This window comes from Giraffa tippelskirchi, chromosome 12 (assembly GCF_054371585.1).
Source record: "Giraffa tippelskirchi isolate mGirTip1 chromosome 12, T2T-mGirTip1v1.2.pri, whole genome shotgun sequence".
Taxonomy (NCBI): Eukaryota; Metazoa; Chordata; class Mammalia; order Artiodactyla; family Giraffidae; genus Giraffa; species Giraffa tippelskirchi.
Window position 1 is genome coordinate 41,210,520 of NC_137286.1, and position 72,089 is coordinate 41,282,608.

Consider the following 72,089-nt stretch of genomic DNA (forward strand, 5'->3'; position numbering starts at 1 on the left):
TTGTTGGGTTTGTGGCCAATTACCTGTGTCTAGTTCTGGGTTGCCTTGGTAAATTTCTCTACAACAAGACTCTAACTGGTTGGCCCTAAGAAAATTTACTTTAAAAAAAATTATAGTCATATTCAGGTCACTGTGATATTACTAGATGGGATCCCCTCACCGGGTCAATTAAAAATGCCTGCTCTGACTCTGGCCATAAATTTGAGCTTTCTTCTATTACTCAAGCTCAATCAGAAAAATTTTAGCAAAGGAGGGAAAAAATCTCCCACAGTTATGGGATGGATTTATATAGATAACACCAGGCTATGGTAATTTAGGTTTAGTCTCCTGTATGTTGGAAACAATTAAATCATACTAAGGATAATCAGTCTAGTAACACTAGAAAACTGGGTTATGTGCCTTGTAGACAGTGCCAATATATAATTTCCCTGGAAGATAAAGATTCTACAGAGTAGACTAAGTGAGATGACCTGGGATATACTGGGCTACATCTAATGGAAGCTCTTCACTTAAGTCTTACTTGTGACTTTACTAATACTGCTGGCTATGTTGTTTGTATTTCACCTGTTTTACAAAATTGCTGTTTCTTACACCAGGCAGAGCCTGGTGGGCTGCCATCTATGGGGTCACACAGAGTCGGACACGACTGAAGTGACTTAGCAGCAGCAGCACACTGCCAAATGTGTGACTGAGGCCTCTGATAAAATAATATATAGTTCCATATGAGATCGATGATGGTACAGTGTAACTCTAGATATGGGAAGAGGCAACAAGAGGGAATGTTTTCCTGGACCAAGAGGCTAGTAAGACAGGTGGTCCAGAGAATTTTGGATACCTTTTTATGGCCACGTCCAGTAACAGCACATTGAGTGGCCTGTCAACAAAATCTTTGCCAAACCTGAGAATGGACATTCTCAGCACCATGGGATGAAATGGTCATGAAATGCCCCCCCTCAGAATCATGGTCAAGTTTATGAGCAGAAAGGGGCTCTGCCAACTGAAAACTGACGCTTGCCATCTACATCTACAAAGATTAAATCATGGCCACGGCAACTGCTGACCTTCAACTACCCTGCAAGGAGTTCAGGGTAAAAATCAGGAATGAGGCGCTCTGTGCTCTGGGAAAAACTGGCAGAACAGGCCTTCAGATAGTTAGATCTTTTCAGGAGAAGATTTTATGAATCCCAATTCTTGCATCTTCTCATACCTAGAGAAACACTGACGTCATTAATGGTGACATCTGCTTTGGCTATTAAGGAAAATTTTACAATTAAAAGTCAAAATAGAGTAGCTATGGTTCGGACATCCTGGGAAATAACTAGGTGATGCTATGGGTGTACTTTCAGATTAGACCTTGTATTGCTAAACACTTGAGTTTTCTGAGTCTTGTCAGGCTTGGATGCCACCATTCTCAAAACAATGTCTTCTGGAAGCTTGTAACTGCAACCTTACTTTTTATAAAATTAGGCAACTGGCTACCTGGCTACAAGTCTCCCTGAAGTGCCAGGTCCAGACTGGGCTTCAGGCCTATTCTTCTAAAAAAAAAAAAAAAAAAGAGATTTATTTTGTCTATTAAAATTCCAGTTATCCCTCCTCCAGCTACTTCTAATTGGGTCTGTTACACCAAAATGGCAGACCAAGGTATTGAGATTTTAATTATACAAGACTCAGGTCTAGAACTTGGAACTCAGGAACACTTCCAATTCAGTGTCTGTTCTCCAAGCTGAGGCTGTCCTATGCCCCATTTTGACAGAAAGTTATCACAATCATAGTTCCCTAGTTCCTAAATTAAAACTGAGCAGGACTCTGTGGGGCTCTGGAGTACAGATCTGTTCTGTCTTCTCCATTTCTCGTCTGTAGGATACAGGCTTCATTCAGCCTCCTTGACCTTCCCTGAGTTCCAAAGGGTGGATTCAAACAATTGCTAATCAGGGAAGGAAGGGGATACAGAAACAGAGGAGAAACAATCAAAGGTTGGTACAGCCTCCAGACAGGGTCCTGGTTCCTACTCAGAGAAATATGCATAACAACGTCTTTGAGTTTTTCTACAGAACTGGAGCCCCGACCCAGGTGGAGGATGGTGACTTCAGACCAAACACAAGATTCCTGGAGCACAGCTCTGTTGCCTCACCACCAACCAATCAAAAAAAAAAAAAAAAAAGTCACAAACCCTGCAGCCCTCACCCCAAATGTTGCCTCCTGTTTCTGGGGACCGGTGATGACCATCCTGTTAGGTCTCCTGCTTGGCCCCTGTCTATTTCACCTCTGTGCGGAGCCAACAGTTTCAAACTAAATTGCTGTCATTACAAGGGTGAATGCTGGTTTCAGGCAAAAAATACCTTGACTTAGATCAGGTAGAGAGAGACTTCTGCTCTGCTAGGCAGGCCTATGCCCAGGCACAGCAGGAAGAAGTTACAGAAGACCGACCTCCACCCCAATTCCCAAGAAGTATCTTGAGTATGAAATCTCTCAGGGGAGAGTTGTTAGGGGAAGCACACTGATTGAAACCGCCCACCCTGACCAGGCACCATAGTAACCATTGCATGAGTTGTTTTAGGACAGGAGGTCCTGGTATGGAACACGGAACTAATAAGCTACCACCAACCTGAAGAGTTCGAGAAAGGTCAAAAGGAGACATCACATGTCCAACCACCTCCCAGAATCCTTCTCTCTGCCATCCATCTTGGCCGAACAAGGCGTGCACCACCAGGAAGGACTCTGAGTCAGGATGATTGGCTAAAGACAACCAGGAAACTAATCCCATCACCATAAAACCGGAGACTTCAAGCCACATGGCAGAGTTGTTCTCCTGGGTTCCCTTACCCTACTGCTCTCCACCTGGCTGCCCTTTCCCAATAAAATCTCTTGCTTTGTCAGCGCATGTGTCTGCTCGGACAATTCATTTCTTAGACAAGAGCCCAGTTTCAGGCCCTGGAAGGGGTCCCCCTTCCTGCAACAAATGGCGACTCTGGCGGGGTCAGAATGGCCATTCTAAAAATTCTACAAACAATAAATGCAGTAGAGAGCTGGCAAGAGATCTAACACTCCCTCCCCCCGTCCCGACTTGGTCTGTGGTATGGACGTTGGCAACAGCCATTGAAAGGATAGCTTCCATGTGCCATAATAAAAACATTTCAAAGGAGCTAAGCCTAAGATCTGACATATATGGGACTGTATCCTGAGAAAACCATCATTCCAAAAGACACGTGCACCCGAACTTTCACTGTAGCACTACATACAGCAGCCAAGACACAGATTCAAGAAAGTGTCCACCAACAAATTAAAGATTAAGAATATGTGATACATATACACACTTGACTATTACTCAGCCATGAAAAGCCACCACTGAGATTACGAAATTATGCCATCTGTCACTACAAGGATGGACCTTGGAAGATCAGACACTAAGTGAAATCAGCTAGACAGAGGAAGAAAATAGCATATGACAGTCCTTCTGTGCAAATAAAAAATGATACAAATGAACTACTTTACAACAGAGACAGAGACTCTGAAAATTCAAACACAAAGAAGGAAGTCCAAAACAAAAAAGAAACAATAAAGGCCAGGGATGAATTAGGAAATCAAAACTGATATATACACAGAAATCTGTATCTCTAACATACACAGAAATTTCTACATGTAATATATAATCTGCAAGGATTCTCTCCTTCCTTCCACATATACAGAGAAATCTGTATGTCTAACATATACACACAAAAAATCTGTATCTGTAATAGATAATTCACAAGGATTATCTCCTTTTTCCTTCTCTCCACATCCATAAAAACTCTGTATCTCTAATAGATACTATGGGCTTTTCTGGTGACATAAAAAAAGGGTAAATAATATGAAGGCAATGCAGGAGACCTGGGTTCAATGCCTAGGTCCAAAAGATCCCCAAAAGAAGGGAATGGCTACCTACTCCTACTACCTACTACCTACTCCTACAGTATTTGTGTCTGGAGGATTCCATGGAAAGAAGAACATAGCAGATTACAGTCCTTGGTGTCGCTTACATATAGACACACCCGAAGATACACGGTCAGGATAGATACACCAGAAGGACAATCTTCAGCCCAGGGAGGTTACTTGACCTTGTTCAATAATCTCTATGGCAAACATTTGAAAAAAGAACATCTATGCTGTAATGTATATGGCATACCTGAATTAGGAGACTGTTCACTGACAACAAGCACAATACTGCAAATCAAATATAGGCCAACATAGCATCTGCATGGGATTAAAGAAAAGGAAAAAGCAATGCCTATTTTATTCCCTCTGATCTCCCTGACTTGGGCTGCTTTTCAGTCCCTGGAACCCGACCAGGCTTGGGTCACATGACTGAACTGGAGAGGAGTCCCAACAGTCGGGAGGGGTGCCCTTAATTGGGCCCCCTCTTGAACGTGTACTATCTGGTTTGGCCTGGATGGGACCATAGACCCTAGTGCACGCACAGGATGGTGGCCTGACCTCTGGCCATGAGGACTTTGGAAGAGCCACCTAGCCTCCAGGTCTCCTGGCACTGGGGTCCCTAGCTGAAGCCTCTTTCCTGAGAGTGTAGCCTCCTAGGCACCTCAGCAGGGAGTGGTGCCCCAGGTTGGGATGAGTCTGAAACGGATGGTGAAGCATTAAGGGGAAGAAGCAGTGAGGCACAAGGCCTTGGGTGTATGCTCAGGCACATTCCAATCTAATTCACAGCCCTGGAAGTCGACTTTCCTTAGGGCTGTTTGCCTGTAGTACCAGAGTTGGCGTGAAACAGTGCTGCCGCCTTGTGGACATTACCTGTAACTACAACTTGAACACGGATACTTAATGCCACTTGCAACTGACAAAGCCTGTGGGGCTTCTGATGACAGCAGCACTCAGGAAATGACCTGGGGTGGATATTGCAGGAATAAATTCCAAACACAGCCGACTTTCAAGAAGCCAACTGCAACACGCAAATTTCCCTCACACCCTTTAAGGAAAAAAAAAAGAAAAACTACCCCAAACTGCAACAAGACAAGATGTTCAGCACCCCTAATTATTGCCGAAAGGATGACAGAATGACAACAAATATCACCCTACACTATATTAGGCCATCCACACAAGTCTACAAGAAATAAATGTAGGAGAGAGCCAGGAGGTGAGGGAACCCTCTTACACAACAGTGGAAATGGACATTGGCTACAATCACTAGAAAAGACAGTCTCTGCATGTCAGAAAAAAGAAAATTTCCAGTACAGGATCTGACATCCCCACACTTGGAGTATATCCTGAGAAAACCATCATTCAAACAGACACATGCCCCCCAGCGTTCACAGCCAAGACACAGAACAACAGAATTTCCACCCACAGCTTAAAGCTTAAACAAGATAGGAGACATATTTACCATAGACTATTACTTGGCCATAAAAAAAAGCACACCTGAAATTATGAAATCATGCCACTGGTCACCACAAGGGTGGGCCTTAGAGGATCATATGCTAATTGAAATCAGCCAGACAAAGGAAGAAAATTCCAGATGAAGAACCTTCTGGGCAACATAAAGAGAGATTAAAGAAAGGACATAATTCACAGCACAAAAGAAGCTTCTGAGAATTCAAACACAAAGAATTAGAAAAAAATATAAAGGGCCAGGATGTCTTCATAGGCGTTTGGGCCTGACAAATACACAGAAATCCATGACTCCAACATATACACCAAAATCTGTAATAGATGACCCTTGAGGATTATCTCTTTCCCTTCCTCCTTCCTTCACCCACAAAAATACCTGTATCTCTAACACCCAGTGCCACCCAAAGGATGGTGGCACAACACTCTGATTTTGAGGACCTTGGAAAATTCACATAGCCTCCAGGTCTCCTGGTGCTGGGGTCCCCAGTTCAAGGTTCCTTCCTTAGAGTGCAGCCTCCTAGGCCCCTCACCAGGGGCTATGGCCCAGGTTGGGAGAGTTCTGGAGGGGACGGGAGTAGCTTTAGGGGGAAGTAGTGAGACACAAGCCCTTGAGTGTTTGCTCAGGCACACCCCACTCCAGTTCACAGCCCAGGAGGCCGGCTCTCCTTAAGGCTCTGGTTGCAGGAGGACCAGAGTTAGAAATGAAGAAGTGCTGCCGCCTTGTGGACACGTCCTATAACTACAACTTGAACACATGCATCATGTCACCTCCAATTCACAAAGCCTGGGGGACTGCCAAAGCCTTTGAATGTGTGGACCAGAACAAACCCTGGAAAATTCTTAAAGAGACGGGAATACCAGACCACTTGACCTTCCTCTTGAGAAATCTGTACGCAGGTCAGGAAGCAACAGTTACAACTGGACATGGAACAACAGACTGGTTCCAAATCGGAAGAGTACGTCAAGGCTGTATATTGTCACCCTGCTTATTTAACTTATATGCAGAGTACATCATGAGAAACGCTGGGCTAGATGAAGCACAAGCTGGAATCAAGATTTCTGGGAGAAATATCAATAACCTCAGATATGCAGATGACACCACCGTTATGGCAGAAAGTGAAGAAGAACTAAAGAGCCTCTTGATGAAAGTGAAAGAGGAGAGTGAAAAAGTTGACTTAAAATTCAACATTCAGAAAACTAATATCATGGCATCTGGTCCCATCACTTCATGGCAAATAGATGGGGAAACAGCAGAAAGAGTGACAGACTATTTTTGGGCTCCAACATCACTGCAGATGGTGACTGCAGCCATGAAATTAAAAGATGCTTACTCCTTGGAAGAAAAGTTATGACCAACCTAGACAGCATATTAAAAAGCAGAGATATTACTTTACCAGCAAAGGTCCATCTGGTCAAAGCTATGGTTTTTCCAATAGTCATGCATGGATGTGAGAGCTGGACTATAAAAGAGCTGAGTCCAGAAGAATTGATGCTTTTGAACTGTGGTGTTGGAGAAGACTCTTGCGAGTCCCTTGGACTGCAAGGAGATCCAATCAGTCCATCCAAAAGGAAATCAGTCCTGAATATTCATTGGAAGGACTGATGCTGAAACTGAAACTCCAATACTTTGGCCACCTTATGCGAAGAACTGACTCATTGGAAAAGACCCTGATGCTGGGAAAGATTGAAGGTGGGAGGAGAAGGGGACGACAGAGGATGAGATGGTTAGATGGCATCACTGACTCAATGGACATGAGTTTGAGTAAGCTCTGGGAGTTGGTGATGGACAGAGAGACCTGGCGTGCTGCAGTCCATGGGGTCGCAAAGAGTCAGACATGACTGAATGACTGAACTGAACTGATGGGGATGCTAATGGCAGCTGCCCTCAGGAAAGTTCCTGGGGCAGGTATTGCAGATAAATTACAAACAGAACTGACTTTCAATCAGCCAACTATAACAGGTAAATTTTCTTCATACACTTTAAGGGGAAAAAAAGAACAAAAACAATCCTCAACAGCCACAGGACAAGATGCTGAGCGTCCCTAATTATACAGGAAGAAAGTCAACCAAAATAACAACAAGACATTAAATCACACTAGTCAGAATGGCTATTGAAATAAGTCTACAAACAATAAATACAGTAGAGGGCTGGCAAGAGATGTAACTACACCCCCATCCCACTGCCAGACACAGCTGGTGGGATGGACATTGGCAACAGCACTGAAAGGACAGCCTATGAATGTCAGAAAAAAAAACTTTCAAGTGAGTCAAACCTAGGATCTTACATACCCACACCCGGTCCTATATCCCAAGAAAACCATGATCCCAAAAGACACACGCAGCCCGACATTCACTGCAACACTACTTAACAGCAGCTGAACACAGACCCAAGAAAATGTCCACTGATAGAGTAAAGCTTAAAGAACATGTGGTACATATGATGTACAACGGATTTTACTCAGTCATGAGAAGCCACCACTGAGATTATGCTATTGGTTGCTGCAAGGATGGACCTTAGAGGATCATACACTAAGTGACGTCAGCCTGAAAGAGGAGGATAGAGAAGAAAATGATATTCCTGACAAGCAAAACTTTAAAAATAAACAAAAGAGCTCGTTTAAAATACACTAAAATCCCTGAGAATTCAAAAAACAAACAACCAATCTCAGAAAAAGAAACATTGAAGCGGCAGGGATAAATTCGGAGGTAAGGACTAACGCACACATAAGAGTCTGTAGTTTTAGTGTATAATCCAAAATGATTATCTTTTCTTCCTGTCTTCCTTCCAAATATACACAGAAATCTGGACCTCTAACATATACACAGAAATGTCTATCTGTCATAGATAATTCACAAGGATTATCTCCTCCCTTCCTTCTTCCCACAAATACAAAAAAAATCTGTATTTCTAGTAGATAACCCAGCAGGACATGATTTTCAGCAGAGGGAACTTTGTGCAACTTCTGCAATAACCTCTATGGCAAAAGAATCCCCCAAACAAGAGATATGCTGTTTGTGTATGTCATAATTGAATCAGGCGGCTGTATACCGACCTAAAACAAAGAACTAGAGATTAAAGAAAAGTAAAAGAAAGAAAAGGAAAACCTATTTTGTTCCCTCCGAACTCCTGGACTTAGGCTTCTAACCCACCCCTGGAGCCTGAGTAGGCGTGGGTCCCATGGCTAGACTAGATGGGGATGAGACAGCGGGCAGGGTGTCCTTAATTGACCTCCCTTTTAAACCTGTACTGTCTGGTTTGCTTGGCTGGGAACAAAGTCCCCTGGGCACCCAAAAGACGGTGGTTCAGACCTCTGACCTCCAAGAGTGTGGAAAATTCACCTCACTTCTTGATCTCATGCTGGGGTCCCCAGTTCTAGCCTTCTTCCTGAGATGCAGCCTCCTAGGCACCTCAGCAGGCTGCTGTGGCCCAGGTGGGGAAGTGTCTAAAGGGGAGGGTGGAGCTTTAGGGGAAGAAGTAGTGAGACACAGGCCCGTGAGTGTTTGCTCAGACACTTTCCACTGTAATTCACAGCCCAGGAAGCCGGTTTTCCCTAAGGATCTCCTTGCCCCAGGAACAACAGTTGGGCATGAAGAAATGCTGCTGTCTTGTGGACATTTCCTATAAATACAACTTGACCAGCAGTATTTAATTGCAAGCCCAATTCACAAGGCCAAGGGGGCTGTTAATGACAGCTGCCCTCAGGAAATGTCCTGGGGTGGGTTCTGCAAAAAAATTTCTAAACACAACTGACTTTCAAGAAGCCAGTTGGGACAGGTACATTTCCTCAAATCCTTTATGGAAAGAAGAAGAAGAAAGAAAAAAAAAAGAAACCCAAACGGCCACAGGAGAATCCGTTCAGCATCTAATTATTACAGGAGGAATGATAATCAAAACGATAACAAGGAGTCAAATCCTACCAGTCAGAATGGACACCCTCAAAGGTCTACAAACTGTAAATGTGGGAGAGAGTCAGATGATTGCAGCCCACTACACAGATGGTGGGGATGGACACTGCCCTCGCCCCTCGAGAAGACAGCCTCCTCATGCCAGGACACACACCACTGAAGACAGCAAAGCCTAGAATCTGACATGCACATCTGGGCCTGCATCCCTGAGAAAACCACCATTCAGGAAAGACATACGCACCCAACATTCACTGCTGCACCACTTACAGTGGCCAAGACACAGAACCACAAACTGTCCTCTGACAGAATAAAGCTTATCGAAGATGTGGTGCAAAAATACATCGGTGCTAGTCAGACACAGAAAAGCAGCACTAAAATGATGAAATTATGGACTGTGTGAGATCATACACTAACTGTATTCAGCCAGGCAGGCAGAGAATAGCATATGATCTTCCTTCTAGGCAAATACAAAAAGAGATGCAAACAAACTAATTTACAAGCCAGAAAGAGACTCTGAAAATTTAAAGAGAAACAAGGAATTACAAAAAAAAAAACCCAATAAATATCCAGGGATGAATTATGAATTCAGGACTAATGTATACACAGAAATCTGTATGAGAGATTCACAAAGATTATCTCCTTCCTTCCCTTCCCTTCTCCTTTCTTCCTTCCTCATACACTTAAATCTGTATCTCTAATATATACATAAAAATTTCTATCTCTACATATACACCAAAATCTGTATCTGTAATAGATAATTCACAATGAATATCTCCTTCCTTCCTTCCACATATACACAGAAATCTGTACCTGATGAGATGGTTGCATGGCATCACCACCTCAATGGACATGAGATTGAGCAAGCTCCAGGAGATGGTGAAGGACAGGGAAGCCTGACGTGCCATAGTCCATAGGGTCACAAAGAGTTGGACACAACTGAACAATCGAACAACAAAAAATAGATAATTCAAAGGACTATCTTCTTCCTCCTTCCTCCCACATATACAAAAACTCTGTATCTCTAATAGATACTAGGGGTTCCTTGGTGGCTCAAAGTGTAAATAATATGACAGCAATGTGCGAGACCCGTGTTCAACCCCTTGTGTTCAACTCCTTGTGTTTCACAAGGAGATGATCTTTGTGAAATATCTCTTGTAGATACAGATTTCAGTGTATACGTTAGTCCTGAATTCACAATTCATCCCTGAAGGTCCAAAAGATCTCCAGGAGAAGGGAATGGCTATCCACTCCAGTTTTCATGCCTGGAGAATCCATGGAAAGAGGAACCCAGAGGGTTACAGTCCTTGGTGTCGCATACAGTCAAAAGAGATACCTCAGAAGGACATAATGTTCAGCACAGGGAGCTTACTCAAGCTTGTTCAATAATCTTTACGACAAAAAAAAAAAAAATCGAAAAAAGAAGAGATATGCTGTACGTATGTCATAACTGAATCAGGAGCCTGTACACTGACAACAAGCACAAAACTGCAAAACAAATATAGGTCACCACTGTACCGGCACTGGATTAGAGAGAAGAGAAGACTATCGTCTATTTTATCCCTCCCCTCTGATCTCCCTGACTTAGGCAGCTTTCCAATCCCTGGAACCTGAGCAGGCCTGGGTCCCATGACTGGACTGGAGAGGGGGTGAGACTGTTGCGGCAGGTGCCCTTAATTGAGGGGCGGGAGCCCCTCGTAAACCTGACTACTTGGTTTGCCCTGGCTGGCACGATAGACCCTCGGGCACCCAAAGGATGGTGGCCTGATGCTCTGGCCACGAGGACCTTGGAAAACTCACCTAGCCTCCAGGTCTCTTTGCTGCTGGCATCCCCAGAAGAAACCTCTTTCTCAAAGGGCAGCCTCCTTGGTGCCTTAGCAGAGAGTGCTGTCCCAGGTTGGGATGAGTCTGAAAGGGAGGGGTGAAGGCTGAAGCGGAAGAACTAGTGAGACACAAGGCCCTGGGTGTTTCTCAGGCACTGCTGCTACTGCTGCTGCTGCTAAGTCGCTTCAGTCGTGTCCGACTCTGTGTGACCCCATAGACGGCAGCCCACCAGGCTCCGCCGTCCCTGGGATTCTCCAGGCAAGAGTACTGGAGTGGGGTGCCATTGCCTTCTCCGTTCTCAGGCACATTACACCCTAATTCGCAGCCCATGAAGCTGACTTTCCCTAAAGCTCAGTTTGCCTGAAGAACCAGAGTTGGACATGGAACAGTGCTGCCGCCATGTGGAAATTTCCTGTAACTACAACTTAAACACCTTGCTTACCGGCACCTCCATTCACAAGAACTGTGGGGTTGGTTAAAGAGATGGGAATACTAGACAACCTGACCTGCCTCGAGAAATCTGTATGCAGTTCAGGAAGCAACAGTTAGAACTGGACATGGAACAACAGAACTGGTTCCAATTAGGGAAAGGAGTACGTCAAGACTGTATATTGTCACCCTGCTTGTTTAACTTATATGCAGAGTACATCATGAGAAACGCTGGGCTGGACAAAGCACAAGCTGGAATCAAGATTGACGGCAGAAATATCAATAACCTCAGATATGCAGGTGACACCACCCTTATGGCAGAAAGCGAAGAAGAACTAAAGAGCCTCTTGATGAAGGTGAAAGAGGAGAGTGAAAAAGTTGGCTTAAAACTCAACCTTCAGAAAACTAAGATCATGGCATCTGGTCCCATCACTCCATGGGAAATAGATGGGGAAATAGTGTCAGACTTTATTTTTTGGGGCTCCAAAATCACTGCTGATAGTGACTGCAGCCATGAAATTAAAAGACACTTACTCCTTGGAAGGAAGGTTATGGCCAACCTAGATAGCATATTTAAAAGCAGAGACATTACTTTGCCAACAAAAGTCCATCTAGTCAAGGCTATGGTTTTTCCAGTGGTCATGTATGGATGTGAGAGCTGGACGGTGAAGAAAGCTGAGCGCCGCAGAATTGATGCTTTTGAACTGTGGTGTTGGAGAAGACTCTTGAGAGTCCCTTGGACTGCAAGGAGATCCAATCAATCCATCCTAAAAGAGATCAATCCTGGGTGTTCATTGGAAGGTCTGATGTTGAAATTGAAACTCCAATACTTTGGCCACCTCATGCGAAGGGCTGACTCATTGAAAAAGTCCCTAATGCTGGGTAGGATTGGGGGCGGGAGGAGAAGGGGACAACAGAGGATGAGATGGTTGGATGGCATCACCGACTCGATGGACATGGGTTTGGGTAGACTCCGGGAGTTGGTGATGGACAGAGAGGCCTGGCGTGCTGCAGTTCATGGCGTCGCAAAGAGTCAGACACGACTGAGCGACTGAACTGAACTGAATAGCTAATTCATGACTAAACTTAGAAAATGAATCTAGATCTTTCACTGTGTCTGTCTAAATATGTCTTGGTATGTCTTTTTCTCTGGGTGATATTTTTGAGGTTAATTTGTAAATGAGCTCTATTTAACTGGCTTAAAGAAAGGTAAGCACTTACAAATCAAATAATTCTAAATTAAACAATAAATTCCAGGTTCATGTGAACTGATATTCAGTATTAAATACCTGATATTAATGTTTGTTTGTTGACCTATCTAATATAGACATGTCTTGGAGTAATTAAGTAGAATATTTTCATTGTACCTAGGTTTAATATGTTAAATATTATCGTATCTGTTACAAGTTTGTCAACAAGGAAATTACCTCGAGTGAAGAAACTTCTAAAAAAAATATAAATGAGATATGAGCTTTTGGATAAACTCTATTAAGAATAATTATTCTTTAGAAATATCTGTCTAAAATAGTCTCTCCAGATGGGCATAACTTGAATTTCTAAGGGTTGTGCTAAACTAAGTACTGGAAGTCTATTGAATAATTAGGTCATTTCCAAATAAAATAAGATTTTGAAACATTTACTACTAAACACTGATTTCCTTTTACAGAAAAACTAGAGAGATTTGGGACTATAAATGAATAATGTTTGGTGCCATCCTAAAATGTTTTAAGAAAGCAAGGGTTTTAGAAATTATCACTGGTATTTATGCTCACCAATCTATAAAATGCTAATATAAAAGTTCTTGATTGCTAAAGGAAAGTAGGAAGTGTATTTTCAGTAAAAAAAAAAAAAAGAAAGAAAAAATACTAAAAAGAGTTATGCATGATCAGGATTTTTTTAAAAATTGGATTACAATTAGTTAGATAAATGGATTTCGTTAGGAATGACACAGTCATAGGAAAACTGGTTAGAGCCAAAACTGGTTAGGTCCAAGATGGCGGAGTTGACTTTCACTAGACCTTGAGCCTCAGTATATACGCCCATCGTGACATATCATCAAGCTAAATGATATACCCATCAACACTGACTAAATCTGACCAGATGTTCTAAACTCTTTTAATTGATTTTTTTGACAAAACTTCCTAAATCGAATTCTTTTGAAGTTCCTTTGACCTCTAGCTAGCTTTGGGGTACTTCAGAGGGCCCCTGAAACATCCCAAAGAGAGATATTAAACTGTGTTTATTTGGTTGGTTAAATTACATGAAAAATATTATCAAATGAGTAATAAATCCTCTCATGTTATAATGTATTGTAAATATTACTAATATAGATATCCTAGAAATTATATGGAGCTGTTAACATTCTGATATGTCCTGGTATTCTAATGAAAAACCTGACGACTTCACAGAAGTTAACAAAGGGCTGAACGAACCAGCGAATGTGCTTATAACTTTTATGGTTTCTATCTGAAAAATTACAGGTTTGAATCTTGTGTTTTCCGGTAGCAGGGAAAACCTTCCTCTCAAACTAATTATGACAATACTTTGGTAAAATTATACGTTATAAACAAAACAATTATATTTTCTCTCTGACTCCTCCAGGAATTTGAAATTCTTAGGTTTCCAGTAAGTTTATCAAATGAGTTAGGGAGGTTATCTCACTAACAGGTACAAAAATCTCAAGGAATTTTTGAGACCTTAAAAAGGGAAGAATTCACCTAGATTTGTTAGGCAAAATCTGTGATAAGCCTTTGGTGTGAGTTTCCCAGCCCTGTTTTATTTTAAAAGTTCAGTCTGAGACTCTATAAATGTTTCAGCAAAATAAAAAGTCTATGATCAATTATGGTTATCAGACCAAAATTATCATCAGACCAAAATTAGTGAGAACAGACCTATTTTGCAAACAAGCTAGCCCTAATTTGGTTATATTTGATAAAAATGAGGGTAATTTTAGGGAGAAAAAGATGTTTCAATAAATGTTAAATCCCAGTTTGTTAATGGAGGTCTACATGTAGTAAGACTCATTTCTTGGATAGTTCTTTGCTGTTATGTGATATTAATGTAAAATTTAATTGAATTCTTAAAGAACCCCCTTAGTTTGTTTCTGAAGCTTATCTCAGTAATCTATCTTTGGATGAAGATCAGATGTCTCATGACCTGCAACCAGGACTGGAAAAAGACATAATTTAAGGGACTGTCTCCAACCTGGATGGAAGGACTTTTTTTTATCAGAGGAGAAACTATGCTACACCAGGATGAGAAGATGATGACATCAGAAGTAGACAGCTTGCCCAAGATGCTGGACCTGATTTTTATGATCATTTATAATGTTTTCTTGACTTCTTAGACCTTTGCATATAAATCAAACGCTTTTCTATCATAGGCCTGATCATATGCTAGTTTTAGAAATCAATCCAATTGTTGGGTTTGTGGCCAATTACCTGTGTCTAGTTCTGGGTTGCCTTGGTAAATTTCTCTACAACAAGACTCTAACTGGTTGGCCCTAAGAAAATTTACTTTAAAAAAAATTATAGTCATATTCAGGTCACTGTGATATTACTAGATGGGATCCCCTCACCGGGTCAATTAAAAATGCCTGCTCTGACTCTGGCCATAAATTTGAGCTTTCTTCTATTACTCAAGCTCAATCAGAAAAATTTTAGCAAAGGAGGGAAAAAATCTCCCACAGTTATGGGATGGATTTATATAGATAACACCAGGCTATGGTAATTTAGGTTTAGTCTCCTGTATGTTGGAAACAATTAAATCATACTAAGGATAATCAGTCTAGTAACACTAGAAAACTGGGTTATGTGCCTTGTAGACAGTGCCAATATATAATTTCCCTGGAAGATAAAGATTCTACAGAGTAGACTAAGTGAGATGACCTGGGATATACTGGGCTACATCTAATGGAAGCTCTTCACTTAAGTCTTACTTGTGACTTTACTAATACTGCTGGCTATGTTGTTTGTATTTCACCTGTTTTACAAAATTGCTGTTTCTTACACCAGGCAGAGCCTGGTGGGCTGCCATCTATGGGGTCACACAGAGTCGGACACGACTGAAGTGACTTAGCAGCAGCAGCACACTGCCAAATGTGTGACTGAGGCCTCTGATAAAATAATATATAGTTCCATATGAGATCGATGATGGTACAGTGTAACTCTAGATATGGGAAGAGGCAACAAGAGGGAATGTTTTCCTGGACCAAGAGGCTAGTAAGACAGGTGGTCCAGAGAATTTTGGATACCTTTTTATGGCCACGTCCAGTAACAGCACATTGAGTGGCCTGTCAACAAAATCTTTGCCAAACCTGAGAATGGACATTCTCAGCACCATGGGATGAAATGGTCATGAAATGCCCCCCCTCAGAATCATGGTCAAGTTTATGAGCAGAAAGGGGCTCTGCCAACTGAAAACTGACGCTTGCCATCTACATCTACAAAGATTAAATCATGGCCACGGCAACTGCTGACCTTCAACTACCCTGCAAGGAGTTCAGGGTAAAAATCAGGAATGAGGCGCTCTGTGCTCTGGGAAAAACTGGCAGAACAGGCCTTCAGATAGTTAGATCTTTTCAGGAGAAGATTTTATGAATCCCAATTCTTGCATCTTCTCATACCTAGAGAAACACTGACGTCATTAATGGTGACATCTGCTTTGGCTATTAAGGAAAATTTTACAATTAAAAGTCAAAATAGAGTAGCTATGGTTCGGACATCCTGGGAAATAACTAGGTGATGCTATGGGTGTACTTTCAGATTAGACCTTGTATTGCTAAACACTTGAGTTTTCTGAGTCTTGTCAGGCTTGGATGCCACCATTCTCAAAACAATGTCTTCTGGAAGCTTGTAACTGCAACCTTACTTTTTATAAAATTAGGCAACTGGCTACCTGGCTACAAGTCTCCCTGAAGTGCCAGGTCCAGACTGGGCTTCAGGCCTATTCTTCTAAAAAAAAAAAAAAAAAAGAGATTTATTTTGTCTATTAAAATTCCAGTTATCCCTCCTCCAGCTACTTCTAATTGGGTCTGTTACACCAAAATGGCAGACCAAGGTATTGAGATTTTAATTATACAAGACTCAGGTCTAGAACTTGGAACTCAGGAACACTTCCAATTCAGTGTCTGTTCTCCAAGCTGAGGCTGTCCTATGCCCCATTTTGACAGAAAGTTATCACAATCATAGTTCCCTAGTTCCTAAATTAAAACTGAGCAGGACTCTGTGGGGCTCTGGAGTACAGATCTGTTCTGTCTTCTCCATTTCTCGTCTGTAGGATACAGGCTTCATTCAGCCTCCTTGACCTTCCCTGAGTTCCAAAGGGTGGATTCAAACAATTGCTAATCAGGGAAGGAAGGGGATACAGAAACAGAGGAGAAACAATCAAAGGTTGGTACAGCCTCCAGACAGGGTCCTGGTTCCTACTCAGAGAAATATGCATAACAACGTCTTTGAGTTTTTCTACAGAACTGGAGCCCCGACCCAGGTGGAGGATGGTGACTTCAGACCAAACACAAGATTCCTGGAGCACAGCTCTGTTGCCTCACCACCAACCAATCAAAAAAAAAAAAAAAAAAGTCACAAACCCTGCAGCCCTCACCCCAAATGTTGCCTCCTGTTTCTGGGGACCGGTGATGACCATCCTGTTAGGTCTCCTGCTTGGCCCCTGTCTATTTCACCTCTGTGCGGAGCCAACAGTTTCAAACTAAATTGCTGTCATTACAAGGGTGAATGCTGGTTTCAGGCAAAAAATACCTTGACTTAGATCAGGTAGAGAGAGACTTCTGCTCTGCTAGGCAGGCCTATGCCCAGGCACAGCAGGAAGAAGTTACAGAAGACCGACCTCCACCCCAATTCCCAAGAAGTATCTTGAGTATGAAATCTCTCAGGGGAGAGTTGTTAGGGGAAGCACACTGATTGAAACCGCCCACCCTGACCAGGCACCATAGTAACCATTGCATGAGTTGTTTTAGGACAGGAGGTCCTGGTATGGAACACGGAACTAATAAGCTACCACCAACCTGAAGAGTTCGAGAAAGGTCAAAAGGAGACATCACATGTCCAACCACCTCCCAGAATCCTTCTCTCTGCCATCCATCTTGGCCGAACAAGGCGTGCACCACCAGGAAGGACTCTGAGTCAGGATGATTGGCTAAAGACAACCAGGAAACTAATCCCATCACCATAAAACCGGAGACTTCAAGCCACATGGCAGAGTTGTTCTCCTGGGTTCCCTTACCCTACTGCTCTCCACCTGGCTGCCCTTTCCCAATAAAATCTCTTGCTTTGTCAGCGCATGTGTCTGCTCGGACAATTCATTTCTTAGACAAGAGCCCAGTTTCAGGCCCTGGAAGGGGTCCCCCTTCCTGCAACAAATGGCGACTCTGGCGGGGTCAGAATGGCCATTCTAAAAATTCTACAAACAATAAATGCAGTAGAGAGCTGGCAAGAGATCTAACACTCCCTCCCCCCGTCCCGACTTGGTCTGTGGTATGGACGTTGGCAACAGCCATTGAAAGGATAGCTTCCATGTGCCATAATAAAAACATTTCAAAGGAGCTAAGCCTAAGATCTGACATATATGGGACTGTATCCTGAGAAAACCATCATTCCAAAAGACACGTGCACCCGAACTTTCACTGTAGCACTACATACAGCAGCCAAGACACAGATTCAAGAAAATGTCCACCAACAAATTAAAGATTAAGAATATGTGATACATATACACACTTGACTATTACTCAGCCATGAAAAGCCACCACTGAGATTACGAAATTATGCCATCTGTCACTACAAGGATGGACCTTGGAAGATCAGACACTAAGTGAAATCAGCTAGACAGAGGAAGAAAATAGCATATGACAGTCCTTCTGTGCAAATAAAAAATGATACAAATGAACTACTTTACAACAGAGACAGAGACTCTGAAAATTCAAACACAAAGAAGGAAGTCCAAAACAAAAAAGAAACAATAAAGGCCAGGGATGAATTAGGAAATCAAAACTGATATATACACAGAAATCTGTATCTCTAACATACACAGAAATTTCTACATGTAATATATAATCTGCAAGGATTCTCTCCTTCCTTCCACATATACAGAGAAATCTGTATGTCTAACATATACACACAAAAAATCTGTATCTGTAATAGATAATTCACAAGGATTATCTCCTTTTTCCTTCTCTCCACATCCATAAAAACTCTGTATCTCTAATAGATACTATGGGCTTTTCTGGTGACATAAAAAAAGGGTAAATAATATGAAGGCAATGCAGGAGACCTGGGTTCAATGCCTAGGTCCAAAAGATCCCCAAAAAGAAGGGAATGGCTACCTACTCCAGTATTTGTGTCTGGAGGATTCCATGGAAAGAAGAACATAGCAGATTACAGTCCTTGGTGTCGCTTACATATAGATACACCCGAAGATACACGGTCAGGATAGATACACCAGAAGGACAATCTTCAGCCCAGGGAGGTTACTTGACCTTGTTCAATAATCTCTGTGGCAAACATTTGAAAAAAGAACAGCTATGCTGTAACGTATATGGCATACCTGAATTAGGAGACTGTTCACTGACAACAAGCACAATACTGCAAATCAAATATAGGCCAACATAGCATCTGCATGGGATTAAAGAAAAGGAAAAAGCAATGCCTATTTTATTCCCTCTGATCTCCCTGACTTGGGCTGCTTTTCAGTCCCTGGAACCCGACCAGGCTTGGGTCACATGACTGAACTGGAGAGGAGTCCCAACAGTCGGGAGGGGTGCCCTTAATTGGGTCCCCTCTTGAACGTGTACTATCTGGTTTGGCCTGGATGGGACCATAGACCCTAGTGCATGCACAGGATGGTGGCCTGACCTCTGGCCATGAGGACTTTGGAAGAGTCACCTAGCCTCCAGGTCTCCTGGCACTGGGGTCCCTAGCTGAAGCCTCTTTCCTGAGAGTGTAGCCTCCTAGGCACCTCAGCACGGAGTGGTGCCCCAGGTTGGGATGAGTCTGAAACGGATGGTGAAGCATTAAGGGGAAGAAGCAGTGAGGCACAAGGCCTTGGGTGTATGCTCAGGCACATTCCAATCTAATTCACAGCCCTGGAAGTCGACTTTCCTTAAGGCTGTTTGCCTGTAGTACCAGAGTTGGCGTGAAACAGTGCTGCCGCCTTGTGGACATTACCTGTAACTACAACTTGAACACGGATACTTAATGCCACTTGCAACTGACAAAGCCTGTGGGGCTTCTGATGACAGCAGCACTCAGGAAATGACCTGGGGTGGATATTGCAGGAATAAATTCCAAACACAGCCGACTTTCAAGAAGCCAACTGCAACACGCAAATTTTCCTCACACCCTTTAAGGAAAAAAAAAAGAATAACTACCCCAAACTGCAACAAGACAAGATGTTCAGCACCCCTAATTATTGCCGAAAGGATGACAGAATGACAACAAATATCACCCTACACTATATTAGGCCATCCACACAAGTCTACAAGAAATAAATGTAGGAGAGAGCCAGGAGGTGAGGGAACCCTCTTACACAACAGTGGAAATGGACATTGGCTACAATCACTAGAAAAGACAGTCTCTGCATGTCAGAAAAAAGAAAATTTCCAGTACAGGATCTGACATCCCCACACTTGGAGTATATCCTGAGAAAACCATCATTCAAACAGACACATGTCCCCCAGCGTTCACAGCCAAGACACAGAACAACAGAATTTCCACCCACAGCTTAAAGCTTAAACAAGATAGGAGACATATTTACCATAGACTATTACTTGGCCATAAAAAAAAGCACACCTGAAATTATGAAATCATGCCACTGGTCACCACAAGGGTGGGCCTTAGAGGATCATATGCTAATTGAAATCAGCCAGACAAAGGAAGAAAATTCCAGATGAAGAACCTTCTGGGCAACATAAAGAGAGATTAAAGAAAGGACATAATTCACAGCACAAAAGAAGCTTCTGAGAATTCAAACACAAAGAATTAGAAAAAAATATAAAGGGCCAGGATGTTTTCATAGGCGTTTGGGACTGACAAATACACAGAAATCCATTACTCCAACATATACACCAAAATCTGTAATAGATGACCCTTGAGGATTATCTCTTTCCCTTCCTCCTTCCTTCACCCACAAACATACCTGTATCTCTAACACCCAGTGCCACCCAAAGGATGGTGGCACAACACTCTGATTTTGAGGACCTTGGAAAATTCACATAGCCTCCAGGTCTCCTGGTGCTGGGGTCCCCAGTTCAAGGTTCCTTCCTTAGAGTGCAGCCTCCTAGGCCCCTCACCAGGGGCTATGGCCCAGGTTGGGAGAGTTCTGGAGGGGACGGGAGTAGCTTTAGGGGGAAGTAGTGAGACACAAGCCCTTGAGTGTTTGCTCAGGCACACCCCACTCCAATTCACAGCCCAGGAGGCCGGCTCTCCTTAAGGCTCTGGTTGCAGGAGGACCAGAGTTAGAAATGAAGAAGTGCTGCCGCCTTGTGGACACGTCCTATAACTACAACTTGAACACATGCATCATGTCACCTCCAATTCACAAAGCCTGGGGGACTGCCAAAGCCTTTGAATGTGTGGACCAGAACAAACCCTGGAAAATTCTTAAAGAGACGGGAATACCAGACCACTTGACCTTCCTCTTGAGAAATCTGTACGCAGGTCAGGAAGCAACAGTTACAACTGGACATGGAACAACAGACTGGTTCCAAATCGGAAGAGTACGTCAAGGCTGTATATTGTCACCCTGCTTATTTAACTTATATGCAGAGTACATCATGAGAAACGCTGGGCTAGATGAAGCACAAGCTGGAATCAAGATTTCTGGGAGAAATATCAATAACCTCAGATATGCAGATGATACCACCCTGATGGTAGAAAGCAAAGAAGAACTAAAGAGCCTCTTGATGAAAGTGAAAGAGGAGAGTGAAAAAGTTGACTTAAAATTCAACATTCAGAAAACTAATATCATGGCATCTGGTCCCATCACTTCATGGCAAATAGATGGGGAAACAGCAGAAAGAGTGACAGACTATTTTTGGGCTCCAACATCACTGCAGATGGTGACTGCAGCCATGAAATTAAAAGATGCTTACTCCTTGGAAGAAAAGTTATGACCAACCTAGACAGCATATTAAAAAGCAGAGATATTACTTTACCAGCAAAGGTCCATCTGGTCAAAGCTATGGTTTTTCCAATAGTCAGGCATGGATGTGAGAGCTGGACTATAAAAAAGCTGAGTCCAGAAGAATTGATGCTTTTGAACTGTGGTGTTGGAGAAGACTCTTGCGAGTCCCTTGGACTGCAAGGAGATCCAATCAGTCCATCCAAAAGGAAATCAGTCCTGAATATTCATTGGAAGGACTGATGCTGAAACTGAAACTCCAATACTTTGGCCACCTTATGCGAAGAACTGACTCATTGGAAAAGACCCTGATGCTGGGAAAGATTGAAGGTGGGAGGAGAAGGGGACGACAGAGGATGAGATGGTTAGATGGCATCACTGACTCAATGGACATGAGTTTGAGTAAGCTCTGGGAGTTGGTGATGGACAGAGAGACCTGGCGTGCTGCAGTCCATGGGGTCGCAAAGAGTCAGACATGACTGAATGACTGAACTGAACTGATGGGGATGCTAATGGCAGCTGCCCTCAGGAAAGTTCCTGGGGCAGGTATTGCAGATAAATTACAAACAGAACTGACTTTCAATCAGCCAACTATAACAGGTAAATTTTCTTCATACACTTTAAGGGGAAAAAAAGAACAAAAACAATCCTCAACAGCCACAGGACAAGATGCTGAGCGTCCCTAATTATACAGGAAGAAAGTCAACCAAAATAACAACAAGACATTAAATCACACTAGTCAGAATGGCTATTGAAATAAGTCTACAAACAATAAATACAGTAGAGGGCTGGCAAGAGATGTAACTACACCCCCATCCCACTGCCAGACACAGCTGGTGGGATGGACATTGGCAACAGCACTGAAAGGACAGCCTATGAATGTCAGAAAAAAAAACTTTCAAGAGAGTCAAACCTAGGATCTTACATACCCACACCCGGTCCTATATCCCAAGAAAACCATGATCCCAAAAGACACACGCAGCCCGACATTCACTGCAACACTACTTAACAGCAGCTGAACACAGACCCAAGAAAATGTCCACTGATAGAGTAAAGCTTAAAGAACATGTGGTACATATGATGTACAACGGATTTTACTCAGTCATGAGAAGCCACCACTGAGATTATGCTATTGGTTGCTGCAAGGATGGACCTTAGAGGATCATACACTAAGTGACGTCAGCCTGAAAGAGGAGGATAGAGAAGAAAATGATATTCCTGACAAGCAAAACTTTAAAAATAAACAAAAGAGCTCGTTTAAAATACACTAAAATCCCTGAGAATTCAAAAAACAAACAACCAATCTCAGAAAAAGAAACATTGAAGCGGCAGGGATAAATTCGGAGGTAAGGACTAACGCACACATAAGAGTCTGTAGTTTTAGTGTATAATCCAAAATGATTATCTTTTCTTCCTGTCTTCCTTCCAAATATACACAGAAATCTGGACCTCTAACATATACACAGAAATGTCTATCTGTCATAGATAATTCACAAGGATTATCTCCTCCCTTCCTTCTTCCCACAAATACAAAAAAAATCTGTATTTCTAGTAGATAACCCAGCAGGACATGATTTTCAGCAGAGGGAACTTTGTGCAACTTCTGCAATAACCTCTATGGCAAAAGAATCCCCCAAACAAGAGATATGCTGTTTGTGTATGTCATAATTGAATCAGGCGGCTGTATACCGACCTAAAACAAAGAACTAGAGATTAAAGAAAAGTAAAAGAAAGAAAAGGAAAACCTATTTTGTTCCCTCCGAACTCCTGGACTTAGGCTTCTAACCCACCCCTGGAGCCTGAGTAGGTGTGGGTCCCATGGCTAGACTAGATGGGGATGAGACAGCGGGCAGGGTGTCCTTAATTGACCTCCCTTTTAAACCTGTACTGTCTGGTTTGCTTGGCTGGGAACAAAGTCCCCTGGGCACCCAAAAGACGGTGGTTCAGACCTCTGACCTCCAAGAGTGTGGAAAATTCACCTCACTTCTTGATCTCATGCTGGGGTCCCCAGTTCTAGCCTTCTTCCTGAGATGCAGCCTCCTAGGCACCTCAGCAGGCTGCTGTGGCCCAGGTGGGGAAGTGTCTAAAGGGGAGGGTGGAGCTTTAGGGGAAGAAGTAGTGAGACACAGGCCCGTGAGTGTTTGCTCAGACACTTTCCACTGTAATTCACAGCCCAGGAAGCCGGTTTTCCCTAAGGATCTCCTTGCCCCAGGAACAACAGTTGGGCATGAAGAAATGCTGCTGTCTTGTGGACATTTCCTATAAATACAACTTGACCAGCAGTATTTAATTGCAAGCCCAATTCACAAGGCCAAGGGGGCTGTTAATGACAGCTGCCCTCAGGAAATGTCCTGGGGTGGGTTCTGCAAAAAAATTTCTAAACACAACTGACTTTCAAGAAGCCAATTGGGACAGGTACATTTCCTCAAATCCTTTATGGAAAGAAGAAGAAGAAAGAAAAAAAAAAGAAACCCAAACGGCCACAGGAGAATCCGTTCAGCATCTAATTATTACAGGAGGAATGATAATCAAAACGATAACAAGGAGTCAAATCCTACCAGTCAGAATGGACACCCTCAAAGGTCTACAAACTGTAAATGTGGGAGAGAGTCAGATGATTGCAGCCCACTACACAGATGGTGGGGATGGACACTGCCCTCGCCCCTCGAGAAGACAGCCTCCTCATGCCAGGACACACACCACTGAAGACAGCAAAGCCTAGAATCTGACATGCACATCTGGGCCTGCATCCCTGAGAAAACCACCATTCAGGAAAGACATACGCACCCAACATTCACTGCTGCACCACTTACAGTGGCCAAGACACAGAACCACAAACTGTCCTCTGACAGAATAAAGCTTATCGAAGATGTGGTGCAAAAATACATCGGTGCTAGTCAGACACAGAAAAGCAGCACTAAAATGATGAAATTATGGACTGTGTGAGATCATACACTAACTGTATTCAGCCAGGCAGGCAGAGAATAGCATATGATCTTCCTTCTAGGCAAATACAAAAAGAGATGCAAACAAACTAATTTACAAGCCAGAAAGAGACTCTGAAAATTTAAAGAGAAACAAGGAATTACAAAAAAAAAAACCCAATAAATATCCAGGGATGAATTATGAATTCAGGACTAATGTATACACAGAAATCTGTATGAGAGATTCACAAAGATTATCTCCTTCCTTCCCTTCCCTTCTCCTTTCTTCCTTCCTCATACACTTAAATCTGTATCTCTAATATATACATAAAAATTTCTATCTCTACATATACACCAAAATCTGTATCTGTAATAGATAATTCACAATGAATATCTCCTTCCTTCCTTCCACATATACACAGAAATCTGTACCTGATGAGATGGTTGCATGGCATCACCACCTCAATGGACATGAGATTGAGCAAGCTCCAGGAGATGGTGAAGGACAGGGAAGCCTGACGTGCCATAGTCCATAGGGTCACAAAGAGTTGGACACAACTGAACAATCGAACAACAAAAAATAGATAATTCAAAGGACTATCTTCTTCCTCCTTCCTCCCACATATACAAAAACTCTGTATCTCTAATAGATACTAGGGGTTCCTTGGTGGCTCAAAGTGTAAATAATATGACAGCAATGTGCGAGACCCGTGTTCAACCCCTTGTGTTCAACTCCTTGTGTTTCACAAGGAGATGATCTTTGTGAAATATCTCTTGTAGATACAGATTTCAGTGTATACGTTAGTCCTGAATTCACAATTCATCCCTGAAGGTCCAAAAGATCTCCAGGAGAAGGGAATGGCTATCCACTCCAGTTTTCATGCCTGGAGAATCCATGGAAAGAGGAACCCAGAGGGTTACAGTCCTTGGTGTCGCATACAGTCAAAAGAGATACCTCAGAAGGACATAATGTTCAGCACAGGGAGCTTACTCAAGCTTGTTCAATAATCTTTACGACAAAAAAAAAAAAAATCGAAAAAAGAAGAGATATGCTGTACGTATGTCATAACTGAATCAGGAGCCTGTACACTGACAACAAGCACAAAACTGCAAAACAAATATAGGTCACCACTGTACCGGCACTGGATTAGAGAGAAGAGAAGACTATCGTCTATTTTATCCCTCCCCTCTGATCTCCCTGACTTAGGCAGCTTTCCAATCCCTGGAACCTGAGCAGGCCTGGGTCCCATGACTGGACTGGAGAGGGGGTGAGACTGTTGCGGCAGGTGCCCTTAATTGAGGGGCGGGAGCCCCTCGTAAACCTGACTACTTGGTTTGCCCTGGCTGGCACGATAGACCCTCGGGCACCCAAAGGATGGTGGCCTGATGCTCTGGCCACGAGGACCTTGGAAAACTCACCTAGCCTCCAGGTCTCTTTGCTGCTGGCATCCCCAGAAGAAACCTCTTTCTCAAAGGGCAGCCTCCTTGGTGCCTTAGCAGAGAGTGCTGTCCCAGGTTGGGATGAGTCTGAAAGGGAGGGGTGAAGGCTGAAGCGGAAGAACTAGTGAGACACAAGGCCCTGGGTGTTTCTCAGGCACTGCTGCTACTGCTGCTGCTGCTAAGTCGCTTCAGTCGTGTCCGACTCTGTGTGACCCCATAGACGGCAGCCCACCAGGCTCCGCCGTCCCTGGGATTCTCCAGGCAAGAGTACTGGAGTGGGGTGCCATTGCCTTCTCCGTTCTCAGGCACATTACACCCTAATTCGCAGCCCATGAAGCTGACTTTCCCTAAAGCTCAGTTTGCCTGAAGAACCAGAGTTGGACATGGAACAGTGCTGCCGCCATGTGGAAATTTCCTGTAACTACAACTTAAACACCTTGCTTACCGGCACCTCCATTCACAAGAACTGTGGGGTTGGTTAAAGAGATGGGAATACTAGACCACCTGACCTGCCTCGAGAAATCTGTATGCAGTTCAGGAAGCAACAGTTAGAACTGGACATGGAACAACAGACTGGTTCCAATTCGGGAAAGGAGTACGTCAAGACTGTATATTGTCACCCTGCTTATTTAACTTATATGCAGAGTACATCATGAGAAACGCTGGGCTGGATGAAGCACAAGCTGGAATCAAGATTGACGGCAGAAATATCAATAACCTCAGATATGCAGGTGACACCACCCTTATGGCAGAAAGCGAAGAAGAACTAAAGAGCCTCTTGATGAAGGTGAAAGAGGAGAGTGAAAAAGTTGGCTTAAAACTCAACATTCAGAAAACTAAGATCATGGCATCTGGTCCCAACACTTCATGGCAAATAGATGGGGAAACAGTGGAAAGAGTGACAAACTATTTTTCTGTGCTCCAAAATCACTGCAGATGGTGACTGCAGCCATGAAATTAAAAGACGCTTACTCCTTGAAAGAAAAGTTATGACCAACCTAGACAGCATATTAAAAAGCAGAGATATTACTTTGCCAACAAAGGTCCATCTAGTCAAAGGTATGTTTTTTCCAGTAGTCATGTATGGATGTGAGAGTTGGACTATAAAGAAAGCTTCAGTTCAATTCAGTTCAGTTGCGTCCGACTTTTTGTGACCCCATGAACCGCAGCACGCCAGGCCTCCCTGTCCATCACCAACTCCCGGAGTTTACCCAAACCCATGTCCATTGAGTCGGTGATGCTATCTAACCAACTCATCCTTTGTCGTCTCCTTCTCCTCCTGCCTTCAATCTCACCCAACATCAGGGTCTTTTCAAGTGAGTCAGCTGTTCACATCAGGTGGCCAAAATATTGGAGTTTCAGCTTCAACATCAGTCCTTCCAAAGAATACTCAGGACTGATTTCCTTTAGGATGGATTGGTTGGATCTCCTTGCAGTCTAAGGGACTCTCAAGAGTCTTCTCCAACACCACAGTTCAAAAGCATCAATTTTTTGCCCCTCAGCTTTCTTTATAGTCCAACTCTCACATCCATACATGACTACTGGAAAAACTGTATCCTTGACCAAATGGACCTTTGTTGACAAAGTAATATCTCTGCTTTAATATGCAGTCTAGTTTGGTCATAACGTTTCTTCCAAGGAGTAAGCATCTTTCAATTTCACAGCTGCAATCACCATCTGTAGTGATTTTGGAGTTCCCCAAAATAAAGTCAGCCAGTGTTTCCACTGTTTCCCCATCTATTTCCCATGAAGTTAGGGACCAGATGCCATGATCTCAGTTTTCTGAATGTTGAGCATTAAGCCAACTTTTTCGCTCTCCTCTTTCACTTTCATCATAGGCTCTTTAGTTCTTCTTCACTTTCTGCCATAAGGGTGGTGTCATCTGCATATCTGAGGTTATTGATATTTCTGCCAGCAATCTTGATTCCAGTTTGTGCTTTTTCCAGCCCAGCATTTCTCAAGATGTACTCTGCATATAAGTTAAATAAGCAGGGTGACAATATACAGCCTTGACGTACTCCTTTTCCTATTTGGAACCAGTCTGTTGTTCCATGTCCAGTTCTAACTGTTGCTTTCTGATCTGCATACAGGTTTCTCAAGAGACAGGTCAGATGGTCTGGTATTCCCATCTCTTTCAGAATTTTCCACAGTTTATTGTGATCCACACAGTCAAAGGTTTTGGCATAGTCAATAAAGCAAAAGTAGACGTTTTTCTGGAACTCTCTTGCTTTTTCGATGATCCAGCAGATGTTGGCAATTTGATCTCTAGTTCCTCTGCCTTTTGTAAAACCAGCTTGGACATCTGGAAGTTCACAGTTCTCGTATTGCTGAAGCCTGGCTTGGAGAATTTTGAGTATTACTTTACTAGCGTGTGAGATGAGTGCAATTGGGTTGTAGTTTGAGCATTCTTTGGTATTGCCTCTTGTTGGGACTGGAATGAAAACTGACATTTTCCAATCCTGTGGCCACTGGTGAGTTTTCCAAATATGCTGACATATTGAATGCAGCACTTTCACAGCATCACCTTTTAGGATTTGAAATAGCTCAACTGGAATTCCATCACCTCCACTTAGCACCAAAGAATTGACACTTTTGGACTGCGGTGTTGCAGAAGAATCTTGAGAGTCGGACTGCAAGGAGATCCAACCAGACCATCGTAAAGGAAATCAGTCCTGAATATTCATTGTAAGGACTAATGCTGGAGCTGAAATTCCAATACTTTGGCCACCTGATGCAAAGAACTGACTCATTGGAAAGACCCTGATGCTGGGAAAAATTGAGGGCAGGAGGAGAAGGGGATGACAGAGGATGAGATGGCTGGATGGCATCACCGACTCAATGGACATGAGTTTGGGATGGACACTGGCAAGAGCCACAGAAAGGACATTCTCCCCATGCCAGAAAAAAAAAAAAACTTTCAAAGGAGTAAGCCTAGAATCTGACATACCACAGCTGGCCATATATCCTGAGCAAACGACCATTCCAACGGACACATGTTCTCCAACATTCACTGCAACAGTACTCACAGCAGCCAAGACACAGACATAAGAAAATGTCCACTGACAGAGTAAAGTTTAAAGAAAATGTGGTACATATGTACAATGGACTATTCCTCAACCATGAAAAGCCACCACTGAAATTATGCCATCGGTCACTACAAGAACGGGCCTTGGAGGATCATACGCTAAGTGAAGTCACTAGACAGAGGAAGACAAAAGTATATGATATCTCTTACAGGCAAATTTTTAAAAATATACAAAGGAACTCATTTAAAACACAAAATAATCACTGAGAATTCAAACACAATCAATCTCAAAAAAGTAGCAATAAATGGGCAGGGATATAATCAGTCCCTGAATAACATACACACAGGAATCCATATCTGTAATGATAATCCCCCCTTCATGGATCACCGCCTTGTCATGGCGAAGGGGCTTGCATAACTCAATGAAGCTATGAGCCATGCCGTGTCGGGCCACCCAAGACGGATGGGTCATACCGGAGAGTTCTGACAAAACGTGATCCACTGGAGGAGAGAATGGCAAACCACCCCAGTATACTTGCTGTGAGAAACTCATGAACTGCTGTTAAAAAAGCTAGTGGAGGAAATGGAATTTCAGTAGAGCTATTCAAAATCATAAAGGATGATGCCATCAAGGTGTTGCATTCAATATGTGAGCAAATCTGGAAGACCCAGCAGTGGCCACAGGACTGGAAAAAGTCAATCCTCATCCCGATTCCCAAGGAGGGTAGTACCAAAGAATGTGCTAACTATTAGATAGTTGCACTCATCTCCCATGCTAGTAAGATCATGCTTAAAATCTTGCATGCATGGCCTCAGCATTATGTGAACCAAGAACTTCCAGATGTCCAAGCTGGGTTTAGAAAAGGAAGAGAAACCAGAGATGAAATTGCCAACATTCGCTGGATTATAGAGAAAGCAAGGGAATTTCAGGAAAACATCTATCTCTGTTTCATTGACAACACTAAAGCCTTTCACTGTGTGGATTATAACAAACTGTGGAAAGTTCTTAAAGAGATGGGAATACCAGACCATCTTACCTGTCTCCTGAGAAACCTGTATGTGGGTCAAGAAGCAACAGTTAGAACCCTGTATGGAACAACTGATTGGTTCAAGATTGAGAAGGGAGTATGACAGGATTGACTGCTGTCAACCTGTTTATTTAATCTATATGCTGAACACATCATGAGAAATGCCGGGCTGCATGAGTTACAAGCTGGAATCAAGATAGGCAGGAGAAACATCAACAGTCTCAGATATGCAGATGATACCACTCTAATGGCAGAAAGCAAAGAGGAGCTAAAGAGCCTCTTGATGAGAGTGAAGGAGGAGAGTGAAAGAGCTGGCTTAAAACTCGGTATTAAAAATACTAAGATCGTGGCATCCAGCCCCATTACTTAATGGAAAATAGAAGGGGAAATGTGGAGGTAGTGACAGATTTCTTCTTCTTGGGCTCTAAAATCACTGCGGATGGTCATGAAATCAGAAGACAATTGCTTCTTGGCAAGAAAGCTATGACAGACCTAGAGAGTGTGTTGAAAAGCAGATATTATTGTGCTGACAAAGGTCCATATAGTCAGGGTTATGGTCTTCCCAGTGGTCACATTCGGTTTTGAGAGCTGGACAATGAAGAAGGCAGAATGCCAAAGAATTGATAACTTCAAACTGTGGTGCTAGAGAATACTCGCGAAAGTCCCTTAGACAGCAAGGAGCTCAAACCAGTCAATCTTAAGGAAAATCAACCCTGAATACTCATTGAAAGGACTGATGCTGAAGCTCCAGGATTTTGGTCATCTGATGCAAACAGCTGAATCATTGGAAAAGCCCCTGATGCTGGGAAAGATTGAGAGCAGAAGGAGAGGGTGTCAGAGGATGAGATGGCTGGATGGTGTCACCAGTGCAATGAACATGAACTTGGACAAACTTTGGGAGATGGTGAGGAACAGAGAGGCCTGGCATGCCACAGTCCATGGGGTCTCAAAGAGTCGGACATGACTGGGCAACTGAACAACGACAATCATAACCCAAAAGGATTATCTTTTCCTTCTTTTCCTTTTAAATATATACAGAAATCTGTATCTCTAATATATACAAAGAAATCTAGCTCTGTAATAAATAATTCACAAGGATTATCTCCTCCCTTCCTTCCTTCCACAAACACAAAAAAATCTGTATATCTAATACATAATCCAGAAGGACATGATTTTCAGCAGAGGGAACTTGGCTCAACCTTCTGCAATAACCTCTATAGCAAAAGAATCCCCCAAAGAAGTGATATGTTGTATGTATATGTCATAATTGAATCAGGTGGCTGTATACTGACAAGAAGCACAAAACTGGAGATTAAAGAAAAGTAAAAGAAAGAAAAGGAATGCCCATTTATTCCCTTCAGCCTTCCTGACTTGGGCTCTATCCCATCCCTGGATTCTGAGCAGGCGTGGGCACCCATGCTGGACTGGATGGGGCAGAGACAGCAGGCAGGGTGCTGGTAATAGAGCCCCCCCCACCCTGAAACCTGTACTGTCTGGTTTGCGTGGCTGGGAACAGAGTCCCCAGGAGACCTAAGGGATGGTGGCCCAACCCTCTGACCTCCAGGACCTTGGAAAATCACCCAGACTCTAGGTCTCCTGGTGCTCCGGTGCCCAATTCAAGCCTCCTTCCTGACAGTGGGGCCTCCTCGGCCCCTCGGCAGGGTGCTGTGGCCCAGGCTGGGAGGAGGCTAGAGGCGAGGGGTGAAGCTTTAGGAGGAGAAGTACCGAGGCCAAGCCCTTGAGAATTTCCTCAGGCACTTTCCACTGTAGTTCACAGCCCAGGAAGCTGATTTTCCCTAAGGACCTCCTTGCAAGGGGAACAAGAGTTGGGCATGCAGAGCTGCTATTGTCCTGTGGATATGTCCTGTAAGTACAACTTGACCAGTAGTGCCCACTTGCACATCCAATTCACAAGGCCTGGGAGGCTGTTAACGATGGGCTTATTTGAATAGATAGCCACCAACAGGAGAAGGAAATGGCACCCCACTCCAATATTCTTGCCTGGAGAATTCCGTGGACAGAGGAACCTGGTGGGCTACTGTCCATAGGGTTGCACAGAGTCAACACGACTGAAGCGACTTAGCATGCATGCATGCATTGGAGAAGGAAATGGCAACCCACTCCAGCATTCTTGCCTGGAGAATCCCAGGGATGGAGGAGCCTGGTGGGCTGCCGTCTATGGGGTCGCACAGAGTCGGACGCAACTGAAGCGACTTAGCAGCAGCGGCAGCAGCAGCCACCAACAATGTTTTTAGTTGAAGTACAGATTATTTACAACACGATATTAGTTTGGGGTACACAACATAGTGATTTAGTATTTTTATGGATTGTACTCCATTTAAAGGTATTACAAATAGAGGCAATGTTTCCTTGTGCTGTATTATATCCTTACAGCTTATTGATTTTATGCATAGTAGTTTCTGTATCTACCCCCTACATGTACCTTCTCCCTTCCACCTGCTTCTCTCCACTGGTAACCCTAGTTCTCAATATCTGTGAGTCTGTTTCTGTTTCATGGATAAGTTCATTGATGTCATACTTTAGTTTTCACATACAGTACATGTCTTTCTGACTTATATCACTTGTTATGATAATGTGTAGGGTTATATTGCTCAAAACCCATTATTTTTATAGCTGAGTAGTATTCAGCATATATTTCATGTATGAAAACCTAGGTATATATTTCATATATGAAAAGCTAGGTATATATTTCATATATGAAAATATAAGTATATATATTTGTAGAGTGGAATCCTTTACTTTGTTCTTTAACCAAAAGAATCAAAATTTTACTATAATTTATAATGATACTAGTTCTTTCAACTTGGGCTTGGTAAAATGTGAGTTTTGTCGGGACTTCCAGGGCAATAGTTCTCAAACTTTGGTGTGCTTCAGAATCACCTGGAGGGTTTATGGACCCAAATTGTCAGATTGCAGTTCCAGAACTTCTGATTTAGTAGATGTGCAAATACCAGTCTGGCGATTATAATGAAAATCACTGTGCCTTTTGAGTAATGCTATTAGAGACTTAACTCAAGTATACTGTCTTACATCTCAATAGATACAAAAGTCTTAATTTGAAACTAGAAGATTGCTAAGGGATTTCCATTTATAGGGCACTGTGAACTGAAATCAATATGTAGGCATCAAAAATAACGAAAACAAAATGTATTGTCAGAGAATATTGACAGAGGAACTTAAGTTAAAAAAAAACAAACATAGTTATCCTGTAGCTGGACTCATTGGCTATACACTTGACTGATAAATTATTTGTAAAGCAAAAATTGAAAGAGGAAAACTACTTTGTGTGATTTTTTAAAATTCTCATCAAAATTAGTTTCCTGATGGAATCTTCTATCTTAAAAAATTTTCCATTTTTATTTTGCTATTTTGCTGAGTAATATTCTATATATATTTTATATATGGAAATAGATGTTTATATTTCATATATGGCAATATAGGTATGTGTGTCTTATATGAAAATATCAGTATATCTCTTATATGACAATACAGGTGCATAGCTCATATGTGAAAATAGATGTATATATTTTTATATCATAAATTTAAAACTTTCATAAATAAAATTTTTTTTAACAATTAAAGCCTTTGATTGTATGGCTCACAACAAACTGTGGAAAATTCTTAAAGAGATGGAAATAACAGACCATCTAACCTGCCTCACAAAAACCTGGATGCAAGTCAAGAAGCAACAGTTAGAATTGGACATGGAACAACAGACTGGTTCCAAGTTGGGAAAGGAGTATGCAAGGCTGTATGTTGTCACCCTGCTTATTTAACTTATATGCAGAGTACATCATGAGAAATGCTGGGCTGCATGACTCAAAAGCTGGAATCAAGATTGCTGGGAGAAATATCAATATCCTCAGATATGCAGATGATGCCACCCTAATGGCAGAAAGTGAAGAAAAACTAAAGAGCCTCTTGATGAACGTGAAAGAGGAGAATGAAAAAATTGGCTTAAAACTCAACTTAAAATCATGGCATCCAGTCCCATCGCTTCATGGCAAATAGGTGGGGAAAAATGCAAACAGTGGCAGATTTTCTTTACTTGGGCTCCAAAATGACTGCAGATGGTGACTGCAGTCATGAAATTAAAAGACACTTGCTCCTTGGAAGAAAAGCTATGACAAACCTAGACAATGTATTAAAAAGCAGAGACATCACTTTGCCAACAAAGGTCCATATAGATAAAGCTATAGTTTTTCCAGTAGTCATTTGTGGATGTGAGAATTGGGCCATAAAGAAACCTGAGCACCAAAGAACTGGTGCTTTTGAACTGTGGTGTTAGAGAAGACTCTTGCGAGTTCCTTGGACTGCAAGGACATCAAACTGTCAATCTTTGAGGAAATCAACCCTGAATATTCATTGGAAGGACTGATGCTGAAGCTGAAGCTCCAATGCTTTGGCCACCTCATGCGAAGAGCCGACTCACTGGAAAAGACCCTGATGCTGGGAAAGACTGAGGGCAGGAGGAGAAGAGGGTAACAGAGCATGAGATGGTTGGATGGCATCACTGATTCAATGGACATGAGTTTGAGCAAACTCTGAGAGAGAGTGAAGGAAGGAAAGTTAATACCATTTGTATCACTCATTTCCATACGATTACTCACTTTCACACAAAAAGTTCCTCAGAAAAAAAACTTCCTTGGAAAATTAGAAGCTTCCTCAGAAAAATTAAAATTATAAAATTATTTATAAATTAAAAGTGTCTACTCTATGAATCACCTTATTCAGAAAAGAAAATAATGAACCACAAATTGGAAGAGACTATTTGCAAAACACATATCAGATAAAGGATCTATACTCAAATTATACAAACAGCTCCATTAAAATTTGGTAAGGAGTGAAACACAAACCTGGGAAAAAAAGATAAACAGATAGTAAATAAGGAAGAAGGACTAGAGTGGGGTCGAGACAGCCCCTTGAGACAGCTAACCCCAGGATCTGACATTCCCACACCTGGGTCAATGTCCTGAGAAAACCACCATTCAAACAGGCATGTGAACCCCCACCTTCATTGCACCACTACTTATAGTAGACAGATTAAATCTTAAAGAAATGTGGTACATATATGCAATGGGCCATTACTCAGACATGGAAACTGTCACTGAAATTATGAAATTATGCCACTGGTTGCCATGAGGTTGAACCCTGGAGGATCAAACACTACGTGGAATCAGCAACAGAGGAAGAAAAGAGCAGATGACGTTCCTTCCAGGCAGAGTTAAAAAAAAAAAAAAAAATAGAGATACAGTGGAAGTAATTTACAACACAATAGGAGACTCAATAGGAGACTGAGTATTGAATATTGAATAGGAGATTCAAACACAAGCAAAGAATCCAGGGAAAAAAAAAGGAAATGGCTAGGGATGAATTAGGAGGTCAGTCCCAATATATACACAGAAATCTGTATCTGTATTAACTAATCCACAAGGATTATCTCCTGACTGCCTTCATTCCTTTTTGCTTTCCTTCCTATCTCCCATTTATATATACATAGAAATATTTATATCTAACATATAAATAGGTATCTGTCGCTGTAATAGATAATCCAAAAGGAGTATTTCCAACCTTCATTCCTTGCACATATAAAAAAAATCTGTATCTTTAATAGTTACTCAACAGGGATCCGATGTTCACCACAGAGAAGTTTACTCCACCTTGTTCAATAACCCCTATGGCAAAAGAATCAATGAAAAGTACAAATATGCTGTATGATTAAGTCATAACCGAATCAGTCCGTTGTACACTTGTTGCAGTGAAAGGGAAAAAAGAGGAATGAGTTTTTCTCTTTCCCTTTCCTGAGAACAAAGAAGATAAAGAGAAGAGTGAGCAGACGTGAACACTCCTAGGTTTTTTTTACTTTAACTGCTCATAACTCTGCAGGTCTGTAATTAAGTTTGCTTTTCTGCCCCCTAAATCTGCAGGAGCTACCATTCACATTTTTTCTTTCGACTCTATGCTAAATCCATCCCCTATCTGCTTATGGCACCCATCCCCTTACAGTTACACATCAGAAAGAAGGCCACAGAGCCACCGAACTTCCAGACTCAGTTACTGAGTTACTGATGCCAGCCTGTGACTGTCTTTGAAATAATGCACAAGGAAGAAATCAAGATCCTGCCACCTTTGTCCCTCATCTTATATGCGCCCCTATACTCCTCATGGAGCGGGGCACAGTCCTTGAGACACGAGACTACTGCGTTCCGCTCTCTGCCGGCTGAGAATTAAAGCCACCTTTCTATTTCCTCCAAACTCTGTCTCCATATTTTTCATTTGGCTTCGATGGGCAGAGGCGCCAAGCGTTTGGCCAGCAACACCCTGAGGAGAAGCACAAAACTGCAAATCGACTAGACTTCAACATAACATTGACATGAGATTAAAGAAAAGGAAAGAAAAGGAAAGCTTAGGTTATTCCCTCCTACCTGCTGGACTTGAGATGCTATCTGATCCCTAGAACCTGAGAAGGCTTGAGTCCCAGGGCAGGACTGGCGTGGAGTTGACACAGCTCCGCACAGTGCCCTTCATTGAGATCTGTCTTAATCCTACTACGTCTGATTTGCCCTGGCTGGACCAGAACTCCTAGCGCACAACAAAGATGATGGTCTGACCGTCTGGCCTCGAGGGCAAGGGTGAAGTCACCAAGTATCTAGGTCCCCTGCTGCTGGGGTCCCCATAAGAAGCCTCCTTCTTGCGAGTGCAGCCTCCTAGGACATCAGCAGGGAGCAGGGTCCCAGATACAGAAGTCTAGCGGGGAGGGGTGAAACTTTAGGGGAAAGAAGGGCGTGTGAGATACAAGCGCTTAGATGTTTGCTCAGGTGTGTTCCACTATAATTCATAGCCCCTGAAGCGTGCTTTTCCCGAGGCTCTGGTTGCAGGTAGAACACAAGTTGGGCATGGAGAAATTCTGCCGCCTTGTGGACATGTCCTGTAACTACAACTTAACCACCAGTACTTAACTGGCACCTCCAATTCACAAGGCCCCCGGGGCTGTTAATGGGGCGGGTATTGCTGAACTCAATTTCAAACACAACTGACTTTCAAGAAGCCGGTTGCAAAGGTAAATATTCCTCACACCCTTTAAGGAAAAAAAAAGAAAGAAAAGGCCTCAGGATAAGATGCTCAGCCTCCGTAATTATTACAGGAGGAATGCCGATCAAAAACAAGAAATCAAGTTCCATATGACAGAACTGGAATCCTGACTGTCTGCAAACAGGAAATGGGGGAGAGAGCCAGGAGATTATGGAACCCCCATATAAGTTCCATGGGAGTGGACATTGGCAACAGCCCCTGGAGAGGACAGCCTCCACAGGCCAGAAGAAAACATTTCAAGGCAGCTAAACCTAGCATTCTAATATCCACACCTGGGCCAATATTACAAAAAACCGTCATTCAAAATATCACATGTGCCCCAACGTTCACTGCAGTGCTGCTTCCAATAACCAAGACACAGACCCAAGAAATGGTCCATAGACAGATTAAATCTTAAAGAAATGTACATATATACAATGGACTTTACTCAGACATGAAAAACCACCACTGAAATTATGAAATTCTGCCAATGGTCCCCACTAGGAGGGACTTTGGAGGATCATATCCTAAGTGAAGTCAGCAACAGAGGAAAAGACTAGCAGAAAGTGTCCCTTGTAGGCAAAATTTAAAAAAGAAATACAGGGGAAGTAACTTAAAACACAAAAAGAGACTCTGAGGACTGAAACACAAAGAATTAAAAAAGAAAAAGGAAAAACCAGGGATAAATTGGGAGGTTGATACTAAGATAAACCCAAAAAGCTGTATCTGTGATAGGTAGTTCACAAGGATTATCTCCTTCCTTCATTCTTCCACATTTACACAGAAATCTGTATTTCAGATACTGCACAAACACCTGACGTTCACCACAGTGAACTTTGCCTGAAGTTCTGCAATAACCTCTAGGGCAAAATAACCCAAAAAAGAACAGTTTGTTAATATATGTCATACTGAATCAAGCAAGCTGTATACTGATGACAAGCACCAAATGGCAAATCAGCTATATTCCCATATAGCATCGCCATTAAAGAAAAGCAAAGAAAATCGAAGCCTAGTAATTTCCACTCACTCCCTGACTTGGGCTGCTCTCCCATCCCTGGAGTCTGAGCAGCCTTGGACCCCATGACTGGCCTGGAGTGGGGCTGGACAGCTGGGCAGGGTGTCCTTAATTGAGTTCCCTCTTTAACCTGTACTGTCTGGTTTACTCTGGCTGTGACAAGACATCCTAGCTCAACCAGAGGAGGGTTGTCCCACCCTCTGACTTTGAGCTTCAAAAGTAACCTAGACTCCAGGTCTGTTGGTACTGGGGTTCCCAAATCAATCCTCTTTCCTGAGGGTGCAGCCTCCTAGGCACCTCAACAGGGAGCCATGCCCCAGGCTGTGATGGGTCCGGAGGGGAGGGGCAAAGCTTTAGGAGGAAGAAGTAATGAGACTCAAGACCTTGGATATTTGCTCGGGAACATTCCACTCTAATTCACAGCCCAGGAAGTCGACTTTTCCCTAAGGCTCTGGTTCCGGGAGGAACCCGAATTGGACATGAAGAAGTGCTGCTCCCTTGTGGACATTTCCTGTAAGTACAACTTAATCATTGGTGCTTACTGGCACCTCCAATTCTCAAGGCCTGTGCGACTGTTAATGACAGCTGCCCTCAGGAAACGTCCTGGGTTGGATATTGCAGAAATAAATTCCAAACACAAGCAACTTTCAAGAAGCCAATTGCGTCAGGTAAATTTTCCTCACATCATTTATGGAAAAGAAAAAAGGAAGAAAAACCCCAAATGGCCACAGGACAAGATGCTCAACATCCCTAATTATTACAGGAGGAATACCAATCTAAAAGACAACAAGAAATCAAATCCCACCTGTCAGAATGGTCATCCTCACAAGTCTACAGATAATAAATGCGGGAGAGAGCCAGGCAGAAAGGAAACCCTCTACACGGTCAATGCGAATGGACACTGGAAACAGCCCCTAGAAAGGACAGTCTCCTCAGGCCAGAAACTAAAGTTTCAAAAGAGCTCAGCCCATGGTCTGACATACCCACTCCTGGGTCTGTATCCTGAGAAAACCATCAGTGAAAAATACACAGGCACCCCATCATCCACGAGAGCACTGCTTCCCAGAGCCAAGACACAGAGCCAGCAAGATATCACCTGACAGATTAAAGGTTAAAAGAGATGTGTACAGACACACAATGGACTATTACTCAGTCATGACAAATGGCCACTGAAATTGTGACACTAAGTGTCAGAAGGATCAACCTTGGAGTATCATAGACTAATTGAAGTCAGTCAGACGAAGAAAGACAAAAATAGCATATGATGTCCCTTGTAGGCAAAATACAAAAAGAGATACAACGGAACAAATTTTCAACAAAAAAAGTGACTCTGGGAGTTCAAACAGAATCAGAAGTTTCCAAGAAAAAGTGAAAGAGCAAGGATGAATTAGGGCTAAGGGCTAAGATATACATAGAAATCTCTATCTGTAATAGATAATCCAGAAGGATTATCTCTTTCCTTCCTTCCTTCCAACTGTACACAGAAATCTGTATCTCTAATAGATAGTCAGGAAGGACCTGACAGTCAGCACAGGGTACTTTGCTCGACCTTCAGCAATAACCTCTATGGCAACAGAATCCAAAAAAGAACAGATAAGCTGTATGTATATGTCATAACTGAATCAGGTGGCTGTACCCTGAAGACAAGCACAAAACTGAAATTGACTATACTCCAAGATAGCATAGGCATGAGACTAAAGAAAAGGAATAGAAAGCACTGCCTATTTTATCCCCCACGACCTCCCTGAGTTGGGCTGCTCTCCCATTCCTGGAGCCTGAGCAGGCTTATGCCTCGTGTCTGGACTGGGCTGGAGTTGGGACATGAAGCAGCCAGGTGGATACAACCAAAATTTTAATAGAGATGGGTAACCCTGCGATTTCAGCCCCACTAGGTACAACAGCCAAGACAGGAAAGCAAGCTAATTGTAGAAGCACAGACGAATGGATACAGACAATGGGGTCCATGTACACAATGGAATATTTCTCAACCATAAAGAAGTAGGAAATAATGCCAAGTCCAGCTTCAGGAAAGAAAGTAGAGATGATCATTCCAAGTGAAGTGAGGGAGACAATGAAAGACAAGTATCATATGATACCAGTTCAGTTCAGTTGCCTAGTCATGTCCGACTCTTTGTGACTCCATGGACTGCAGCACGCCAGGCTTCCCTGTCCATCACCAACTCCTGAAGTTTACTCAAACTCATGTCCATCGAGTCAGTGATGCCATCCAACCATGTCATCCTCTGTTGTCCCCTTCTCTTCCCGCCTTCAATCTTTCCCAGCATCAGGGTCTTTTCCAATGAGTCAGTTCTTCATATCAGGTGGCCAAAGTATTGGGGTTTCAGCTTCAGCATCAGTCCTTTCAATGAATATTTAGGACTGATCTCCTTTAGGATTGACTGGCTGGATCTCCTTGCAGTCCAAAGGACGCTTGAGAGTCTTCTCCAACACCACAGTTCAAAAGTATCAATTCTTCAGCACTCAGCTTTCTTTATAGTCCAACTCTCACATACATACATGACTACTGGAAAAACCATAGCTTTGACTAGATGGACCTCTGTTGGCAAAATAATGTCTGCTTTTTAATATGCTGTCTAGGTTGGTCATAACTTTTCTTCCAAGGAGCAAACATTTTTTAATTTCATGGCTGCAGTCACCATCTGCAGTGATTTTGGAGCCCCCAAAAATAAAGTCTCTCACTGTTTCCCCATCTATTTGCCATGAAGTGATGGGACTGGATGCCATGATCTTAGTTTTCTGAATGTTGAGTTTTAAGCCATCTTTTTCACTGTCCTCTTTCACTTTCCTCAAGAGGCTCTTTATTTCTTCGCTTTCTGCCATAAGAGTGGTGTCATCTGCATATCTGAGGTTATTGATATTTCTCCCAGCAATCTTGATTCCAGCTTGTGCTTCATCTAGCCTGGCATTTATCATGATGTACTCTGCATATAAGTTAAATAATCAGGGTGACAATATACAGCCTTGACGTACTCCTTTTCCTATTTGGAACCAGTCTGTTGTTCCATGTCCAGTTATAACTGTTGCTTCTTGACCTGCACACATATTTCTCAGGAGGCAAGTCAGGTGGTCTGGTATTCCCATTTCTTGAAGAATTTTCCACAGTTTATTGTGATCCAAACAGTCAAAGGCTTTGGCGTAGTCAATAAAGCAGAAGTACATGTTTTTCTGGAATGCTCTTACTTTTTCTATGATCTAACAGTTGTTGGCAGTTTGATCTCTGGTATGCCTTTTCTAAATCCAGCTTGAACATCTGGAAATTCACGGTATTATCTCACTTCTAGGTATAAACTAAAGATGGATACAGATGAACTTATTGCCTGAGACACAGGCTCACAGACTTAGAAAAGAAACTTCTGGTCACCAAGATATAAAGATGTGGGGCATGGAGAAATGAGCTGCTTCAGACTAAGATATGCACACTACTATTGATAAAGGAAGTGACCAGGACCCAACGTGTATCACAAGGAAACTTACTCCACACTATATTAACCTGTAAAGAACCACCCCCCCCAACAAATCTATATACACCTATGTAGATGTGAAACAACCTGCGGTAGAAGGAAAAGGAAAAAACAAAACACCCACAAGATTGTTATTCACTGTATACTCCAGTTCAAATAATGGGATGGAAACAGAAAAAATGAAAAAGAAATACTGATTCTATTTCCTTCAGTTTATACTGAGCTGGGCTGGTGTCACATCCCTGGAGCCTGACTGGTTTGGGTTCCAAGGCTGGAGTGTCCTGGGGCTGAGGGAACTGGGAGCATACAGCAGGCAGTGTGTCTCCAAAATGGACCTGGAGTGCCTGTCACCTCTGGAGAGCCCCCAGCCTCCAGATACATCCAGGAGAAATTAAGAGATTGGAATTAACATGCACTTATTAATATATATCAAATAGATGATAAAAAGTACCTACTGAATAACTTAGGAAAGTTGATTGAACATACTGTAATCACCTATATGTGAAAAAGAGCCCTAAAAAGAATAGATAAACATCTATGTGTAACTGAATCGAGTTCCTGTACACCTGAAACAAACACATCAGATATCCACTCTATGCCAATAGAAAGTAACAAGGAAGTTACAGGCAAAACAAAAATGTGGCATGAAGTAGTGCTGCCGCCTTGTGGCCATTGTCTGTAATAACACCATGCAAAGCCGTGCTGTGGGAATTTAACATTCACAAGGACCCACGGGCTGTAAGTAAAAACACCTGCCCTCCAGAAATGTCCTTGGGGTTGTCATCGAAAAAGAATCCAAAACAAGGCAGGCGTTAAAGAAGCCAATTTCAAGATGTAATTTTAAGTCACCTTCTTTAAAAGAAAAACACAAGATGTCAACATCACTAAACATTAGTGAAATGCAATTCTAAGCTACAATGAAGTATCACATCATACTGTTCAGAATGGCCATTGCCAAATACCCTACAAACAATAAGTGCAGAGAGGGTGTGCAGACAAGGGATCCCTCCTCCATCGATGCTTGGGATGTAAATGGGTAACAGCCACTCTGGAGGACACCGTGAGGATTCCTTCAATCATGACAATGAGAATGAAATTAGAAAACATCCTAACACCAAACACAAAGTAAACCCCAGAGACTATAAATATCTAAATGTAATGATGGATACTATGAAATCCTTGATAAAAATATAATCAAGACACAATTTTACATAAAATGCAGCAAGTCTTTATGGATCCATCTCTTAGAATAATGAAAAATAAACCACAAATCAGAGAGTGGGACTGAATTAACCTTAAAAGCATTTGCAAACCTAAAGCAAACCCTCAAGGAAAGACAAGGACAATCCTCAGAATAGGAAAAAAGAATTTGCCAAAGAAGATATCCACAAGGGATTCATCTCCAAAACATACAAACAGCTTGCACAACTTAATATCAACAATACATACAACCAAGAACAAAATGGGCCAAAGATTGAAATGGTTATTTCTCTGAGGAAGGTCTACAGATTGCACTGAGGCACATGAAAATGTGATTAACATCACTAATTATTAGAAAAACACAAATCAAAGTCCAAGGAGCTAAGCACTCACATTGGTCAGGATGGTCGTCTCAAAACATCTTTAAAGAATAAATGCTAGGACTTCCCTGGTGGTGCAGAGTTAAGAATGCACCTGCCAATGCAGGAGACACGAGTTGGAACCATGGTCTCCGAAGGTTCCACATCAAAGGGGCCACTAAGCCCATGTGCCACAACTACAGAGCCTGTGCTCTAGAGCCCCTGAACTACAGCTACTGAGCCCTCCCACCGCAGCTCCTGAAGCCTGTGCTCTAGAGATGAGTTCTGCAACCAGAAGCCACCACAATGAGAATCTTCATTGTGACGGTGAAACTCTAGAGTAGCCCCCGCTCGCTGCAGATACAGAGAGCTGGATTTCTGCAACCAAGGCCCAGTGCAACCAAAGACAAATGATTAAATAAAATTATTTAGAAAAGAATAAATGCTGGAGAGGGTGTAGAGACAAGGAAGCCCTCCTGCACTGTTGATCACAATGTACATAGGTTCATCCAGTAGGGAGAACAGTATGGAGGATCATTTGAAAAATAACAGAGAAGTACTTTAGGACCTAGAAATCCCACACTTGGGCATAAATCCAGAGAAAATAAAAAAATGCACAAGACACCCCTACAATCTTGGCCCACAAGGTACAATAGCCAAGTGTGGGAGACAAGCTAATTGTAGAAAATACAGATGAATGGATACAGACGATGGAGTACATGGACACAATGCAGTATTTCTCAACCATAAAGAAGCAGGAAATAATGCCAAGTCCAGCCACAGGAAAGAAAGTAGAGAGGATCATTCCAAGTGAAGTAAGGGAGACAGGGATACACAAGCATCATATGATATCACTTCAAGGTGTAATCTAAAATTGGATCAAAATGAACTTTTTTTCCTAAAGAGACACAGCCTCACGGACTTAGAAAAGAAACTTCTGCTCACCAACATAGAAAGCTATGGGTGAGGGAGAAATGAGCTGCTTCAGACTAACATGTACACACTACTATTTATAAAGTCACCAGGACCTACTGTGTAACACAAGGAAACTTATCCAACACTGTGTAATTATCTATACAAAAAACCCCGCCAAAATAACATGTATATATCTATGTACAAGTGAATCAATTATATTAGATTGAAAAGGAAGAAAAAAAAAAGAGCCACAAGATTATAATTCACCTATATACTCCAGTTCAAATTATAGGATAAAAACATTAAAAAGAAAAATAAAAAGAAGTGCTGGCTCTATTCCCCTCAGGCCATAGTGGCCTAGGCTGTGGTCACATCCCTGGAGCCCGCCTGGCTTGGGTCCCCAGGCTGGAGCGTCCCAGGGCTGAGGGAACTGGGAACATGTGGCAGGCAGTGTGCCTCCACAAGGAACCTAGAGTGCCTTTGCCCTCCGCAGAGCCTCCAGATACAGGTGCGAGAAATTAGGAGTTTGGAGCTAACATATACATATTAATATATAATATAAAGATGATCAAAAATTAACTGCTGAAAAGCAGAGGGAAGTTTATTGAACACACTGTAATCACCTATAAGCAAAAAACAACCCGAAAGAGAATAAACATATATGACTAAGTTGAATTTCTGTATACTGGAAACAAATACCACATCAGAAATCGACGCTATTCCAATATAAAATAGCAAGGAAATTACAGTTAAAAAAAAAAAAAGTGTCGCATGGAGAAGTGCTGCCGCCTTGTGGCCATTGTCTGTAACTACACCTTGAAGAGTTGTGCTGCTGCAGACTCAATCGTGCCCAGTTCTTTGTGACCCCATGGACTGCAGCCCACAGGCTCCTCTGCCAGTGGAATTCAGCAGGCAAGAATACTGAAGTGGGTTGCCATGCCCTCCTCCAGGCGATCTTCCCAACCCAGGGATCGAACCCAGGTCTCCCACATTGCAGGTCCACAGTCTTTACTGTCTGAGCCACCAGGGAGGCCCAAGAGTTGTGCTGCTGGGCAATCTTCACAAGGAATCAAGCTCCGTAAGAAAAAACACATAGGCTCGAGCAATGTCTTACGAGTGGTCATCGAAAAAGAATTTAAAACAAGGCAGGCATTAATGACGCCAATTCCAAGCAGTAAGTTTAAACAAAACAAAACAAAAACACCCTTTAAGAAAAATCACAAGAAAAGATGTCCAGATTGCTAAATACTGGAGAAAAGCAAATCCAAACTACAGTGAGGCATCACATCACGCCGGTCAGAACGGCCATTGTCAAACACTCGACAAACAGTAAGTGCTGGAGAGGGTGTGCAGACAAGGAAACTCTCCCGCACTGTTCTTCACAATGTACGTAGCTATATCCAATAGGGAGAACAGTAAGGAGGTTCATTTGAAAAATAATACAGAAGTACCTTGCTGCTGCTGCTGCTAAGTCGCTTCAGTCGTGTCCGACTCTGTGCGACCCTACAGACGGCAGCCCACCAGGCTCCGCCGTCCCTAGGATTCTCCAGGCAAGAATACTGGAGTGGGTTGCCATTTCCTTCTCCAGTGCATGAAAGGGAAAAGTTAAAGTGAAGTCGCTCAGTCGTGTCCGACTCTTAGCGACCCCATGGACTGTAGCCTACCAGGCTCCTCCGTCCATGGGATTTTCCAGGCAAGAGTACTGGAGTGGGGTGCCATTACCTTAGGACCTAGCAATCCAATACCTAGGAAAAAATCCAGAGAAAAGCTAAAAATTAAAGGGCATGAGTAGCCCTCGATCTCAGTCCCACTGGCCAAGACAAGGAAGCAAGCTAATTGTAGGACAGAAGAATACATACAGAAGACGGGGTACATATACACAATGCAATATTCCTCAACTATATTCCAATATAAAATAGCAGGAAATTACAGGAAAATAAAGAAGAGTGAGGCTTAAAGAAGTGTTGCTCCTTTGTGGCCTTTTTCTGTAACAATATGGAAAGCAACAGTGCTGGGCATTTAACATGCACGAGGATCAAGGGGCTGTAAGTAAAAAAAACACCTACCCCAGAGAAATGTCCTCGGGGTTGTTATCGAAAAAGAATTTAAAACAAGGCAGGTGTTCAAGTGGCCAATTTCAGGTGGGAAGTTTAACTCACTCTTTTAAAAAATCACGTTAAAAGATGTCACCATCACTAAATGTTAGAGAAAAGCAAATTAAAACTCCAATGAGGTATTTCCTCGCATGATTCACAATTGCCATTACCCAAAAGTTGACAAACAATAAATGCTAGAAAAAGTATGGAAAAAAAGGGAACCCTCCTACACTGTTAGTGAAAAGGTAAATTAGGAACAGCCACTGTGGAGAATGGTGTGCAGGTTTTTAAAGAAATGATAATGAGAATGCAATTAGAATACTCCCTGATGCATACACAAAAATAAACTCCAAATAGATTAAAGATCTAAATAAAAGGACAGATACAATGAAACTCTTGAGGAAAAGAGCAGAACACGCTTTGACATAAAATGCAGCAAGTCCTTTTCTGACCCACCTCTTAGAATCATGAAAAATAAAACAAACAAACAAAATAAATGGGACCTAATTACCCTTAAAAGTGTAACAGCAGAGGAAACCATAATCAAAACAAAAAGACAACCCTCATAATGGAACTAATATTTGCAAACAAAGACACCCTCAAGGAATTTATCTCCAAAACACACAAACACCTTATGTACCTCAATATCAAAGAAAAACCCAATCAAGTAGTGGAACAAGATTTAAATGGACCTTTCTGCAAAGAAGACATAGAGATGGCCATGAAGCACATGAAAAGATGCTCAGCATCTGTTAATACTAGAGAACTGCAAATCAGAAGTACAATCAAAAGTAAAAAATCTACAACAATAAATGCTGAGGAGGGTATGTAGAAAAATGAACCATCCTACCTGTTGGTAGGAATGAAAGTCAGGAAATCTATGAAGGAGAACAGGACAAAGGTTCATTAAAAACTAAACAGAGAAGTACCAAAGCAACTCCACTCCTGGGCATAGATCCAGAGAAAATCATAATTTTAAAAGACAGGTGCACCCCAACGTTCACGGCAGCACTATGTACAATAGCCAAGACTTGGAAGCAATCTAAGTGGATAAGGACAGATGAATGGATAAACAAGATGGGGTACATGCACAGTGCCATATTACTCAGCCATACAAAGGGTAACATCATGCCATGCCCAGCAACAAGGAAGGAGTAGAGATGATCATAAAGTGAAGTAAGTGAGACAAAGAAAGACAAGTATCATATGATATCACTTAGTGGTGGATTCTACAAATGGATACAAATGAACTTCTTTACCAAACAGAGATGGCCTTTCAACATAGCAAAGAACCTTATGGTTACCAAAAGGGAAAGGAGGTGGGCAGTGAGAAATGAGCAGGTGGAGATGAACACACACACATTACTCTTTATAAACAATCAACGAGGACCCCTAATCAACACTACGCAATAAACTATATGGAAAGAGAACCCAAAAAAGGACGTGTACACGCCTATGCATAAGTGAATCATGTTGCTGTCCACCTTAAAATAAAAACAAAAACAAACATACCCTACAACATTGTAAGTCACCTATACACCAATACAAGATACAAATACAAAGAGTGAATGTCAACTCTATTCCCCTCAGGCCTTGGTGACCCGGGCTGCTGTCACATCCCTGAAGCCTGGGCAGGCTTGGTTCCCAAGGATGTATGGTCATGGGGCTGATGGAGCTGGGGAGCATGCGCCAGCCAATGAGCCCTGCCCCATGGACCTGGCATGCCTGTTCCCCTCTACACGGGCCCACAACCTCCAGATCCAAGCAGGTCCTCCTGCAGTGAAACTACGCCTACTGCACCCAAAGGATGTGGAGCCTCTGGGCTGGAAGAGCTTTGAAAAGCCCTGTAGACTCCATGTCTCCTGGTGGTGGGGTTCCACCTCCAACCTCCATCCTTAGGGTCCTCCCATCTATGGATGAAAGCACCCTCCCCCGAGTGGTGTTGAAGGAACTGGGATGTGTCCAGGGGACAGGGGTAAGGAAGGAAGAAGAATGGGACACAAGCCTTAAGTGCTTCTTCTGGCACTTTCCGCTGACAATCCAGGAACAGGACTTTCCCCAAGGCTCTGGTTCCCTCAGTAAACGGAGTCGGGCATAAAGACATGCTGCCACCTTGTGGCCATTTCCCATAACAACAACTTTGAAACCATTGCTCATGGGCACTTAATATTCAAAAGATCTGGGGGACTGTAAGTAAAAGACACCCTTTTCAAGAAATGTCCTAGGCGAGGTCATAGGAAAATATCCAAAATTCGGCAGGCATTCAAGAAGCCAATTTGAATAAGTAAGTTTAACTCACATTGTTTGAAAAAATCACATGAAAAGATGTCAACACCACTAAATACGAGAGAAATACAAATCAAAACTTCAACGAGGTTTATCACCTCACACCAGTCACAATGGCCATAGGCAGAAACCCTACAAACAGTAAATCCTGGAGAGGGTATAGAGAAAAGAGAACCCTCCCACACTGATGCTGGGAATGGAAATTGGGAGCAGCTACTGTGGAGGACATGGGGCAGGTTCCTTAGCATGATAATGAGAATGAAATTAGACTACTCCTAACACCATACACAAAAATAAACTGCAAATAGATTAAAGGTCTAAGTGAAAGGACAATGCAATGGAACTCCTAAGGTAAATTATACTCACAAGGTGTAAAATAATAAAAGCACATGGAAAGATACTCCACATCAGTAATTATTAAATCAATGCCAATCAAAACTACAATAAGGTATCACCTCACACTGGTTACAATGGCCATCACCAAAAAGATCTACAAAGAATAAATACTGCAGAGGATGTACACGTATATGCTATATTAATATGACACCTCCAAAGGTTTTTACTCAGCAGTACACAGAGAGGCAACCCACTCAAGTGAATGCCACAAGGTGAAGAAAAAGGACCACAGGTTAATCAGGGCAACACCCTCACTTCAAATGCTGGGAATCTCCGAGGGGACAGGACACACTGCAGGTAAAGAGCAGATGTGTGGTCCCCGTGTGCACAGGATCCTGACCCACGTGGATGGAGTGAGACCCGCACAGTCCCCTGCACCTGGGGACACACTTCCACACTCTCCAAGGAGACACCAGCTCCCCGGACCCTGCACCTGGGCCCACGGCCCTTGGGTAGGACACGGTGTCTCTGCTGCTTGGGCCCCTAAGGTGGAAACAAGTGGGTTCCTGTAACTTCCTAGGATGTCAGAAAGAACTGCAGGGTCGGTCTCCTCTCCCCACACTTGTCCCAGAGAAGTCCTCCTCTCTTCCCTTTGGTTCTGTGTGATAGCAACTGTTTTTACAGCTGTCATGATAATGTTGAACACACTACCTTGGTTCTGGCAGGCTCGGTCCTTTCTTGTTCCACTGAGGTGCTGAGAAAACACGCCAGATGCAGGGCTGGGAGACGAGGGGCAGGCCTGCTCTCTGCTGAGGAGGGACGGTCGACTGGAAGGAAATCACAGCAGCAACCTCACCTGCTGCCCTTTGGTTTTTTGCCTGATCCGCGTGCCCTGCAACCAACTCACCAGGTGAACCTGCCTCCCTTCCCACCATGCTCGTGCTGGAAAATTGGAATAATTACCAGGTGGACACCTGAGGAGTCTCCAGGAGCCCCAGAGAGGGTGAACCTCGCAGGGGTAAAGAGGCCTGTGTAAAGTGAATATCAAAAAGCATAAATTCCTCAGCAAAAGTGAGTGAAGTGAAAGTCATTCCATTGTGTCCAACTCTTTGTGATTCCATGGACTATACAGTGCATGGAATTCTCCAGGTCAGAATACTGGAGTGGGTAGCCTTTCCCTTCTCCAGCGGATCTTCCCAACCCAGGAATCAAACAGGGGTCTGCCTGCATTGCAGGCGGATTCTTTACGAACTGAGCTATCAGGGAAGCCCAAACACAAGAGAAGCTCTCATGAATTCTTCCCTTTTTCTTAGCTTTGTGTGTATGTGGTCTCCCTGTACACGTGACCCTGACGCATGCAGATGGGGTGAGACTCACACAGTCCCCAGACCACCCACCTGCGGTCACACGAGCCCTCGGTCAGGACACTGTGGCTGTGGTCAGTGGGCCCCCTGTGTATGAACAAGTCAGGTCCCTGGGACCTCTGGGGACCCTAGAAAGAAGTCTAGGGTTAGTCTCGTCTCCCTCAATTGTCCCTGAGAAGTCAGGCCCCTCCTGTCTGTTTTCACTTTGGTTCTGTGTGATTTTTTGCTGGTTTGAAAGCTCATGCTAGAGGTGAACACACTACCTTGGTTCTGGCAGGCTCTGTCTTTCTTGTCCCGCTGAGGTGCTGAGAAAACAGGAGAGCTGGGCTGGGAGACGAGGGGCAGCTCTGTTCTCTTCGGAGGCGAGAGTCGACTGGAAGGAGAGCACAGCCGCAGCCTCATCTGCTGCCCATTGACTTTTTGTCCGATCCCTGAACCTGGAACCAATTAACCAGGTGAACCTGCTTCCCTACTCAACCTGAATGTGCTGGAAAATTGGAATGATTACCAGGTAGCCCACCTGAGGGGTCTGCAGGCGCCCCAGGGAAGGTGAACCTGGCAGGAGGACAGACTAGGAGCCCGACCGCAGCACCGACCCCTGGGAGGGCCATGGAGCCCCGCTCAGAGAGGAGCACGGCTACCCAGAGAAGCCCACCTCAGCCCCAGACCCCAGACATCTGAGCACTGACATTCAGACACAGGCACGGAGTTTTCCAGGGCAGAGGCCAGGCCAGGTCTCTACCCAGGTCTCCATGTCCTAGTGCCCGCAGAATAGTCAGGTCTAAATGTTCTTATAAAAAGCACATTGTCTCATCTAAACATCATCAGTGTAGACAGGACTTAGAGAGGTCTAAATCTACCATGTAGACAGAACTTGGTCGGGTTCAGACGAGTTTAGGGCTGGTCTCCTGGGAGGCACAGGTCACACACATGCAGGGTCTTTCATCATTGGACAGGGGGCTCACCCTCGTGTAGGAACTAGGATGTACATTTCTTGAAGAAGAAATCATCACTGGGCTCCACACTTCACCCACATCAGGAAACTGAAAGGATCTGTGTCATTATACATTTCAATAGGCAAACAACAATGTTACCAATTTCTGTGGCCACATGATGATCAGGATCCAGGGGAGAGCCAGGAATTTCTTAGAGTGCAGCTCAGTGTCCTGTAAAGACAGACAGGAAGTGGTCTGATTCCAGCATCCCAGGCTTCCAGCAGGAGGTGAGCACACTGGAAGCCTCCTGGAAAAGGATATTCTTGATCAGAATACAAATATATTGTTGAAATTGCAAGCATACTAGTAATTATTTGCAAACCTAAAATATTCTTAAAAGCTTGGCACCGTGATATTTGTGGTTTCCATTGGTTCCTTTGTATTCAAATTTTTGGGGTAGAAACAAGCCATCATTTCAAATTAGTTTCTTATAATTCTGTTATTTGTTGTGAAATGAGTGAAAAATCATACTTGAAAAAATGTATAAAATTCCTGCAAACAATAGCGACTCAAAGAGCCCATAAGCTGCGTGCAGTTTGTCTTCTAATAGTTTCATTTTTCTCCCTGAATAAACCTGAACAAATAGGCCCCCTGATTTTTTTTGCTTCTCTGTTCAAATTGAGCTAAAATGAAATTGATATTCACATCAACAAGTAACAGTTTTTGAGTTTTAAGATGTCATACCAGGGTAACAGGGGCTGGAGAAAATGGAACACTCCTACGCTATTGGCAGGCAAATAACATCTTTAAAATAAAGCTTTTCAGTGTTGGTTCAAGTACATGCCAGAATATTGTGTGAAGTGAAGTGTTAGCCACTCAGTCTTGTCCGACTCTGTGCGACCCCATGGACTGTAGCTTGCCAGGCTCCTCTGTCTATGGGATTCTCTAGGCAAGAATACTGGAGTGAGTAGCCATTTCCTCCTCCAGGGGATCTTCCCAACGCAGGGATTGAGCCCAGGTCTCCTGCATCGCAGGCAAATTCTTTACCAGCTGAGCTACCAGGGAAGGCTGGGAGGAGCAGACTTCCCTGTCTCACCTTCCCTTGCTGCCCTCTGAACCGTGGCTTGCCATCTAGCACCCCACCCAGGGTTCTGCTAACGGACGTTAACAAAGTCACAAGTCCCCTTTTTTCTAGTCAGCCTGGCCTCTGGGGTTTTGAGCCAGACACCTCACCTTGTCCTAGCTTGTTTAGTTCTTTCTTTTTTTAAAAAAGTATATATTTATTTGGAGGTTCTGGGTCTTATCTGCAGCAGGCGGATTTTCAGTTTCAGCATGTGGGATCTAGTTCCCCAACCAGATATCGAACCGAGGTCCCCTACATTGGGAAGAATGACTCTTGGACCACCAGGACCACCAGGGACATTCCTGCATCCTTTGCTCTCACCCTCTGGATTCAAGACACCCCCGTGCCAGCAGGACACCATCCCTCATTGCTTGTGACAGTTTTCAGTGTTGGCCATTTTCCCCAGAGCCGGTCCAATTCCCCCTTCCTGCCTTCCATGGAGACTCCCGGCTCACCTCCCATGTCCTCCTTGGGACTCAGCAGCTGGGACCATGTTCCCAACCCCAGGCCATCGCATTTGCCTTCTGCCCACCTACCGTGGCTGCCGGTTCCACGGAGCCCCAGGGATCACTGCTTCCTGCTGGGGGGCGCCTGGTGAGCTGCACCCAAGCAGATGGCAGTGGAATGTGGCGAACTCCCCTCCAGGACGGGGAGAGGGAGAAGAGGGGTGGACGCAGGGCCTGGGTACGATTTGGAGCTGCTTTGTCACTGAGTGTACCAGGTGCATCCTCAGAGCCCTGGGCAGAGTGATCACACTGCAGCCAGATGGACTGCGGAGCTACCAGCACGGGCTGCGTCTCCTGGCTGTGGAAGGACACAGGATGGGGGTGGAGAGGCCCAGAGGGTGGATGAAGGGGAGCCAAGGAGAGCATCTGGTCCTACGCTTGCTCCCTTCGCTATCGCTCTTCTTCTAGCCTCTTCCCTGTTCACACTGTTATTTCAAACCCCTTTGTGTGAAGTCACGCAACGAATATTATCGAGTGTCTGTTAGGCTTCAGACATGGTGCTGGGCTCTAGGGCGCTGTGGTCCCGCCGCATTGGAATTCCAGTCTAAGGGGGAGATGCACTGGAGGGGACCGACACGTCATCCATCAGACGAGTGTGGACGTTCCCCTGGAAGCATCCTGAAGGAGCAGCATGTGAAGTGGTGGCGTGGGTCCAAGGCAGGGAGACGTGATGCTCGGGGAGCTCAAAGCAGGCATCCTGGGAAGCCCACACTCGAGTAGCCCTCTGGGGCATGAGCTGGAATTAAGTGCAAGGAGAGGCAGGAAGGTGTCCCAGGCTGGGGAACAGAGTGTGCGAGGTCCTGTCGTCGGAGGGAGAAGAGCAAATTTGAAGGACACAGGGAAGATCAAGGTGGTGGGGGTGGAGAGATGGAGGAGGGATGCTGTGGTGAAAGATGAGGTGCTCAGCTGACTCCTTTTAAAAAAAAATTATTTATATTTGGCTGTGCTGGGTCTTCATTGCTGCGAGGGCTTTTCTCTAGTTGTGGTGAGTGGGGGCTGCTCTCTAGTGGCAGTGTGCAGGGTCTTCTCCTGGCGGTGGCTTCTTTTGTTGCAGAGCACAGGCCCTGGGCCAGGCGGGCTTCTGCAGTTGTGGATCACCGGCTTGGTTGCCCCGAGGCGTGTGGGATCTTCCAGGACCAGAGTTGGAACCTGAGTCCCCTGCCTAGCAAGGGAAGGTTCTATACCACTGAGCCACCAGGGAAGTCCTGGAATTGCCATTTATTTTCCTGTTTTGGAATCCAAGCCTGCCCATAATTTAGGTCTTTGCTGTGAAACATAGTCTTGCACCTGAAACCAGGTGCTGCCCCACCCTGGCTCTCAGACCTCAGTTCTTGGGGTCAGTGAGAGGGAGCTAGCCAGAATCCACTGGTTGGATCTGTGGCTCCTGGACCGTGTCTACATCAGGCTGCAAGTGCTGAGAAAAACTGGCTGTCCCCTAGCAGCTCCTCGCCAGTGACTCACGACCTCATGCGTGACTCCATCAGCACCCTCAGATGTGGCTGGGGGTAACCCCGAGGAGTGTATTCTGCACTGTTTCCCAGAGTGGCCCTACGGGGGCGAAGCACCGTCCCCAAAATAGTAGCTGGTTGATAATACACACTTCATTGTCTGACTTCCCCTTCCTGTCTCTCCTCCTCATTCTCCTTCACACCCCCAGTAAACCACTTGACCCCAAATCCTTGTCTCACAATCTACCTCTGGGAGAACCAGAACTGAGACAAGAAACTCTTCCTACACAACACGACGCTATTCCATTGTTACTACATAACACACACTCTGGCAAAGTGCTCCAGCAGGGGTCTAGCCCATGAATTAGCCTCCGTTCCATCTCACTGATGAGGAAAGAGATACATCAAAGAGGCAGAGAAACCTGCCTAACCCTGATGTGCTCAGTCGCTCAGTCATGTCCAACTCTTTGTGACCCCATGGACTATAGCCCACCAAACTCCTCTGTTCATGGGATTCTCCAGGCAAGAATATTGGAGTGGGTTGCCATATCCTCCTTCAGGGGATCTTCCCAACTCAGGGATCGAACCTTGGGTTTCCTGCATCTCCTGCATTGGCAGGTAGATTCTTTACCACTATACCACCTGGAAAGCCCAGCCTAATGCTGAACAGCTAATCAGTTACAGCTCAGGTCTGTTGCACAGAGCACTTTTCTTTCCATCATCAGGACTCCTAGACTGTGGGTCAGAGCCAAGCAGATGCCCATGTGGAAATGGAGCAGCTAACTGCATGGCCCAAGCTGGGAAGGATGCTCTCGTACTCCAAGACTGGCAACACTCAGAGAAAAATATCCGGATGAGCTGGCATAGACATTCATTCCCATATGCAGACCCTCAGATTCCACTGTGTGCACACTTACACTCACATACACAAACAGTGGAAGAGGAAATGACAACCCATCCAGTATTCTTGCCTGGGAATTCCCTTGGACAGAGAAGCCTGGTGGGCTATAGTCAATGGGGTTGCAAAGAGTCAGACATGACTTAGTAACTGAACAACAACATGCAGAAACAGGCACACCTCTCGGTATCAGCCTCAGGGTTTTTTTTTTTTTTTTGTAAGTAATTTTAATTGGAGGCTAATTACTTTACAATATTGTGGTCGTTTTTCCCATACATAGACATGAATCATCCACAGGTGTACATGTGTCCCCCCATCCTGAACCCCCCTCCCACCCTCCTCCCCACCCCATCCCTCTAGGTTGTCCCAGAGGACCAGTTTTGAGGGCCCTGCTTCATGCATCGAACTTGCACTGGTCATCTGTTTTACATATGGTAATATACACGTTTCAGTGCTATTCTCTCAATCTGTTCTCTCATCCCACCCTCACCTTCTCCCAGAGTCCAAAAGTCTGTTCTTGACATTTGTGTCTCTTTTTCAATCTTGGTTTTCTAATCAAAAACAAACAAGACAGGGGACTTCCCCAGCAGTCCAGTGATTAAGACTCTGCCTTTCAATGCAGGGTGAGAGTTTGATCCCTGGTCAGGGAAAAGATCTGCAGGGTGTGGCCAAAAATTAAAATAAATAAGCAAATAAAACTTGGGAGAAAAACAAAACAGGATAGTAAGGCACATACAGCCCAGCATTTCACACTCAAGCTTACAAAAGCTAGGAGCTTCCTCATGTCTGGCTCAGCCTCCTGCTTCTAAACTCTTCAGACACCAGAACTAGCACAGAGTGAAGCTTTGCCAGTGCTGAAAGGGCAGTTAACTGGCTACTGAATGAGCTGTGAAGGACCCTAGAATGATAACAGGCTTCTCAAAATGAGAAGATGAAGCCTTTTCTTTTTGACAGTTTGAGGTTTAAAATTACACGGTAGGACTAATAGGCTCTTTCTGTCTCATAATGATATTTGTCATGATACAAACACTTCAGCGTTTGGCTGCTGGTCTCCTTGGACAAAGTTCCCAGCATCAAATGGGTTTGTAATGTCACAATGAGTTGTTACATTGTGGGCTGATGACAGTCCCTGTGCGATGCTCGCTGCCCAGCAAAGCTGTTGTTCTCTGCACATATGACATGGGCTAATAATCGAGGGGCGTGTTCTCCACAGAGCTGTCACATGGGCCCTGGGACTGGGAGGCAGGACCCAACAGCTCAGGAGCCCTTGGGAGTCAGATGATCTGAGAATCCTGACATCTCTCCCTCTGCTGCAAGCGTACAGAGCTGTCCGATTGTTATGGTCCAAACAAGGACGGCACTCAAATAATTTCATCTACATGTACTGTTCCTTTGATGGAGGCATCACAGAGAATTAAACTGTAAATTGTGCAATCTGTGAGAAGAAGTAACACTGAGACCATTCTGGCTGGAACATCTTAATTTCTGGAATCATTACAGTCTGATGAGTTCAGTCCTCAAATGGACTTTGTAGAAGTCGGGCGGTGAATTGCTCTGCCTTTGTGTGGAGTGATATTAGGAAGACAGCAAGCTGAAAATGAACGTTCCAGGAGGGATAAAGTCATCTCTGTATGATATTAGAAGATTTTATGATACTACATTTCTAGGTCGTTTGGACTTCTGAATCCTTAAGAAATTAAATTTTCTTTCCATCAAAAAATATTTTAGCACTCTTCTGGTTGCAAGTGAGAGGGATCAATGTAAACTTATTAAAATGAAGAGTGATGTTGTGTAAGAGAGGCAGGATGACCTGTGGGAGAAATTAGGTGTTTTGTCTTTCCTTCTCTCAAAATGCTAGGAAAGGACTAGCTTCGCTGTTTTGAAGGGCTGGTGTATCCTTTCTCTAGAAGAAGATTTTTTTAAACTATTTTTATTTTTAGCTGAGTAGTATACAGGATCTTAGTTCCTCGACCAGGGATTGAACCTGCATCCCCTGTATTGGAAGCATGGAGTCTTAACCACTGAACCACCAGGGAAGTCATGATAGAGGATTTTTTTAAAGTCAATTTTATTGAGATGATTTACATATGGTATTTACAGATTTATCAATCTCAAAAGTACAATTTGATGGGCTTTCAGAAAGGTACACTACATAATACACCCACTGTCATCACGATAAAGAACATCCACATCCCTCCCCTACAGCAAAAGTTCCTGGATTCCCCTTTGGGACAGTCCCCTCCTCTCCCCTGGGTCCCAAGAAGCTCTGCTCTCTGTCATAGTTTTGCTCTGGATAGAAGTTCCTATACATGAATTCTGCAGTATCACACTTTCGCAATCCACCTACATTCTTGCTTATATTCTTGCTTCCTTCTTATTGGTGACTACTATTGTACAGCTGCACAACAATTTATCTATTCACCAGTTGGTAGATATTTGGTTATATCTAGCTCTGAATAAAATGCATTGCCTTTGTGTGGACTTATGTTTTTGTATTTTGTGGGTAAAGACCTAGGAGGGAGGCTTCCCAGATGGCTCACTGGTAAAGAATCTGCCTACGAATGCAGGAGACATGGGTTTGATCCCTGGGTGGGGAAGATCTCACATGCTGGGAAGCAACTAATTCTGTATGCTACAACTGTTGAGCCTGTGCTCTAGACCCCATGCTTTGCAACAGGAGAAAGTGAAAGTGAAAGTCGCTCAGTCATGTCCGACTCTTTTTGACCCCATGGACTGTAGCCCAGCAGGTTCTTCTGTCCATGGAATTCTCCAGGCAAGAATACTGGAATGGGTAGCTATTCCCTTCTCCAAGGGATCTTCCCAATCCAGGGATCGAACCCAGGTCTCCCACATTGCCGGCAGATTCTTTACCATCTGAGCCACCAGGGAAGCCTGCAACAAGAGGAGCCGTTGCAATGAAAAGCCTGTGCACCGCATCTAGAGAGTAACCTCCCTGCTCACCACCAACTAGAGGAGAGCCGGAGCAGCAACAAAGACTCAGCACAACCAAAAACAAACAAAATATTTTTCAAAAAAAGAATTAATGAATAGAAAATGTGAAAATATAGAAACAAAGAATAGCTATTGGGCCAGGAATTTGTAACAATTTAGACTATAAATCTGCTACATAGCAGAATCACCCAACTTCCAGTTCTCAGAAAGATACAGATAAAGGCCCGACAACACAATCCCAAATTGTTCTTATGGGAGGCAGACCCCTGCCAGATGAAAACTGCTGACTGCAGGCACAGAGACCCCACACCGGTTGAAACCAAAAGGCTGATGATGCTCAAAAAATCATCTTGATGCCAATCTATTTGTGATCAAACCCCTGGCTACCCCTCCCTCACACGGCCATCACACTCCTTTCCTGAAAGCCATCGGGAAGTTAGTGTCTTAACGGCCAGTTCTCCTTGCTTGGCGCCTGCAGTGGACACTGAATCTTCCTTCGTCACGACCTGGTGTCAGAAGACTGGCTTTTCTGTGTGTGGGAAGTGAGGAACTCTGCAGGTGTGATGAAATTAAGGGCTCTGAGAGGGGAAGATGACCCTGAATTATTCAGGTGCATCCGGTGTCATCACAGAGGTCATTTGAAGAGGGAGGCAAGAAGATCAAAGCAGAAGAAGACAGGATGACAAAGCAGAAGTTAGAAGGACGAACTCTGAGGATGGTGGGAGGGCCACAAGCCAAGAAATAAAGTGGTGTCTAGAAGCTAGAAAAGGTGGGAGAGAGAGTCTATCTTAGAACCTTCAGAAGAAAATAGTTCTGCATCTTTTTGTTTTTTTTGAAGGTTGTTTTTTTTTTTTTTGACATGGGCCATTTTTAAAGTCTATATTGAATCTGTTACAGTTTTGCTTCTGTTTTACATTTTGGTTTGTTGGCCCTGAGGCATGCGGGATCTTAGCTTCCTGACCAGGAATCAAACCCACACCCTCTGCACTGGAAGGGGAAGTCCTAACCACTGGTCTGTCAGGGGAGTCTCTCTGTTGACATCTTAATTATAACTAAGTGAAACTGATTTTGGAGATCTGACCTGCAGACCTGCAAGAGAATAAATTCATATTGTTTAAAACCATCAAGTTTGTTGGAATTTGTCACAGCATCCAGACACTAAAACGCAATGCAAAAGGAAGAGGACTTTTTCTTCAACATTGATCCATGAAATCTTTTTTTTTTTTAATTTTTGCAATGTTGTGTTGGCTTCCACTGCACAACTACACACATATCCCCTCCCTCTTGTGCCTCCTCTCCCCCCATCCCATCCTTCCGGGTCATCACAGAGGGCCAGACGGGGCTCCCTGTGCTGCACTGCAGCTTCTCACCAGCCAGCCGTCTCACACCTGATAGTGTATACATGCTGATGCTACTTTCTCCATTCATCCCCTCTCTCCCTCCCCTACTGTGTCCACAAATCCATTCTCTATTTCTGAGTCTCCATTCTTTCCCTGCGAATAGGTTCATCAATACCATTTTTCTAGATTCCATATATATTGATATATGATGCTTGTTTTTCTCTTTCAGACTTACTTCACTCTGTATAACAGGCTCTAAGTTAATCCGCCTCATCAGAACTGACTCAAATGTGTTCTTTTTTATGGCTGAGTAATATTCCATTGTATATATGTACCACATCTTCTTTATCCTTTCATCTGTTGGTGGACATCTAGGTTGCTTCCTTGTCCTGGCTGTTGTAAATAGTGCTGCAACGAACACTGGGGTACAACTGTCTTTTAGAATTTGATCCACTAAATCTTAAAGAAGGTGTCTGATTTGCCTCGTCCATATGCCCACTTCTGGACCAACCATGATGAACAGGAGGATGAGCTAGCCAGGCCAGAGTGGTCAGGTTTGGATCACATGCTCACTTTGAAGTCAGGAAGCAGAAAAGACCCATATGGAGGGAGGAAGCTAGGCCATGCCTCCACAGAGGGAGGGTGGCTGGCCCACCTGTGCCCTCCCCCAGCGTGCCCAACCAGCCTTTGCTTTGAAAGACTGTTGAAAATTACCCTCATCCTTCAAGGACAAAACCTTGACTGTGATGAGAATATTCCGAAGATCATGTTTGAGATTCACAAAGCTATTTCTAAGGAAGACTATTTTGCAGTCTCTTGACAGCCTATTTGAAAGAAGAAAACTTCAATCGGATGCATAAGATCTGGTATTTTTGTTGTAAATTGTGTCTTTTTTCGGTCAAAAGAAAGATCTGAGTTTATCTTGCTGCGCTCTCTGAGTTTCAGTTTTCTCATCTGTAAAATGGAGATAATAACGCCTTTCTAAGGATTGTTGAAAGGATTAAAAAAGATAATTTATGTAAAACCTAGCACTGTTTAAATGAAGTATGCAAAGCTTAGCACAGTTTTTCAAAAGGATTGGTATATTTGTCTTTTCTGTATATACAGTAATATGCAATTGGCTTATGAAAGTCAGTGAAAATCATGAGTGGGCTTGAGATGTTAGACATCTATATTTTGGTACATGGATTACCAAAATAAGCAGACTGTTAACATTTATTGGCACTGCATATGTATATATGGAATGACTTTTTAAAAAAGCTAAATATTTTCACATTTAAAAAAAAAATCTTAAAAAAAAATCTTTTCTTGTGCCTGCTTCATTCTCTGCTGAATTTGAATATTTAGTATTTAGCTGATTACACAGAATATGAGTATTAGTTCAATGGAAATCACTGTGAAAAACCAGAAGTGGAGAAGAGAAGCCCCCACTTACCCGGCAGCACCCCACAGGGCCCAGTGTTGGGAGGGAGCCAGAGCCAACAGCACACAGCTCCCCAGGGGAACCTGCTCCTACAGGGCAGCCCTTGCCTGGGCCACACTCTACAACATGCCAGCATCATGTGTGCCTGGTGCGTCCCTGTTGCCACCATGTGACTATGCCCCCCACTGCTGATTCTTGGAGCAGCAGGCTCACCCTCATGCCCGGGTGGCTCTGGTGGAGTGTGGGCAGGCAGGGGTCCTGAGGCCAGTCAAGTACTCAGTGTTTCTCATCCTGGGGGCTGATGTCCGGTCCCACACCCAGCAAGAGTGCTGGCACCCCTGGGAGGGTGGTACCAGTGTCTAGCTGGTCATGAGGCTCATTTCAAGGTCTAGAATAGGAGGAAACCAAATATGAGCTGATGTGCACTGGTCATTTTCATAGAAGATGATGTCATGGTGGTAGAGTCCTAGGGACCAAGGAGACAGGACTAGACTCATCCTGTTTTTCTGCATAGGTGACATCTGTGCAAGACAACCTCACCTGCATTCATTTCATGTGGCCTTGTTGAGTCTAGTGGATTACACTCACAGCAGCCTCAGTTGGCCAAAGCAAGAGCTTAGTTTTTCCTCCATTGCTCAGCAACCACAGAGTCAGGCCAGGTCTAAAGTGGCCTGGGGAACTTGACATGGTAGTCCATTGGCACATTTTTCTCTGATTCCAAACCAAGGCCATTTAGCACCATTCACTCATCATCTCAGCTTCCCTGATGGCTCAGATGGTAAAGAATCTGTCTGCAGTGCAGGAGACCCATGTTCAATTCCTGGGTTGGGAAGATCCCCTGGAGAAGAGAATGGCAACCCACTCTAGTATTCTTGACTGGAGAATTCCAGGGACAGAGGAGCCTGGCAGGCTATAGTCCATGCAGTTGCAAAGAGTTGGACACAACTGAGTGACTTTCACTTTCACTCATCATCTTACCATATTTTTTTTTTCAAATTTAGCACATATTTTTTACTTTTTAATTAAAATTTTTTTAAATTTTATATTGGAGTATAGTTGATTTATTATGTTGTGTTAGTTTGAGGTGTACAGCAAAGTGATCCAGTTATATATATATACATATATCTATTCTTTTTCAGATTCTTTCCCCATTTAGGTTATTACAGACTATAATAATAAGGTCATTGTGTATTACCCGTTTTATATATAGCAGTATGTACATGTTCATCTCAAACTCATAACTTATCCCCCTCCCTTACCTTTCCCTTTTAGTAACTGTAAGTTTGTTTTCTAAGTCTGTGAGTCTGTTTCTGTTTTGTAAATATGTTCATTTGTATTAGTTTCTTAAATTATTCATATAAGCAATATCCTATGATATTTGTCTTTCCCTGTCTGGCTTCCTTCACTTAGTATGATCATCTCTAGGTCCATCCATGTTGTCACAAATGGCATTATTTCATTCCTTTTAATGACTGAGAAATATTCCACTGTATATATGTACCACATCTTCTTTATCCAGTCATCGGTTAATGGACTTCCCCATGTCTTAAGACGGAATTTCTATCTTGCTACATTAAGACAGTGCCTCCTCAGGTTTCTCCTTGTGAGATTCTGAACATCTGTCATTGATGGGCTGTATTTCCAAGGCTTGGGTTCTTCATGTGCAGGTTCAGTTTTTCTATTGGTGATTGTGGTGGTAGATGATGTGCAGTGGGGGTAGGAGGGCACAGAGGTTGAAGAGATGGAGAATCTAAGAGGTCTGAGTCAGGCTCTGAAGGCTAATTCAAAATTAGAGGCCTGTAGTCCTCAATTCAGAAATGAAAAGAGCTGCATTCATTCCTTTCTCGTGGGACAGAAATCTTATTCTGCCCGTTGGGCACCATGAAAGGAAGGGTTAGTTTCTTTCCATTTATTTTTTCATTTGGCTTTGCTGGCTCTTAGTTGTGGCATGAAGGATCTTTAGTTGTGGCATACGGGATCTAGTTTCCTGACCAGGGATGGAACCCAGGCCCTCTGCATTGGGAGCTTGGAGTCTTAACCGCTGGACCACCAGGGAAGTCCCAAGAAAGGGTTAATTTCTACTGTATCTGGCCAAAGATCCTCAAGGTATCAGAGAACTAAAATAGATAAAATGTAGCCCGAGAGTAGAATAAAGGCCTCTTGATTTATACTCTGATGGTAATAATAATCACTATCATAGATATAAATAATATTTAAGCACCATCTGTGTAAATCACCTTATTTCACTTACTTTCCCCTGTTGGTCTCTGCTCTCCAGCACTGCAGTGAATCTGTAGAGAAGAGAGGCTGCAAGGTTAGCAGTGTGTTACTAAGTTTATCTGATTACTATGTACAGAATATTCAAAGTATAGGTCAGGTCCCTGAAGGATGAATTTATAGAGAATGAATTTAGTATATATCAAACCTGGATTTCAACTATGTGACCTGTTATAGCTTCAGCTTCCATTTTAAGTTCATTAAGAAGAAAAATAAATTTATTTAAATGCAAAGTTAATCCACATTTAGGACATTAGTATGAGAATAATTTTCTGCCTGATGCAGTTCACTATGCTGGCTCTTGACTCATCAAAAAGTGGCTGCGGCCTACGTGAATATCTACATTTAATCAGACTAAGCCATCCCCCACCATATTTTTGCTGGAGAAAGAGAAGTTAAGAGAAGCCCGTCTAATTGCATATGAAAATCTGGCCAATATAATATGTATTCCTTGTTCATTGACACTTCTGTACAATCAGAAGCCAATTTTTCTTTCAAAGAAGCCCCACAGCTGAGCTTTCAGCTTTTGCCAGGCCTCTCTTGGAAACTATTGTCAGATGAAGGAAAAATCACTTTTCCATGCATAATTGAGCTTACCTAGGAGTGAAAAGTCTCTGGAGGGTAAATTGGAAAGTTGTGTGTGTGTGTGTGCGTGCATGCAAGTGTGTGTGTGTATGTGTGTGTGATGAGTAGCAAACTCAAACTGATATAATTTAATGAAAGGGCTGACTTAATGTCCACTCCTGGCCTGAGAACATTAATTTCAATAATCAGATAGTTTCTAGTTCATAAGAATATTTGAAATGGGGATGAGGAGACAGTATTTTTTCACCACTTTCAGGCCTCCTGCCCCTTCAAAGCCGTGGCCTGTGGCTTCACAGAGTGACACAGGGAAAGACAGACTGTGATTTGGCTCATTGCCTATTAGGGTGAGCTTCCCGGGTGGCTCAGTGGTAAAGAATCCACATGCCAATGCAGGATACATGGGTTCAATTCCTGGGTCTGGGAAGATCCCCCAGAGAAGGAAGTGGCAACCCACTGCAACATTCTTTGGAGAATTGCAAGGACAGAGAAGCTTGGAGGACTACAGTCCATGGAGTCGCAGAGTTGGACAAGACTTAATGACTAAACAACACAACTATTAGTGCAGTTTATAGGTTTTTAAGATGTCTGCTGGCAACGCAAGGCAAACAGTGCAATGTCTCCTGCTCAGTGGAGTGAACTGTGATCAAAGTGTCCAAAGATCAAAATCACATCATTGAAACTAAATGAAGCAAAATGAGACATAAAATGTACAATTCTTATTAAAATTCACATAGAAATACAAAAATGCAAGAAACCTAAAATAGCCCCCCTGAAAATCACTGGAGAGCTCACACTTCTCAACTTTAAAATTTACTACAAAGCTACAGTAATCAACAGTGTGATAGTAATATAGGGATAAACATATAAATCAATGGAATATAATTGAGGATCCAGAAAAAATAAAACCTCACATTTATACTCAGTTGATATTTGCCAAGGCTACTAAAACAAATAAGAGAAAGAATATGTAGTCTTTTCAACAAACAGTGCTGGAACAACTGTATATCTACATGCAAAAGAATGGAGTTGGACAGCTTCCTCAAAGCATGTATAAAAATCAACTTGAAAGAAATCAAAGACCTAAATATAAGAGCTAAAATGATAAAACTTTCAGGAAAAAACACAGGAGTAAATCGTCAGTTCTTAGATTAGGAAATGGTTTTTAGATATGAAAGCAATAACAAATGTGACAAAAGAAATAGATACACTGGGCTTTACCAAAACTAAAAAAATTTGTGTTTCAGAGGATACTATGAAGAAAGTTAGAAGAAAGAAAGAAAAGAAGTTAAAAGACAACCCATGAGATGGAAGAAAACATTTGCAAGTTAAATATCTGAAAAGGGTCTGGTATTCAGATCTCTTACAACTCAATAACAAAACTTAAAAAAAAAACCAATTAAAATGGCAAAGGATCTGGAATAGACATTTCTCCAAATAACACACAAATTGCCAATAAGCACATAAAAAGATACTCAACTCATTAATTATTGCTGCGACTGCTGCTGCTGCTGCTGCTAAGTCGCTTCAGTCGTGTCCGACTCTGTGCGACCCCATAGACGGCAGCCCACCAGGCTCCCCCGTCCATGGGCTTTTCTAGGCAAGAGTACTCTGGAGTGGGTTGCCATTGCCTTCTCCGATTCCTTGTCATAACCACTATGTATTCTGGTCAGAATACTATTTCTATTTTTAGAGTTAATTTAGATTTTCCTTATGACTTAAAATATGGTCTGTTTTCATAAATGATCTAAATGTAGTTGAAAAGAAGGAATATTTTGTATTATAACGGTACAGGGTTGGACATACAGGTATAAGATACACTTTATTGACTATTCATTTAGGTTTTCTTTATTCTTTCTAGATAGTTTCTCCTTTATCTGTCTAGGTCAGAGGGAGGTGTTTTGAATTCTTATTATTAATGTTGATTTGTCTAGTTTTCCTTTTGTCTTCTATAGTTTCTGTTTTATTAAAATTTCTGCTATTTTCTTTGTGCATAGAAACTTATGCACAACTTCATTATACATTATGGCTTTTAGCATTATAAAGTATCCTTCTTTGTCTTTTTTAATGCTTTTAATCTTGAATTATAGATTATTTGACACCAAGATCATAATACCTGCTTTCCTTTTATTTTTATCTTACTTTTTTTTTTTTACCCTTTAACCTTTCTGAATTGGTTTTGTGTGTGTGTCCCTAGGGGACGTTTTACAATGTCTGCATATATTTTTGGTTGCCACAATTTAGGAAGGGTTTCACAGGCAGCTAATGGGTAGGGGTTAGTGATGCTGCTAAACAAGTTACAATTAACAAGACCGTCCCCACCACAAAGAATTATCCAGCCTCAAATATCAATAATGGTGCTCTAAGGCTTGGGGTGTGTGCGTGTGTGTGTGCATGTGTGTGCAAGTGACTGGGGCCAAGAGTCTTGGCAGGCTGGGTTCTCAGGGCTTCGACACGAATAAGCAGGTAGTCCCATGAAACACTAACTTTGCAGTTAGAGACATGAACATATTAAAGAGGAAATATGAGCCTCTTGAGTCAACATGAAAAATTGTCCTATTCTTAGTGGAAAACAAAACACTCCAACTATGAAAACCACCACGGTGGGTCATCAGGATTGTACAGAAAAACAAAACCCATATAATGGTCTGTCTGTTCCATCACCCATCTGCCTCTGAAACCAGGAATTCTTTTGTTTAAAGGGATGTCTAGACAATTACATAGGCAGTTATTTTTTCCCACTGTGCAGGACATTTTTGGTTTTAAAGTAATGATGTTTAATTACTCTCAAGGCACTATGCTAATCTCTAAGCGAGGTATATTGAAAATTCAGCTGTTTATGCTCAGCAAACATGATTTGCAGGCATTCTCCGTGATGTTATTTCAGACAGAGGCTCATTAAATTCTCGGTGAATAACAGAAACATCAGTGTAACAGAACCATCTTTCCAATGCTTGATATACTTGGGGAAGTGGTTTAATTAAAAATATGTTCATTCAACCTCAGATATCCATATTTGATTTTCCCTTTAAAAGTCTGGCCAGGACCCTAGATTTAGAAATCATCTGTGGCAAGGATAATTATTGTACTAGCATTTGATCCTGAATGCCCATCGAGCCAAGGAACAGGTCTCTAAATTCATGTACGTCTTTTGCACGGACATCTAAAGATGTGAGAACAGGGGTTATGGGTTGGAAAACAGGGTCTCCTCTCAGACCCCACTGAGGTTTCCCACTTGTCAGCTTTTCCTTTGGGATTTGATGACCCTCCGTGGTTGGCTACTTTGTATCCTGTTTCCTCTGCCTGCAAAGAGTCCAGTTATCACTGCTGCTGTTGATGTATAGTAATTACTCTGTTTTTCCACTGTTGCTGCCTTTCTTTATCATTCCATTCTCTTCCACCCCATGATGGAAATCCTCAAATCCAGAGAAGGCTTCTAAACATAAGCACAAGGGACTTCCCTGGTGGTCTAGTGGCTAAGACTCCACACTTCTAATGCAGGGGGCCTGGGTTTGATCCTAGATCAGGGCACTAGATCCCACATGCCACAACTAAAAGCTCACACGCCACAACTAAAGGCCTTGCATGCTTCAGCTAAGACCTGGGGCAGCCAAACAAACAAATAAGTAAATAAATATTTAAAAAATGAATTAAACCTAAGCACAGCCATCCAACTCAAACTCAGATGGTCTGACTTTGGCAAGTACATCTTGTGACTGGGCTTCATCTTCCAGCCTGCCCAGGACTGCAGGGTAACCTTAATGAGAGAGTCTTGGAGGAGTCTCATGCCAGTTAGAGGCTCTGCCTTTTTTGGAATCAATCTTCGGTCAGCAAAGCACTTCAAATGCACACTCCTGCAGGTCAACACAGCAATGTCTAGTCAGCCCTTACCTTGACCACCAGCTTTCTAGCCCTTCAGTTCTTTTTTAAAAGTAATTAATTAATTTGTTTATTTTGGCTGTGGTGGGTCTTCATTGCTTTGCTTGGGCTTTCTCTAACTGTGGTGAGCAAAGGCTACTCGCTGGTTGCGATATGAGGGCCTCTCATTGCAGTGGCTTCTCTTGTTGTGGAGCACAGACTTGGTAGTTGTGGTTCAAGGGCATAGTGGCGCTGTGGCATGTGAGATCTTCCCAGACTAGGGATCAAACCCATGTCCCCTGCACTGGCACGTGGATTCTTAATCACCGGGCCACCAGGGAAGTCCTAGTCCTTCAATTCTGGTAGATTGTTGCCTGGGTCCTTCAACCTTCCTGCTTTTTTTTTTTTTTTTTAGCCCCAGGCTAGGAATTGTCTCTCTTGCTTCCTGGTTCAGCTTCCACTTCTTTCATTGGCCCCAGGATCCACTCTCTGTGTTTTCCTGGCAGGCATTCCACAGACTGCAAGAATAGTTTCAATCTGGTTCCAAACTACATTTTCAACGAGCTCTGTCTCCATCCTCTGCCTCCACCAGCCTTCCTACAGAATTCAGGATTCTCTGAATCTCCAGAAACATGTAACCCACATCAGAGCTGGAGCTCCAAGCAGCTCATGCTTAGTCATTCTGTCATGTCCGATTCTCTCGACCCCATGGACTAGCAGACTGTCAGGCTCCTCTGTCCATGGAATTCTCCATGCAAAAATACTGGAGTGGGTTGCCATTTCCTTCTCCAGGGGATATGTTCCCGACCCAGGCATCTAACCCAATCTCCTAAATTGTCGAGTGGGATCTGTACCACTGAGCCACCTGGGAAACTCTTGTTAGCTTAAGAAATAAATAAATCAGTCTACACAGACCCGGGATACAGCACAAGCTGGGGCCCTTGGAGGTCTGAACTCTGGGGTTAGATTTGCTGTACGACCTTGAATATCTGGAGAAGGAAATGGCAATTCACTCCAGTCCATAGGGTCACAAGAGTCAGACATGACGGAACTACTGAGCGTGAGCTGCTTGGAGCTCCAGCTCAGATGTGGGTTACATGTTTCTGGAGATTCAGAGAATCCTGAATTCTGTAGGAAGGTTGGTGGAGGCAGAGAATGGAGACAGAGCTCGTTGAAAATGTAGGTTGGAACCAGATTGAAAGTATTCCTGCAGGCTGTGGAATGCCTGCCAGGAAAACACAGAGAGTGGATCCTGGGGCTAACGAAAGAAGTGGGAGCTGAACCAGGAGGCAGTGAGAGACAAGTCCTAGACTGGGGCAAAAAAAAAAAAAAAAAAGCGGGAAGGTTGAAGGACCCAGGCAACAATCTACCAGAATCTCCTGAACAGAATCCCCTGCAGGATGCCTGCAGAATCCCCTGAATAGAGGAGCCTGGTGGGCTACAGTCCATGGGGTCGCAATGAGTCAGATATGACTGAGCCACTGAGCACACATCACCTTGAAAAAGTCAATTAGTTTCTCTGGGTCTTAAGAGCCCTTCTGGGGCCAACTTTTACCAATGACTGAATCTTTGTATCAGAGCTAATTATTCATCTATTTTTGCAGGTGGAACCGCCCATTTCATCTCCCTGCTTACTGCCAGCCAGAGCAAGGGGGAACTTGTACCTGGGAGCCTTGGGCAATGGCCTCTGCAGAGCTCTCCACTCCTCCTTTGCTCCTCTTCAGGGAGCAGGGGTGACCTGCCTACTTGGCGAGGTTTGGGAACATGCCACCGCACAGGTGTGTCCTTGCTTGTCCTCCACAGCTCAATGTTAGAATCTTTCTATCCCCTGCCTTCTCTCTTCCGCTCTGCCTCTCACAAGGATAAGCAACCAGGGGCAGGCTTTGCCCGCACAGGGGCGCTGTGGAGCTGGACATTCAGGGAGGGGCCTGAGGATATGATTCAGATATTCAGACCCTCTGCTTGCCATCGGACAGGGGCAAAGAGCACTTTGGCCTTGGGCCCAAGTCCCATTGTCTAATTTTACCCAACTGTGCTGTTGTTGTTCAGTCGTTAAGTTGAGTCCAGCTCTTTAGGGCACTGCCTCTGGAAAAGCAGCTTTGCTCCCTGGGAACTTCAGCGTCTCACACGGAGAAGGCAAGGGCTTTGCCTCCTCCTAGGTTGCCGGGGTGGGGGGAGAAGGCAATGGCACCCCACTCCAGTACTCTTGCCTGGAAAATCCCATGGATGGAGGAGCCTGGTAGGCTGCAGTCCATGGGTCGTGAAGAGTAGGACACGACAGAGTGACTTCACTTTCACTTTTCACTTTCGTGCATTGGAGAAGGAAATGGCAACACACTCCAGTATTCTTGCCTGGAGAATCCCAGGGACGGGGGAGCCTGGTGGGCTGCCATCTATGGGGTCGCACAAAGTCGGACACGACTGAAGCGACTTAGCAGCAGCAGCAGCAGCAGCAGGTTGCCGGGGAGGGGTAAGATCCTTCATGGAGTTTTTACTCTAGTCCTGAGGGCCTCAAGTGTGCATGTGCTAGAGCCTTTACAATTAATGTACTGCGGGGCATTGAGCCGTAGAGGGTAAGTGTATTTTTGCTTGTTTTCCGCCTTCATCCTCTTTCTTAGCTCTGGCTAAGGGGCTGGTACCCCAGGAGAAATTAAACCCTGCTGAAACAGGGAAAAGGCTGATGGAAAGGAATGGTGATGTGTGTGTGTGTGTGTGTGTGTGTGTGTTGGTGCGCGTGTGCACGCGTGTGTCTGTGCTGTGTGCTCAGTTGCCTCTGACTCTTTGTGACCCCATGGGCTGTTGCCTGCCAGGCTCCTCTGTCCATAAGAGTCTCCAGGCAAGAATACCGGAGTGGGTTGTCATGCCCTCCTCCAGGGAATCTTCCTGACCCAGGGGTTGATCTGGCATCTCTTATGTCTCCTGTATTGACAGGCAGGTTCTTTACAATCAATGCCACCTGGGAAGCCCTAAGGAAAGGTGATACTCCCATTGAAATTGAGAACGTTAACCAAGAAGTGGGAAATTAAGGGCTGAGAAGGCGAGACTTGGGGTGAAGCAGGTAGAGGATGGCATTGTCTCTTTTCAGGGTTCCAGGGGAGGCCCCAGAGCTAAGACACCATTGGCCTTCTGCCTGGTCGAGAGGAGGAGGGCTTGGGAGCACAACTACACCTTAAATGAGGGGTTTCTTCTGCTTGAGTGAATGCTTATTGGCAGGGAACTCCAGGCAGCCAATGTAGATGGGCTGGCATCCTGGCAGTACTGAAACAAAGAGGGATTTCTTTTTACTCTTGTGACTTTTCTGTTTGCCCAGGGCTACTGTGTCTCTACTTGATCACTTGCCGCCCACAGTGATGTGGGTCTGGGCGACACTGAACTTGGCATTCTGCACACCCTATGTCCCCTGGGGTAAGGGGGGTCTAAGGGTGACTGTGGTTGGGGGCTGGTGCTGTAGTCATTTTTGTATCTTGTGGATACTTGCAGTCTAAAATGTTGAACCCACAAGTACTTCAACCCCTCCAAAAAAAAAAAAAACACCCAGATTTTGAGCTGCTGAAAGAAATTTCTCTCTATCCAGATTCTGAGTGAAACCCCCATGACTGGAAATGCCAGACTGAGGGATCAGGAAGAGAAAAAATTATGAGAATTTGCATGAGCTTCAAGTTACAAGGTATGGGAACTTAAGTTTTTGGACCTCAGTTTTTCTCGGGAAATAAGAAATGGGAAGGGTTTCAGAAGAGCTCCAACTCAAGCATTATCTGTGTGACTGGCGTTGTAAGTCTTGGGAAAATTCTGTATGGTTGTTTGCATTTGTTGCTTCATCTCTGAGTGGCCTGATCTAGACAGTGTGACTTGGCATGATTCATAACTGGAAATAAAGAGGATGTGGTACGTGTATACAATGGAATATCACTCGGCCATTAAAAGGGAATGGAGAGTGCCACTTGCAGAGACGTGGATGGAAAGACAGAAGAGGAATGCTTTCTCAGTGTCTCAGTTCCAGCACTTCTTTCTGTTTTCTTGCCTGTGGCCACAGGCTTCACACAAAGTGATGCTAGAACCACAGGGCCACAAACAGTTCATCCACCTCCATCCATCCTCAACCCTTGGGGGCCCTCCTGGCACGTATTGAGCCCTTGTTGAGAGGGAAGAACCTGGAGAACAGGGAAAGCCTGTCTTGTTGATGGGGCTTCCCTAGAGCCAAGCACAGTCGGCTTTCAAAGACTGTTAGTGGAGCTGGGTTGTTCCTTAAAATTGCCAGAGAAATGTTCTTGTCTTCCCTGGAAACACATTACAAGGCAGTGATGTTCTTCCAAATGCTTCCTCTTAACTTTCTAATTATTTGATTAATGTTTCACATCCTGCCAGCTCTTAAAGATGCTTTGAGAACTCATTGGCTAATTGGAGAAGGAACTTCACAGATGCAAAAATAAGGCAGCTTCTATGCTGTCTGGTTTGGTAGCCACAGGACTTCTCTGGCATCCTGGCAGTACTGAAACAAAGATTCAATGGTTGAGATTCCAAG

The 72,089-nt window shown here is 43.5% G+C and overlaps 1 protein-coding gene across 1 annotated transcript; it reads right to left on the bottom strand.

Moving 5' to 3' along the window:
• Nucleotides 1–25,588: 25,588 nt before the first annotated feature.
• LOC145528604 (uncharacterized) lies at nt 25,589–51,467 on the bottom strand. Its single transcript, XM_081547267.1, has 5 exons — nt 50,489–51,467; nt 49,769–49,889; nt 49,573–49,688; nt 26,007–26,114; nt 25,589–25,596 (listed from the first exon to the last, which is right to left on the bottom strand). Exons 1-5 carry the CDS (start codon nt 50,625–50,627, stop codon nt 25,589–25,591), a joined length of 492 nt encoding a protein of 163 aa, XP_081403393.1. The 5' UTR covers nt 50,628–51,467.
• Nucleotides 51,468–72,089: the final 20,622 nt, after the last annotated feature.

Excerpts from the sequence above, each read along its gene's own strand:
- LOC145528604 (XM_081547267.1), bottom strand. The coding sequence starts at position 50,627 with ATGAGGCTGCGGCTGTGCTCTCCTTCCAGTCGACTCTCGCCTCCGAAG. Across the intron at positions 49,689-49,768 it reads AAGGGAGGCAGGTTCACCTG|TCGACCGTCCCTCCTCAGCA; the intron begins GTGAGTTGGTTG and ends ATTTCCTTCCAG. Across the intron at positions 26,115-49,572 it reads CCGAGCCTGCCAGAACCAAG|ACTCATCCCAACCTGGGACA; the intron begins GTAGTGTGTTCA and ends CCTCCCTTTCAG.